General features: G+C 37.1%; 4 protein-coding genes, 1 long non-coding RNA gene and 1 pseudogene across 8 annotated transcripts; 3 read left to right on the forward strand and 3 right to left on the reverse strand.

Moving 5' to 3' along the window:
- Positions 1 to 22,123: 22,123 nt before the first annotated feature.
- On the forward strand, positions 22,124 to 23,067 carry LOC147487882 (protein SLOW GREEN 1, chloroplastic pseudogene; annotated as a pseudogene).
- Positions 23,068 to 24,861: 1,794 nt separating this feature from the next.
- On the forward strand, positions 24,862 to 25,167 carry LOC147487883 (uncharacterized). Its single transcript, XM_086574171.1, has one exon. The coding sequence runs from the start codon at positions 24,862 to 24,864 to the stop codon at positions 25,165 to 25,167; it is 306 nt and encodes a 101-aa protein (XP_086430297.1).
- A 1,447-nt stretch (positions 25,168 to 26,614) lies between these two features.
- On the forward strand, positions 26,615 to 29,963 carry LOC147487884 (zinc finger protein JACKDAW-like). 2 transcript variants are annotated; one of them, XM_086575041.1, is made up of 4 exons: positions 26,615 to 26,815; positions 27,084 to 27,235; positions 27,324 to 27,720; positions 28,650 to 29,963. In XM_086575041.1, exons 2-4 carry the CDS (start codon positions 27,091 to 27,093, stop codon positions 29,737 to 29,739), a joined length of 1,632 nt encoding a protein of 543 aa, XP_086431167.1. In that variant the 5' UTR covers positions 26,615 to 26,815; positions 27,084 to 27,090; the 3' UTR covers positions 29,740 to 29,963. The 2 variants fall into 2 exon arrangements, with proteins under 2 accessions (XP_086431167.1, XP_086431166.1); XM_086575040.1 differs by having other exon boundaries at positions 26,617 to 26,756.
- Positions 27,649 to 28,329, reverse strand: LOC147487885 (uncharacterized). The gene is made up of 2 exons (XR_015203112.1): positions 28,207 to 28,329; positions 27,649 to 28,044 (listed from the first exon to the last, which is right to left on the reverse strand). It is a non-coding gene; the product is annotated as an uncharacterized LOC147487885 (long non-coding RNA).
- A 63-nt stretch (positions 29,964 to 30,026) lies between the features above and the next one.
- On the reverse strand, positions 30,027 to 41,741 carry P58IPK (DnaJ P58IPK-like protein). The gene is made up of 9 exons (XM_086575042.1): positions 41,319 to 41,741; positions 40,303 to 40,468; positions 37,733 to 37,934; positions 37,377 to 37,537; positions 37,175 to 37,268; positions 35,585 to 35,797; positions 33,532 to 33,612; positions 31,497 to 31,715; positions 30,027 to 30,716 (listed from the first exon to the last, which is right to left on the reverse strand). The coding sequence occupies exons 1-9, from the start codon at positions 41,413 to 41,415 to the stop codon at positions 30,531 to 30,533; spliced, it is 1,419 nt and encodes a 472-aa protein (XP_086431168.1). The 5' UTR covers positions 41,416 to 41,741; the 3' UTR covers positions 30,027 to 30,530.
- Positions 41,742 to 42,954: 1,213 nt separating this feature from the next.
- Positions 42,955 to 46,189, reverse strand: LOC147487887 (DNA-binding protein S1FA). Of its 3 annotated transcripts, XM_086572372.1 has the most exons (4): positions 46,038 to 46,177; positions 45,904 to 45,943; positions 43,381 to 43,501; positions 42,955 to 43,278 (listed from the first exon to the last, which is right to left on the reverse strand). In XM_086572372.1, exons 3-4 carry the CDS (start codon positions 43,405 to 43,407, stop codon positions 43,063 to 43,065), a joined length of 243 nt encoding a protein of 80 aa, XP_086428498.1. In that variant the 5' UTR covers positions 43,408 to 43,501; positions 45,904 to 45,943; positions 46,038 to 46,177; the 3' UTR covers positions 42,955 to 43,062. The 3 variants fall into 3 exon arrangements, with proteins under 3 accessions (XP_086428498.1, XP_086428499.1, XP_086428500.1); XM_086572373.1 differs by lacking the exon at positions 43,381 to 43,501 and having other exon boundaries at positions 46,038 to 46,189; XM_086572374.1 differs by lacking the exon at positions 43,381 to 43,501 and having other exon boundaries at positions 45,865 to 45,943; positions 46,038 to 46,164.
- Positions 46,190 to 72,089: the final 25,900 nt, after the last annotated feature.

The following is a 72,089-nucleotide window of genomic DNA, read 5'->3' on the forward strand; positions in this document are numbered from 1 at the left end:
GTGAAAAAATACCTCATTTTCATGGACAGAAGAATGCCAAAAAGCATTCGATCAGCTCAAAACATACCTGGGAGCACCCCCAATCCTTTCCAAACCAGTTGAGGGAGAAGTTTTGGGTCTTTATCTCTGTTCATCTGACTACGGTATCAGTTCTATATTGATACGTGTGGATGAAAAGAAGATTGAAAAACCTGCCTATTTCTTGAGTCGAACGCTTCTACCAGCAGAAACAAGATATCCTAAACTCGAAAGAGTCGTTTTAGCCCTTATTTTTGCAGCAGAGAAGTTACGACCGTACTTCCAGTCCCACACTATTTGGGTAATCACAAAATACCAATTACGATCAATTCTGGAAAGGCCGAACAGGTCAAGGAGGTTCGCTAAATGGTTCGTGCAACTGTCAGAGTATGACATTATCTATGTCCTACGAATCTCAGAAAAGGGTCAGGCACTGGTAGAATTCTTGGGAGATTTCCCAATGACCTACACTGGGTACGACTCAACCACCCCTAGTTCAGATGATGGCGTCTGCTTGAATCTCCAAATACCAGTCTATACCCATGGGAGTCGAGCTCCGGGTGGCGTCGTTTGTGGATGGATCTTCAAATGACAGAGGCGTCGGAGTGGGAGATGTGTTAGTTACTCATGACAACATGCGACTGGAGAAATCCATCCGATTAGTTTGGAACGTGTAGCGCCCCAATTTTTCAGACAATTGAATATTTAGATAAAAGAGCTCGATCTGAATATTCAACCATCCAATAAACCAAGACGTGAGCGGGTTTGACTCATACGAGTCCAAACTAGAACTAAAATATAGACAACCTCTTTGAACATCGCGTTTAAAGAAATTTTGACAGAGTTTCCTTTATATTTCCAACATTTCATAAATTTACAACCTGTCCTAACTTGAAAATCACATAATATACTTCCATTTAATATATTAAAACCTCAGCCGTAAACCCGACTACTAAAAGATACTGATTCGTGGCACTAGCTACTTAACCATCTTGACAAATGCCAGTTAAATCAAGTAGCGGTAGCACCCCGAAACCGATCTTTACCCTAGATTGGTCTTTCACCCTTGGACGCTAATTAACGTCATAATTTCTAAATAATGAATTCATTCTAATATGGATTTATAATTACAGACAACTAACATTATAACTAAATTATTACAAAACAACTTAAAAGAAATCAATTTAGAACTAAAAGACATAGCTAAGGAACCGCTGTAGCAATCAGAATGCGCTGCACGTTAAAGTTGTCTTAACAAGCACGTATACCTTCTCTGTCTTATAAAGAGCATGTTCGTCCTTGTGAATACTCTCTAACACGCAACGTTAGATGGTTAGCCAGTATATAATAATCAATGTGAATTAAATTTATTAACAGCTGACAAAATTTACATAACGACTTACCTTTCGGCTATATCGCCCTGCTTGGCTTACCATTTTTCTTATAAACTCCCCGTGTGCTAACTTAATTGAACAAATATTTAAGAACACACTTAAACGATCAACATTAATAACTATTGTTAGATATTACGTACTACTAGATTAAGATCATGCTTAACACGTAGAATCATATGTTAAAACCAAATTAAATAGTAATAATATATATATAGAATAACCGATTTCCTTGTTACAAGGGGTGGGGGTTTTCCTATGGAAGTAGCTGAGCTGGGTGGCTGCCTACGTACCCATTTAGGGATCAAGCCAATCATAGTTCTCCTAATGGGAGGTAAGGATCTATGGGAATGGATTAAGCCATTTCCGATGAAGAAGGCGGTATGGGTTTTCTACCATTGGTTCTATTTACTGACCGGTCCAGTTGTAATTATTTACGGTTCCACCGTAGCTATCCAACCTATACCGTCAAATTCTAAATCTAACTACTTGAGCTTGAACTCAGCTCAAAGTTTTTGCCCAATGCAAATTATCGCACAAATACTATTTGGTTTAATAATAGCACCAAATATTCCCATTCTAACGACCAATTTTTATACGAGACTAAGAAATCATATTACCAAAATATTAGAAATAATATAAGTAAATTAATCCTCTATACATCGACCTAGTGAAAACACTATTACAGACTTAATTAAACCTAACAGAATTGTGCTTAACTTGAAAGGTTGTTAGCTACGTACTGGAATCCCAGTTCAATATCAAGTAATAACACCTTAATCTATCATATGTTAAAATGTGAATAATACAGCTATAATACGTTGACTGTTAGTGTAAAGTGTGAGACTTTCATATACTATTAGAAATAGGATTCTATATTCAACCTACCAAGCTAATAAAACTAATTAACTAGTACATAGCGTATCCTCATCAGTACCCGATACCCATATCACTCTATTAAGTATTAAGTACTAAGAGTTATCCTACTTTTTTTTTTTTTTTTGGTCGGCAAGCGAGGTTGTTTACGGGGTCCCCTACCCCTTCTCATTAAATAATAAAAATAGAGAGTTACACACGAACATAAGTTTTTCCCATAGCATCGTCGTATACAATTTTCTTTATATCCTCAGAAAACGAGCTAGGAATAACTTCTATGAACCTAACAGTCGGAATATTATAAGCTAACGCATCTGCTAACTTATTACATTCCCTATATATATGCTTAATAGTAAACATTTCCAACTGGGCTGTTATGTCGAGCACATCTTCTAACAGTTTCCGTCCTGGCCAAGGCACTTTGCTTCGTTTGTTAATAAATGAAATCACATTTGTTGAGTCAGTCCTAGCTTCCACCTTGCTGCATCAATTCTACATTGCTAGCTTTAACCCCTTGTATACTCCTTCCAGCTCTATCAGCGCAATTGAATTGAACTTTGATCGGCCTTTTGCTACTGCCATGACCTTTCCTTCATGATCTCGAATTGCTGCTCCCTACCCTCCATTGATTCCTTGGAGCGTGCCATCAGAATTCAGTATTGTGGTTCCCTCTCCTGGCCGTTCCCATTTACACCTAATAGGTGCCTTAGTGCTAACTTGAACCTCAAGATTCCACAATTCCATAAACCTCAACCTGTCAGGGCCGTTCTCCATTTTCAGCTCAATACTATTCAGCTTGGTCTTCACATCTCTGATAATCAGCTCAACTACTTGCTGAGCAATGCGATACTTGTTCTCAAATATTATCGCATTTCGCTCCTGCCAAACCCAATAAAAGAAGGCATTTGTACATAATCGAATCGCGTCTGTTTTACATCCTTTTCCTTTACATAGACCAATGATCCATTCCAACTCGTCCTCCCATTCAACAACAACCATTCGACAATACCCTGCCCTCTTAAGCATTTCGTTCCACACGTAGCGCGCAAAACAGCATTCGTAGAACAAATGACGCTCTATTTCATCCTTCTGTCCACATATCACGCACAACACAGATACAACTACCTTCTGCTTCTTAAGTTTAACCAATGTTTTCAGCCCATCTTGAAACAACATCCACACAATAACCGAGTGTCTAGGTATTTTGTTTGAAAACCATACCAGATTTCTCCATGTTACTTGGCGGCTTTCTCCTTATCGCATGGTATGTTTCCTTTAGCTGGAATTCACCGTGCACTGTAGCAGTCCACACAACCTTGTCTGATCCTCCATTCACTTCGACTTCATCTTCTGCTTGTTTGATAATCTCGGGCATGTGTCTTCTTAGTATCTGCAGCACTTGCCAATCCCCATTTTGTATCGGACTATCCACTTTAGCATTTAAACTCACATTAGAAACATAGGTGAGCCCAGCAGAGAAATACTCTCTCAGAATACCAACTGGGTGCCAAGGGTCCATCCAGAGGCTTATATCTCTACCTGTCCCAACCTGATAACACACTAACTCCTTAGCATCATCTCTCCCCTGTAGAATACTCCTCCAGCTCCAAGAGCAATCATTAGGAATGCTCATATCCCAGAAAAACTTATTCTTAATCAAGTTCGCCCACACCCACTGAGTCCATAGAGTATCTTTCCTACTGACTATGTTCCAAATGTGTTTCATATTAGCTGCTCTATTCATTACCTCCAAGTTCCTTATTCCCAAGCCTCCCTCGTCATATGGATAACAGACATCCTTCCACCCAATCATTACATGTGCTGTAGTACAGTCCGACCCTTTCCACAGAAAATTTCGAAGCAGCTTTTGTACTTCATCCACTATACCTTTAGGAAGTTTAAAAGATGAAATCCAGTACACGTTCAAGTTACTTAACACAGCCTTGATCAACTGTACTCTTCCCGCATACGACAGACATTTACCTTTCCAACTCTGTATTCTCTTCGACACTTTAGAAACCAATGGTAAACAATCTGAAAATGAAAGTTTCGTGGTTATGAGCGGGAGACCAAGATACTTAACTGGTAATGTACCAAATGGATACTGCAAAACTCCCTTAACTTCTTCACAGACGTCCTCAGTCATTCCCGCCAAAAACAGCTGGCTCTTGGCCACATTAACCTCTAATCCTGAACAAGTTTTGAATTTCCCCAGAGAATTTACAAGGCTTCTAACCGTATCCGCATCCCCATTCATAAATGCAATTAAATCATCTGCAAATGAAAGATGAGTGATAACCGGCTCCTTACATTTATAATGCAATTTAAATTCTCCCCTTGTAGTCGCCTGCTTCATAAGAACAGAAAATAATTCCATTACCAAAACAAACAGGTACGGAGGCATAGGGTCCCCCTGCCTTATTCCTCTCCTCCCCTTAAAGTACCCATACAGAGTCCCATTCACCATAATAGAAAAGACCGCAATTCCAATACATTCTTTTACCCATCCTATAAATTTCTCTGGCATTCCAATCCTTCTTAGCGTAAAGACAGCAACCTCCCATCTTACTGAATCATAAGCCTTCTTCAGATCAATTTTAGCCGCACACCTTGGTGGATAAGCATCTCTGTGATAGTTGTGAAGCAATTCCTGAGACAATAAAATATTATCCTGTATGCTCCTTCCTGGTATAAAGGCTGACTGATTAAGCGAGACCACCTCATGCATGATAGGTTTCATTCTCAGCGTCATGATCTTAGTGATACACTTGTAAATCATATTGCAACAAGCAATAGGCCTATAATCATTCAAACTTATAGGATTCTCTACCTTAGGTACAAGTGAGATGCAAGTAGCATTTACTTCTCTGAGCATCCTACCCGCCCTGAAGTAATTCTGTACCGCCCTCACAAAGTCATCTCCCACAATTCGCCATGCAGTCTTAAAGAACAATGAGGAGAATCCATCATTTCCTGGAGACTTATCACTGTCTATACATGACAAAGCCTCAATAATCTCATCTCTAGTAATCTCTGCTACTAACCGTTCTCTTGTATCATTACTAATGACCTTTTCCAGCTGTATAGAATCGAAGTAACTAAAGTCCAGTTCCTGCATAGTCTCTGGCGCATAGAGGTCCTTGTAGAAATGCACACATTCAGCCCCTATATGATCCAAATCCTCTATTATACTGCCATGCTCATCCCTCAGACATGTTATTTTATTCACTGCCCTCCTTGCTCTAACTGACTTGTAGAAGTACTCTGTATTATTATCACCCACAGTAATCACCTGATCTCGTGACTTCTGTCTCACACACTCTTCTTCTGATTTCGCAGCCTTGACATACTCTCTAATACAAGTCCTTTCTTCATCAATCCATTCCCTGTTCAAAGGCTCTGTTTGCAGTTTTGTTTGAATAACATCCATCTCTTCCTTTTTTGTTTGTGCTCTTGTCTTTACATTCCCAATTCTCTCCCTGTTCCATTCAATCAATGCACCTTTCACAATCTTGAGTTTTCTCATAAAAACAAACATAGGGTTCCCTATAGCTTCACTCTCCCAAGCCTGCTGGACGGTTTCCAAAAAACCCTCCTCTAGAGTCCAAAAGTTAAAAAACCTAAAGGACTTTTTATTCTGGCCCTTTTGCTTTGATGAATAAGTTACCATAGATGAATGGTTAGATATAGTACCCGTATTCAAGAATTCAGCCTCTACTTCCTCAAACTGATCAAGCCATTCTGCATTTACAAGCACTCTGTCAAGCTTACGCCAAATTCGAACCCCTCTTCTATTGTTCCATGTTAACACATTCCCCTTGTATTTCATATCTGTAAGTTATCCTACTTCAATGTAAAGACAATTAAAATAGTAACTCGACCCCACTTCTAACCTGTACCAAATGTTTTTCCAAGTTGTTGTCCATTCACCTCATGTGTTCAACAAGCCAAGCAACCATTAAGTAAGACCGAATTCATCTATGGGTGATCAGTCAACCCAGTTATTTACCCCACTCCCTAGCTTGATCAGATCAAGTGGTGTCCCTCCGATTTGAAATTTTGAACTCCGAATGGGAGAGATCGATCCCTCAGATTTTTTTCTCTGGACGTCCCCCTTCTATCCTCTCTCCTCTCCTCTTTTTTTAGTCCTTATCCACTCTTCATGTAAATGGGCCCAACAACTATTAATATAAATAGGCTTATATAATATTATAGTCTAAGCCCAATTAATTGAATAGAATAGGCCCAACTAATATATAGTAATATAGGCCCATACCAAATATGATAAATCCCACATCAATTAATCACCCTTCATAGCCCATAACCCATATGAAAATAAGCTAAAGTATTTGTTCCACTAACCAAATTTAATTACGAGGCTACTATTAGAAAAACTGTCATAAAACTGTTACAATCCAACAAACAAATCACAACCCCATATTAATCGTAACTACGCATCAACTGTGTACACATTATATTGGATTTATTCGTATTAAATACAACTACACAAGCTCCCATCAAAATATTGTAATAACAACCCGAGTCTATTGCATTTACACACTAAAACAAATACAGTTAACACGTAATTCCCAATAGTAGCAACGTAAAATGACCGGTTTACCCGTAGGTAAACTTCCGGGTCATTACAGAACACCTCTAACAATGAGGCAGAGTATGAGGCGACACTTGCTGGCCTCACAATGGCTCTCGACTTAGGCCTAACATACCTTATAGTTTTTAGTGACTCACAGCTGGTTGTGTTCCAAGTTGATGGAGGATATGAGGTCTGGGATGAGCGAATGGCCAAATATCTGGAACTAGTGAGGAGGTCTTCAGGGCAAGTTTGAGAACATTCAGTTTTATCAGCTGCCTCGATCCAAAAATCGGCACCCAGACGCTTTAGCGTATGTTGCCTCGATGGTGGGCAACAGCGAGTCACGCTCAATCCCTATAGAGTTCCAAGAGAAATCTAGCATCCAACCACTCACAGTTACAACAGTTTGTGTTATTCCAGCCACCACTCCAAATTAGATGGATACATACAAGTCCTACCTCAAAGACGGGACACTCCCTGAGGATAAGAATATAGCTAGGTGTCTGCTTGCAAAGATACATAGATTCACCCTCCCTGAGGATGATTTGTACAAGAAGTCCTTTTTGGGACCTCATCTCAGATGTCTCTCCCCAGACCTTGCTGAACAGGTTATGCGAGAGGTTCATGAAGGAATTTGTGGCAACCACGCTGGGGGTAGAACACTAGCTCTCAAAATCCTAAGGAAATGATACTTTTGGCCTTACATGCAAAAGGATGCATAAGTTTTTGCCCTCAAATGTGAAAAGTGTCAAAGATATGCGTCGCTTATCCATGCTCCGACAACAGAGCTGCACCCATTGGCCAGCCCATGGCCATATGCACAGTGGGGAACTGACATTGTATGACTTTTACCACCCGCTCCTAGCAATGTCAGATTCTTACTGTTCGCAATAGATTACTTTACCAAGTGGATAGAAGCAGTTCCCCTTGTCTTCATTTGAGAACTGGACGTCAAAAAGTTCATTTGGAACAACATTGTCTGCAGGTTTGGCATACCCAAGGTTATCATCTCAGATAATGGGCACCAGTTTGCTGGATGAATGGTCGCTGAACTCTGTGAGAACTACAAGGCAATAGCCAGGTTGAAGCCTCTAATAGGGTCATTTTGGATAACATAAAGCGTAAATTAGATGAAACAAAAGGATTATGGGTCAAAGAACTACCTAAGATCCTATGGGCATACCGAACTACACCCAGACAATCAACTGGTGAGTCCCCATTCTCACTGACATACGAAACTGAGGCTGACATACCTCCTGAACTGGTAGCTCCCACTCAGAAGTTAGACGTTGTGCACACTCTAGACAACGAGGAGTTGTTATGTAGAGAAATGGACCTCCTAGATGAAGAGCGAGAAGGTGCTGCACTTTGTTTAGCCGCTAACCAATAGATTTTGAAGAGATCATACAACAAGAGAGTCCGGATTCGATCTTTCAAATATGGAGATCTGGTTATGCGCAAGATCCCAGAGCCCAACAACAAGCTTGGGCCCAACTGGGAAGGACCATACATTGTCGACAAGGTTGGTCGAACTGGTTTTTACTACATAAGCACTGTTGAAGGGAATGTTCTTGTCAAACCATGGAACGCACAATACCTTCGCATATACTATCAGTAAATTGTTATTCTATGCTTCTTTATGCATTCTTCACTCCTCTCCAAGTCATCAATAAAGTACTCCTATTGCCATCGAATTTATTCCTTGCATCAGTTCTTTATTTATGATCCACAATGGACTAAGCCTTTAGGGAGTTACCTTCTCACTATCTGTTCAAGAATATTGTATGCCAATTTGCTTTAGAACCAGTGATACTGAGTATGGGAAAGCTGAACTGTATGCTAGATCCATTCTCATTCCCATGCAGCTGGAACTGTATGCCAGTTCTTTCAAACTGCGATTATCCTCGATGGGTTAAGCCTTATTTAGGGAATCGGACCACACTAAATTTTCAGTAAACTATACGCCAGTTTAACTTAGAACAAGAGATAGTGTTCTTGAAAGCCTGAACTGTATGCCAGTTCCTGGAGCTCTTAAAATATCAAATATAGGGGTTGCTGGGAAGATCTGGGTTAGATCCAGATCCTAGCATCAACCATTGGCCTGGAACTATATCGGCATGATAGCACTGAGGAAGACTCCCCCACTGCTGTTCTGACGATAACCTATTCATTTTTTAAATAAATAAGACTTGTCATTATTAAACACAGTGTCATGCTCATGGCACCAAGTTACTTTCGCAAAGACATGTCTATATTGTGATCAAACTCATAATTATAGTTAACTTGAATGTCTTCCATGATATCCTGATCAGATTCTGGTTATGCCTCATTTTAATTTGTTTAGCCTACTAGGGTCACCTATTGTTGTTCCAAATGAATTTTTGGGGCATCAGGGGTAGAGTATGCATAGTAACATATGTCATATAACATAAAATGCTATAAATGTATGCATAAACTAGAAGAGCTGCAGAGTTCAGTAAGTAAGTGGTATGCATGCATAAACTAAAAGAGCTGCAGAGCCCAGTAAGTAAAATAGTATGTGAGCTACATAGCTCAATATTACAGGCTCATAAAATAATTGTTTAAAAATAATTGTTTATGTGAATCATCAACTGAAAGGCTTATGAAGCAGGGGTAGAATCAAACTTTGGTTCATCGTAGGTGCTTGTTGTTGCACCATCGTCAAGAACTCTTGGTTCACTTTCAAGAACAGACTGTGTGGTTGGATTAGCTGGAACGGTTGAAGAATGAAAAGAACACTGACCTGAAACTGGAACTGGCAAAAAAGGAAGCTGAACGGGATGCATGTCGTCATCGGTGTCTTTTTCAGAAGATGAAGAGGCATCAGACATAAGTTCATCTTGGATAGCTGAGATACTGGTGTCAAAATTAGGAAACAAGATGAAAGGGTTGGTCACGCGCCCCTGATCATCCAACTGAGAAACATACCCAGTAGCCTCAATAGCCTCCTCAAACTTAACTTGTTTGGTTGCATTGAATAACTCTTTAGAAACATCAAACACTCTCAGAGCAAAGCGAATGGCATTTTCAGCTGACCGCTTCTTCACCTTCTTCACCACTTGGGAATAGAACTCAGAGGTCTCCGCCAAGAGGTCACCAGCCTTTTTATCAGAGCGAAGACGTTTCTCTTTTAGAGCCCTCTCATAGCCTGACATGACCTCATTTGCATGGGCTATGGCTTGGACTAGTCATGTTTTGCTTGCAGGGTGGTGAAGTGGGCGCGTAGTTCCAAGAACTTCACTTTCCAAGTTAGTAGCATCAACAGCTCCTTTTTGGGCTTTTTCCAGAGAGCCCTGAAGGTTGGAGATTGTATCTCTCATGTTTTTTAAACCAGTATCAGATTTCTTCTATCTGGCCAAGAGCTGGTCAACCTGGATCTGCAGCTCCTCAGCTATTTTCTTAGCAGCCTTTTTCGCCCAAATCAGCTCACCAGTAGCCATGTTATCGGTGGCTGTACTAGCTGAGGCCACAAAGATGGGCTCTTTCATGGCTAAAAAGTTACTCACTAACTGGAAAAAGACACAGAGTGTGTAAGTGACACAATGAGAGAAACATAACATTGAACAGAGAGGGAAATGCTTACCTTGGCAAGGTGAACAACAAATCGGTGAAAGGACAGATCTAGGCTCCCAGCCATGTTGGCTTCAGCCTTGTCAACAGGTAGTTGCGCAGCTTCCAGAACACCAAGTGCGATATCAACATCATTAACAGAGTGTTTATTGGTAATAGGTAGTTCATTAGTTCGTCCCCAACGCCTCATCTCCACAATCATCTCCTTTTCAGGAGAATCTGGAGATCTTGGAGAAAAGGGAATGTTGTCACTCACCCCCCTCCTATCATTGAATCGAGGAGGAGGGAGAGCGACAGTTACAACAGTTGTTTCAACAATACCCTTCCCCTTGCGATTATCAGGGAGGGAAGGGTCAACAGTCGATCAGAGGGACATTGTCACCAGTTTGTTCAGAACCTGTGGGAGGATCTGGAACTGGTAGGGGTACAACTACTTTCTCAAAACCAGAATGGGGAATAGTCACAGGAACCTTAATGGAACATTCTTAGCTACAAGGATACACTATGGGTGGATTGGGTGAAGATAAATCTGATAAAGGGAAGGAATTTTTGGCAATTGAAAACACCCAATGACTGCTCATGGGTGTGGAGAAATATGATGAAGGATAGAACAAAAGCGGCATCTATGGCCCTTCATCAAATAGGGAATGGGAATGAAACCAAGTTCTAGTTGGACCCGTGGCATCCAACAGGTATTTTGAAGAAGTTTTTTTTGCAATCTTTACTATATGACTCTACATGCAATAGGAATTCCACTGTTGCGAACATGATAGAGAATAAGCAGGGGAGAATACCTCATAATATCAGGGTGCACTTACCTGACATAATAATGCAAATGGAAGAAGGTGTGAGTCTGGGGAGAGAAGAAGACATAGTGGTATGGTCGGTGTCTTTGAATGGAGACTTTAAGCTGAAAGACACGTACAATAGCTTAAGGAACTCAAGACCGAGCAGTATGTGGCATGGCATTGTCTAGTTTTCAAATAGAATACCAAGACATTCATTTATTACATGGTTAGCAACGCGGGGAGGCCTCAAAACAATGGATGTGCTGATGGAGAGAAAAGTTGTGACAACAGACACATGTGTGCTATGTTGGCGGGAAAAAGAAACGACGATACATTTCTTTTTTCAGTGCAGCTATTCATTGAATATATGGCAGAGTTTGATTACAAGTGCAGGGTATAGGAAGCAAAGAAGTCAGACATGGCAAGAGGAGATCGAATGGGTGATCGAGAAAGCAAAAGGGATGGGATGCGATAAAGATGCGCTGAAGCTGATATTCAATGGGTTTGTATATGAGATCTGGCAAGAAAGGAATCGAAGGGTTTTTCATAATAAGCAGGCAGCAACAGAGCACATTGTACAAGTGGTATTGAATGATACAAAGACGAAGCTTCGATCATGTCAGTACAAGATGAAGGAAGGACCGAGTAAAACGCGACTTGAACAACTGCGGAGGTTAGATATCGAACTCAAAAGGATTCAGGTCAGGTGGTTCAAATGGAAGAGAGATGGAAAATATGTAAGCATCTTGAATACCGATGGGACATTGCAAGGAACGCAAGGAGGGTGGTCAGCAGTGATAAGGAACTACAGTGGAGAAGTTTTGGCGGTAGCGAAGGGAAGAACAGAGCACAATAGTATCGCAATCATCGAGCTACAAGGATTAATGAATGGACTCAAGTTCGCTGAAGCCCACAACATCATGAGGATTAAAGCCCAGACGGATTCAAGTAATGTGGTCTCATTCATGAAGGCAAAAAATCAGCACCCATGGCAGGCAAAGAATATAATGGATGATATACACCACTATATTGGGAAATTAGAAGCATTTTCTATTGTCCATGTATATAGGGAAGCTAATAAGTTGGCAGACGCACTGGCTGCCAATATTCCTAATCTCAACTTTATAGAGATAGTACCTAGTTCATTTTCTGAAGATGTTAAGAAAATTGTATATGAGGATGCTATAGGCAAGGAATATGCAAGAATGTAAAAGCTTTTTTTAGTTATTTATGAAAAGGGGTAAAGGACCTCTCTAAAAACCCTGCTTACCTACCAAAAAAAAACCTTAAAAAATGTTTCTTAACTAACAGAGAAAGGGCAAAACTTCATTTTCTTGCCAGATGAGACAACATTAGAAGCAGAAGCAGGATCAGTTCTCTTCATTCTTGAACTGTTGGATGCCCGTACTTCCCTTTTAAAATTACTAGCCTCCAGCAGTTCATGAGGCAGTTCAGGGCCTCTCCCATCAGTGATCACACAATCATCACTGACAGCAGGCTCCTGAACTGAGCCCGATGTCACAGCATCACTAGAGACGGCCACAAAACTCTTCTCCTTACGGTTTCCTCTTCTTCTAGTAATCAAAAAGGATTCATCCTGAACTGGAGGAGGAAGAAGTCCAGTATCCTGATCCACAGGAGGAGGAAGAGTTGTGCGCCCAGAATTCATAGTGTTTATCCCAAAGAGGGAAAAGCTAGGGGTAAGTTGGAGCAAATCTTCAGCAGACATGTTGAAATATTCGAAAAGACGGGTGGGATCAGGAACTATCACCCAAGGCATCCTCTGTTCCTTGGGGATCTTCTTGATGAAGTCCACCATAATAGCATCAGTTCCAGTTAGTTGATTCCAGGGGGAAGAGTCATCTAAGGAAAAATAGCAAAGAAACTCAGTCGAAAGACTTTTATAGTGATTGCAAAATTCGTAAGAAAAGAGACTTACTGGTTGGAGCATGAGTGTATTTTCTGGGAACAGGAATTCTCACAGGCTCACCATCAGCATCAAAAGGACGAACATCCCACACATCACCCAACACACGGAGATGGTGATCAGCCTAACCTTCGTCACTCTGCTTCCCCTCGAAAAAGACAATTGGAGAGTTCTTGTCTCTAGTAATGAGATAGTAGTAAGATTGGTCTCGAATACGCCGAACCTCGTAAAAGTACCCAAAAACCCAGTGATTCAGAGCAAATCCATGTCTCTTGGCCAACATGGCAGAGTACATAACAGTTATGTAGAACAAAGGTGCTGCTTGACCAAGAGTAAGATTGAAGTGAATCAGGCACTCTCTTAACAATGGGTGTGGGGGAAGAGTGAGTCCGGCCCTGAGTTGACCAATGGTGATAAGCGCCACTTCTTTATAGGCTAATTCATCTGACAACCTCCCCCACTCCAGGTCGATATCATTAGGAATGTGAAATTTCTCTCGGATCAGTTCTAGGGAGGAAAGATCTCCGAAGTTTACAAGTGACCAGTTGGGATTCATGATTAGAAAAGAGAGAAAGTTCCAATTTTTGGTTAAACCCTAAACGAGATATCAAAAGGTTCAGTATATAGAGAAAAAGTAACGGAAGAGGTAATGAGGGTTCTCCCACTAGATCCTTTATATGCATATCAGATGGACGGTTACGATTATCCCAAGCATTGCATCTTTTCGGGATGGAACTGCCATTATTACATTTTTCAGGAAACGGCGTGTCTGTTCGAGTCGTCTTTACAGAGTCTTAATTAGTTGGATGCGTAAGCCCAGTTCGATGCTTTTAGGAAAAAGATTCTCGGCGCCAAAAAGCGGTGTAAACTTCAAAGCCCGTGCTAGATGGCATGAGAGGGGGCAACTATAAGGGGGATTTCCCATCATTGAACAGATGACACGTGTATGGGAAATAACCTAAGACTATAGATGTCCAGAATGAGACAAGGACCATCAGATCAGTTCTGTGAGTAAGTGATCTTGTGCTTAGCACGAGTGTTTAGTAGACATGTGCTAGGCACGTGGCTGGCCGCCTCTAAGTATGACAACTCTCCAAGTCGTTAGGAACTGATACAAACAGTTCCAGAATAGAAGGAAACTGAAGAGGGCAATCTCTGATGATAAGGAAGGAAACATGATGACATATCTTAGGAGTTACCCTTTAGATATAATCTTCTCATACACGATGAGACATTATGATCAATAAGGAAACTTACCTCTCATAAGATATGGTTTAGATTCAAATTTTTATAAGGAGAGGAATCCTAATAGGAAGGCAGAGTCCAAAGATGGAAGGGAACTCACAAGCGGTGAGGACAGTCCTAACCCTAGGACTCTCGTAGCTCTTCCTATATAAACCAGAGGGATTCACTCTTAGGAACTATGCAAAATAGGCTTTGATTCTCCTAAATAAACAAGGAGATACGTAGGCAACTGCCAGGTGGTTCAACCCTGAACTCACAATCATCTCATCCCTTATTTACCGAGTAAAAGCTTCTAGATCACAAGGCACAGAGGAAGATCAGGGGATACTCGAAAACTCCCCTACACTATATACACCGGGTCGTTTCGATTGGGCGGGGCCGTTTATTATTTCGTACCAAGGATATACTTGACATTTCATCTACCCGAGCCGTTTTTAATTTTGCGTCAAGGATATACTTGACCTTTCATCTACCCCGTCTTTGTGAGTAATTAAAAAAAAATGGTCCCACACACCCCACACACACACACACACACACACAAATTTGTCCTCTAGAGTTACCCCCTATTTACTAAAATTATTTTAACAATGTGTTTGAATTACAACAAGAATGTTGACTTCCTCAAAATTTAGCGCTAAAGATTCATTTCTATTTTCTTAACATTAAATTAGCAGGTCTTTTGTGACACACAACGCTGAATTTTATCCCTCCTTGACTCCTACAACCTTTGTATATGCCAAATCCAACTTTTGGGCATCACCAGTTTTTCTTAATCCCATAAATCAAATTGATTTTGGAAAGGGTGTTGTATTAGGCGCCACTAAAATTAGATTGGGCAGCCTCCAGCCCAAGTCCAAACAACAAAGCCCAACCAAAAGCCCAAGACACCACCACCAAATCGCGAAATCGGAAAAACCCCTGAAACCGGTCATCTCTATTGCGCAAAACCCTTCGACGTTATTGCGAAACCCTAACAAAAAAAACCCAAAATCAATTTCGTGAATTGAAGCAATCCAATCCATAAACAATCGCGAAATTACAACCTCACAACATAAACAATCTATTGTTTATTGGTTTGAACTGATTTAGTTCTTCTCACAACAACAATCTCTCGAAATTTGATGGATTGAAGAACTTGAGAACCAACAGGCCCAGCAACAGGTTAGTTCTTGGCGATTGAACTGATTTAGTTCTTCTCACAACAACAATCTCTCGAAATTTGATGGATTGAAGAACTTGAGAACCAACAGGCCCAGCAACAGGTTAGTTCTTGGCGATTGAACTGATTTAGTTTTTCTCACAACAACAATCTCTCGAAATTTGATGGATTGAAGAACTTGAGAACCAACATGTTAGTTCTTCGCGAAATTTGATTTAGTTTTTCTTAATATTAGATCAGGTCAGTTATCATTTTGATTTACTTGTGTTTGAACTGAGTGTTAAACTAGTGTTGTTATTTGAAGCTAAATTGAAGTTGAACTATTAAAATTTACGTGTCATTTTAAGATTAGTAGCTTGGGATGCGAGTTTTTTTATTTGATTCTAAATGGCTTAAATTGTTTATAAAAATGAGCTTTGTTCTAATTTTTAGGTTCTGTCGTACTCTGAGTAGTTTTTGCTTGTATTGAATACAACATCGCACTGCTAAGATTTGGGTATGATTGACGCTGGTTTAGGGGTTGAAACTTGAAAGTGTTCAGTTTTTTTGCAAAGTTTCCAAGTCATCTTGTATCACGAAGCAATTATGTACAAGAGCATTTTTTTAAGATCTGAGGTTTACAAACTTAAGGGTAACTGTTATATCTGGGTTAAGTGGTCAAGATAGGAGTGATTTTTCCTATAAAGTTATTAAAGATGTGAAAGTTGTTCCACGTTTTATTGGTGAGTGGGGTGATATTATTATTACTTTGAAAGATGGAACTATAGTTGATCTTAGAAGTGTTCCTAAGTTTAGAGAAATTGCCAAGTATTGTCATTCTATGGTTGATAATAAGTCTGTTGGGACTGATAGTTGGACTCCCCTCTCCCCTACCTAAAATTGGTCCGTTAGCCAGAGTCTATACTTAGTAAGAACAAGGCTCATAATATTTCGTGTAAACTTACGAGTTCTTGTCGACAAAAAGGAAATAAGTAGCAAAGAGAAGATATACTATGTCAAATTGTACTTTAGAAAATTCATTTTCTCGTAAACTTGTCAGTTGGATAGTAAAGTGAAAGAGGTCATTTGCTAGTGTAGCAAATATCATTATAAAATAACAAAGATTATAAATTTTATTTTTCTCTTGTTTGGCACCGGCTAGTTTAGTTATATAAAAAGCATCATGTAACTAAGTTAGCATCGAAAAGGTCAAACCAAGGTGATAGTTCAAGTGAAATTTGAAAAACCAAGACATTATTTTGAGCAAAAAAAAAATGTTTTTGTTGTTAGTTATCTCCTATGATCTATTTGCTTGTTAGAATCATGTCATTTCATTTCGCATATCTGGTAAAGTGTTTTGGATGTGTTAGGAGTGTCAATTTGAACTATCCATTTGCGCGATGTTATGGAACTTCATTGAACTATGCCGACCGGGTAAGCGTGTTTTGTTGTTCCCGTATGTGTTGTGTAAAGTGAGATATTAGTGTCGAAATCATATTGGTGCAACTTTTGGTCTGGAACTGATTGTATTATAGCTTATAATAGATGTTTGTTTTTTTTGGTCTGCTTTCTTTTCTTCTAAAAGTTGTTCTTTGCTTTTGAGTAACACAAATTTTCTTCTGGGATGGGAGCTTTCTCTTACTCTGTCATTGGAAACAGGGGTGGGGGAGGTTTGTGAGGGGTATATTTTAGTGCTATTACATTCGTTTATGTCCTGAGAGAGGCTTGGTACAGCACTAAATCAAGATAGTGGCTGAAATCCTTTTAATATATGGCCATTATGTTTAACTGAAAAGCTTTGCCCAACAGAAGTTCCTTCTAGCCACATGTAGGCCTCTCATCACTTGAACAATGGTGGCACATGGCAACATGGGTGTGAGTAAGCCATAGGTTTTCGTTGGCAGGCATTGGGGTGATGGAGCTGCCTAATTTGTGGTTCTAGTAGTGTGTATTAGGCTAGGATCATGGGCATGGAGCAGGCTATGCACAATGTGTTGTAAATTGTTATTAAGTACTGGCCTATTAAACCAGCGACCTATCTCTTGGGAAAGGACTTAGAATAAATTTTATCAGAATGTGTTAAATGTTGTGCAGAGGCCCTTGGTTGAATTTAGCCTACTTCTTACTTATTTCTAATGAATTGACATTATGGATTAAGTAAATCATAAGATATTTGAATTGTATAAAGACATACGGAAATTGGTATTTTTTTTACCTTTTCACGTACGCCTCGACAAAGTATTTCAGTTTGACATGAAAACTTATAGTATAACTAGAGTTGATTAGTAATTTGTATTGAGTATTCGAAAACTAATTTCTTTTTCAGGAAAGTTCATTGTTGCATTTGTTCCTGCTTGTGGTGAGAAGGAATATTACTTTGGCAAAATAGCGTGTTCGAGTTATTTGCCCCCTCCCGGTGCTTATTTCTCTTTGTATGGTTTGACAAGACAAGCATCGTTTCTTGGTGGTAAGGTCTTTTTTTTTTTTTCCCCCTAGTTCTCTTTAGATAGCTCCCCAAATTGAAAACAAACAATGTTGCTTAGTCGCTTCATTTTGAGTTCATTCTCTGTCTCATATTTAAGTTCTTTAGTCGGTTGTTTTTCATGTCTTCTTTGAAGACAAGAAATCTTCTCCATTTCCTCTGTGGATCCCTCATAGTAGCAAATTTCCACTTTGGATATTTAGATTAAAACTTTCATATGAAGAGTAATACAAAGTAAAATGTTTTAGATAGGTCAATGTGTGAGAAGAGAATTGATTCACGTAGCTGATTCTTATAGAACATGCACCGTGTGTCTTCATGGTAGATTTCTTTGATTCGCACAAGGACATAATTAAGTCCAAAACCACAAATAGAATGACTCACTGTTTTTAAGTATCTAGCTTCAAAATGTATTGGGGATCAAACTTGTGGCTGTATATAGTAGCTCAAAGGGGACACTTAGGATTATGAACATGCTTCCAACAAAGGTAAACAAGATATACGGGATAGCACTGAATGGATTTCATCTTAATAAGTGTTATATTTTCATCTTAATTTTAAAATATTAGTCCTTCATGTCCCTGCAGCAGCGTGAAAAACAGCAAGACCAGTTGAAAGTTTAACATTGCCAATGGTTTCTTTCAGCCCTTTCCCACGGTTCAACTCCTTACCTAGCTCTGATATTATTAAACACAAAATATGTCCATAGATTAAAAAACACTTGACTGTCTATAACTTTAAAACCACATTTATTATTAAGTCAGGCAAAGCTTACATACTCTTAAGCTTTTTTAAGTCTCCAGACGAAGCGGTTATAAACAGTTCACTATATTTTGAACTTTCACCTGTAAACGAGAACCACCCCATTAGTACAGAAAAAGTATGTTTATATAAGAGTAAATAAGCATGGTTTGTTATCAATTGTCTAATGCCAGTAAATTCTTATCTATGAAATAGGAATGTTTTCTCTAACTTTCATATGTTACTATATTATATTGATGAAAAGAATTCAAAGTCGAGTCTTGCCGGACTTGTCTTACAATAGAGTTGTATGAAAGCGCCGATGTTGTAAACATGTAGGCACATCTCCTAGTCCTTGGCTTAAATTTATTAACTAGAATAAAATCTTAAATTCTTTGTTGACACTATATGTTTTTATTTACATTTCCAGGCTATTGTTCAACCTAATATCCAAAACTTGAAGATAGCTAAAAAGTAAAAACTTTATGTAATCATATCTTTGAAATTTAGGTAACGTGTTATATTCTATATCATCCTTTCATTTTTTTCAATGAATGTTTGTCCCAAAATTTCACATGTCAGTAAAGAATCAGTTGTTCGATCAATGTATTCCTAATATTTACTCTTTGACATCTTTGATTGGCAAGAAAGAGACGTGACTGTTCTTATATTTTCTACAGGGCTTGCAGACATTATTGAAAAGGTTAGTTTTAGAGGTTTTTTAATACTGTTAATAGTGGTTATCCTTTCTTATATGCGGCTAGAATAATGTCTGTTAATAGTTTCTTGTAACTTGTAGTGGTTGTCCTTTCTTAATACTGTTAACAAGTTACAAGACATATAACCATGCCGTTTTGAAAGAACAAAAACTTTTCTTTAGGAAGTCTATCTTTTTCTTCTACTTGCGTCCACCTATTATGCGGCTAGAAATTATATTGTGGGTTGAATATTTTATAGGGTGTTATATACATATGGTTGTTGGAAGGATGTCATTATTGATTTCCAGGTTATGACAGGTTTAAGTATACGAAACGTTTACTAAACAAAGGAAACTCTACCCAAAATTCGATAGAATTTGGATAGCGTAACGCCTCATTCTATTTCTTCATATATACTTAGAGTTATCATAGCAAACTTATAAGTATATTAGTTTTACGACTGTGATGATCTCCCTTCTCTAGTGTTTTTCTTTGTACATTGTTTCTTTAAATATGGTTTATTTAAATATGGTTTACTAATACTTGTTGTATTTTTCTTTGTAGCGATGGGTCATCGATCAAAGAATGTGAAGAATGTAGTGAAAATTACATTCAAGGGTGTGAAGAAATTGTTTGGTGGCGGTTCCTCTAGTGGTGACGCAGTTGGAAGAAAGAGACAAAGGGCAGAAGGGTTAACGGCATCAGCGCGTAGAGGGGACCATTTGGAAAAAGAGATTCCTGAGGTTCCTAAGGTTGATTCATCGAGTGAAGATAGTGTACATAGTGTAGATAGTGATACTAATGTAGGTTTAGATGTAAATATGGACAAAGGGAAGAGTATAGTAGAAGAGGAGAGTGAAGAGAGTGAGGAGAGTAAGGAGGATGATGAGGAAGGTGAGGAGGAGGGTGAGGAGGGGGATGAGGAGGAGGATGAGCAGGATGATGATGTGGAAGAATATGTGGTAGAAGACGTACCACCAGTGGAAGAAGCACCTCCGGTATTGGATTTCATAAGAAAATCCAATGATGATTTGGAGTTTCAAAGAGGTGTGTATGGGGGAGGCCCGTATGAGTCAGAGTTGTTGTATGACTATGCGGTGCATGTCGCTCGCGATGTTTGGGAGAGAATGGTAATATTTTGTTTTTCTTGGGTACCTCAAACATTACCTCAAATGCTTCTTCTTCATCTTCATGTTCCATTCAGAGAAACTTAAGTATTCTAATATGTAGAGAAACTTGAGTATTCTATGTAAGGAGTAAGAATTTTGATGAAAAAATGAGCAAGGAGGAGTAATGAGTATTCTATATATATTTGAAAATTTGATATATTTTGAATAATTGAGTGAAATATGTTTGTAAACCCTAAACTCTAAACCACCCCAAACTAGTTTATTATTCACAATTGAATAAAAAAAAAATGGAAAATAATAAGTTTAGATATAAAACAAATTATTATTTTAGATTTAGATAATTGAGTGAAATATGTTTGAAATTAAAATTTTTTATGTCGGTACGAAATTTGTAAACTCTAAACCCTAAACCCAAACCCCAAACCCCCAAACTAGTTTATGATTCAAAATTTGAAAAAGAAAATAATAAATAATAAGTTTATAAATAAAACAAATTATTATTTTGAATAATTAAGTAAAATATGTTGGTTCGAAATTTGTAAACAACCCTAAACCCTAAACCCCAAACCCCCAACTCCCAACCTAGTTTATGATTCACAATTAAAAAAAAACAAGTTTAGATATAAAACAAATTATTATTTCAAATAATTAAGTGAAATATGTTGGTACGAAATTTCTAAACCCTGAACCCTGAACTCCAAACCTCAAACTAGTTTATAATTCACAATTGAAAAATAATAATAATAACAAGTTTAGATATAAAACAAATTATTATTTTAGATTTTAGCATACTTGATTACATGTTTTAACTTGGTTATAAAGATACTATGTCATAACAGATAAAGAGTGCAGAGTGCATGTAGTTGTGTTGGTGTAATTGTGTTGTTTCTAACCCAATTTTATAAATCGGATTTCAATTTTTCTAATTCAATTGGAATCGTTTGAGTGCGTTTGAGTGTACACTTAAACGACATGTCCACGTCGTTTGAGTGTACACTCAAACTACGTGACCAAGTCGTTTGAGTGTATACTCAAACTACGTGACCTTATCGTTTAAGTGTATACTCAAACTACATGACCAAGTTGTTTGAGTGTATACTCAAACTATATGGACAAGTCATTTGAGTGTTACTCACACTAACACTCAAACTACGCGGCCATATCGTTTGAGTGTATACTCAAAAGACTTGGTCATGTAGTTTGAGTGTATACACTCAAACTACGTGACCATATCGTTTGAGTGTATACTCAAACTACATGGACAAGTCGTTTGAGTGTTACTCACACTAACACTCAAACAATATGGTCACATAGTTTGAGTGTACACTCAAACGACGTGGCCATATCATTTGTGTGTATACTCAAACGACTTGGCGAGAAACGACCCAGAGGATTCGTTTTGGCGATACCGGTTGAATTGGTTGCTGGGCTTGGGCTTTGATGGTAAACTTGTAAAATTTCTTTTTTTTTTAGGGGTTGCCCAATCCAATTTGATGAGTGCCCTATGGAATCACCTTTTGGAAAAGCTCTGTGTAAGATGCAAGAAATGGGGCTCAACCCCTTGGTTTGAATCCGGATGAGTGTAAACCCCTTCCTATTGGCCCATACCACATAACCTCCCTATTTATCGGCCCATATCACAAAAACTCCCTGCTTTCCAATAACAGCGAAATTCCAGTCCGATTTCTATTTCCTATTTTATTTTATTACCCGTTTTACCCTTTTTCTATATTCATTATAATTTCGACCAAGAAGAACCAAGAAATGGGGATCATCTTTTTTTTGAAGAAGAAGTGAAAAACGAGAAATCCCCACTTTCTGAGTTTCTTGAATCACATTCAGAGGCAATTGATGCATTGAAGTCTTTACTAGAACGTAAACTAGAAGATGGAGAACACGAAGAAGCATTGCAGATTTTGAAACGTTTTATTTCAGCCCAACCGTTGGAGTTAGAATGGAAATTTTTAATGGCGAGGTTGTATAATGAAATGGGCGAAAAGGACGGAGCGAGGAAGGTTTATGAAGAGATATAGTTCAAGACCCTTTGTGTTTCGACGCCTTGTTTCAGAATGCATTGTTGATGGACCAATGTGGAGAAGGACAAGCTGCATTGCGATTGCTTGAAGAGAAAATGGTACTTGCTCGGGAAGAGCGTAAGGAGAATGATCACGAGAAATGTTCGCTTGATTATGGGCAAAATTAAGTATCTTCGAAGAATGTTGATGAGGCGTTGAGTAGTTATGAAGAGCTTGCGAAAAGAGGATCCCAACGACTACCGGCCTTATTTTTTATCGGTTTGTGATTTATAGCTTGCTTGATCGGAATGAAGAGGCGAAGGCGCAGTTTGCAAAGTGTCGTGAAGTTTGTCCAAAGGATTTTAAGGTGGAAGGATTTGTGCAAACCCCATTATCAAGAGCGAAGCTCTTTGGGTCAAGCTTGGATAATTGATTCTAGAGCATTGTTTCAGTATTGATAATAATTGGAGGTGAGTACTACCTGAGGCATTTTTATACATGTTCTGCCTTTGTTAAATTTTGTTATTATGTACTTTTTCGTGTTAATTTAGAAATAATGGCATGCCCTCAAAACTCAATGATAGCATAATTGGAGAGTTGTAGGATGGAGCTTGTTTTTCAAGATACTTCTTGTTTTCTAATAATATGTTGCTTCATTGATGTAATTTGAAGCTTTTGAAATCTCCATGCGCTTCTTAGCGCTTCAACAAGTTTTTTCTTTACTCTTGCAATGCATCACTAGTCTCGAGTGAATACGTTACATTTTTTGCTAGAAAATATGTGTGATGTAAACTATATTGAGATAGAGTCGACCGAAGTCGTTTATTGCCCAAGAAGATTTTGTTTTACAAGCAATAGTATAGATAGAGGATTAGCTCGTTGGTGTATGGCCGCCTCCCCCTCTCGAGACAGAGTGCGCTTCATTAGGATATAGGCATGTGTTTAACTTCCGAATGTAACAAAAAACTGTGAAGATCTTGTTCGTGAGTTGCTACAACTTTCATGCTCATGAGACTTGCACATTTATCTTTATTTTTATCCCTATATGCTCTCAGTGACTCTTATAATCAAGGAATATTTTTTTTTATCTTTGTTTTTATGTGAATAATGTAAATTAATTATTACTTATTATTAAGTACTCGATCTAGATCAGAAGTTGTGGATTAAGGGTTGATGTAAATAGAAAAATTATGTTCATAATTAAGTACTTGGAAAAATATCATGAATTCATGATTACTAGCTATATAAAAGCATATGATATGAACAGCAAAAGTTTATTGTTATATTGTGTACATCAATCTACATGTAAAAAGGCTTTCCTTATTCATGGGTCCGCGAGTAGTAAGCATAGTCATAGCTTTCATGTAGTCAATCCTTTGTTCATTTGATATTGGATCCCTGCCTTACTTTCACTTTATTTGGTTTTCCTTTTCTTCCTTGAGAATTATTATCCATGGAAGATCGAATAATAATGATCGAAAGTACTAAGAGTAAATAGAAGGATACCGATTCATTTCACTTTTTGTTGTGTAGTTTTAGAAACATACACCGATTGCGAAGTGCTTCAATTCTCTAAGTAAAATCTTGCTAGTATGCGTCTTGAACCTTGCGAAGCAGTATTATGAAAGGAAAAAAAAAAAAAATTCACGTGTTTTGCTTTGTTCTATTCTTCTTGTGCCCGCCAAATGCTCAATGAACAATTTTTTCTCGCTTTTTCCTTGTGCTGTGGGAAATAGCATGCGAAAGTAACTTATTTTGTAATTATTTTGCGTAAAAAGCCGGGCAAAGAAGGTGGTATGTATTCCAAAGCACCGGAAAGAAATAGCGATGGTGCCAAGTGGAGAAGTTGTTCCATCGACCTCACGGGCATGGAGAAAGTATGGTCGAAAACCAATCAAAGGTTCTCCTTATCCTAGGTATGTATATCCTATGAATGTCACATTAATTAATTTGTAAAGTATCCAATGAACAAATATAATGTTTTTTTTGTGACCAAAACACCAAACATGCATTCTCATCTCATTCACCCATATTACTATTCTCTTAAGTTCATGAATTAAGACGTAACTACTTCTTTTCGATCATCTATTTACAAAGTATTCGGGCATTCATTAATTTAAGGTTTCGTAATATCACGAACTATGATCCGGGGATATTATAGATGCAAAGAAATTTCGAAAGGTTGCTTGGCCAGAAACAAGTAGAACGAAGTCGAACTGATCCAAACATGTTGGTAATCACCTATACCTCTGAACATAATCACCCATGGCCAACACAAAGAAATGCACTTGCTGGCTCAACACGAACACAACCACCAAAGAACAATGCTGTTTCAAAGAGCTCATCATCTCCTCAAACTTCATCAAAACCCAAAAGTTTGAAGGAAGAACATAAAGATAATGTCAGCAATTGTATGTCCATATCTGTGGTCGACGGGTCAATAAATATAAGCTCTATTCCTATAAAAGAGGAGATTGAAGATGTACATGAGGAGGCAATTGAAATGGATGATCAAGATGGTTTGGAAATATGAAAATATGAATTTACATATCCAAATATGAAGTTACATATGTGCATACAAATTTACATATACAAATATGAAATTTCATAGACATTTTTTCTGACAACTGACAGGTGACACAGGTTATGTAAATATGAATTTTCATATGTAAATATAAATATAAATTTTCTTATGAAAAAAAATTTTATATGAAAATTTAAATTTAAATAGGTTAAGAAGACTGTGTAATTTTATATTGTCATATGTAAATACAAATTTACATAGGATGACGTCAGCCCGGTTTGTCCTTAAGCCGAAATTATAAGTAAAGATTGATGACGTCAGCCCGGTTTTTACAGGAGTATTTTGGTATGTTTGGATATTTTTAAAAAATAGGGTTTTTATGGGTTAGTACGTAATGAGAGGGTTTTTATGCTGGTTATGTATCAACCAGGGAGATTAAACCCAAAATCTGGTGTAAGATGTCTAGAGAAGTAACCTCTGACCAGAGAAGAGACGACCGATAATACCCATGATTCAATATGCCTCAAAATAAATAGAAGACAGAAAGCTATCAACTGTATCAACCTTGCTGACATCAATATTCCTTCGAAGAAACCTATGCATACTACATTTTTGATCGATTTCAATTCGGTAAACATTGACGCTAAATCTTGTTTTTTTTATAACTTTTCCAAATAGATTACGGGGAATGTTTATGTTTTTCAACCTTGTCCTTTTCAATACTTCGAAACTGAATTTGGGTTTCCTGATATTTTCAAAATGAAAATGTTTTTTGGTAAACAAAATTTATCCAAGCAAAACTCAAAATGAGTTCGTAGTAGTTAAAAGGCATTAACGTTGGAAATTCACCTAAGAAACCAAATTAACTGATTCTCGCGGCACCCCACACACGCATACACCTACAAAGAAATTGTTGGTGCTCTGTCGAGAAACTTGGGAACTTCGTGCAAATACAGATTAATCCCATGGTACTGACTCGGATAGGCAGGTGTCACGGGCCTATATAACGTATTCTTTCTATGTAACAACCAACAAGACCTCGATAATTGTGACGGCTGCCATTCTAAGTTCAAACCTCTTTCTTGCACTTTGCCACCTAAAAAGAAGTGGTCCACCACCAAAAGGACAGATCTCTGTTAAATTGTTGTTTTTACAAGAAAACAAATTGCAATTATAGTTTAATGATAAGGGTTGGAAAGGCAACTCAGATGAAACAAACCTTTTTACAGTTATTTGACTTGCTTCATTTCTACGAGTACTTTGAATTTACCAAAGGCATCATTCAATCTTCTTTTTAGTAATAAAATAGAAAATAATAATTGGGTGTCTGTAACGTCAGGAGTCTTGACCTTTTAACCCTAACTATGGACAACAGACAAGACACATTTTCATCACTAGATTCTATTTAAATTACAAGTTGCATCTAGAAAGTAGACTAGTAATCCTCAGAGAGAGAGGCGGTGGACCAGCTAAGTTGTAGTCTATTGACTATATTGGCTGACCGACATTGGAACTGAAGACTGAAGTAGGATAAGAAAGGAAAGGAGGATTTGCATGTCTGTGTTCGAGTGACAGAGAAAGTGAGAAGAAGATAAAAAGTGGGTTTAGATTCCTTTCGTAGTTCACTGCTTGTTTTAATCTAAACATCCAAAACAAGGTAATGAGTTTACTCAAATGTTTTCGATTCTGAGTTTTTAGGTTTGGGTTGTCTCTTTTTTTGGCTTGTTTTTGCAAGTCGTTCTTTTGGCTGAATCGTAGAATCAAGAGTTGAATATCTGTTTTGTATTGTGTTCATTTCAGTTTGTCCTTGTTTGTACGGTTCAACTTATTGCTTCTTCGGAAACTAGCTAGCTCCTTTTTCTGCTAAGTTAATTACCAATTCAAACTTCAAACTCACATAACCACTTTGAGTTTTGTTGTTCCAGATCGTATATGATGTCTTCAGGTGATTGGCAGCAGCTTTCAATACCTTCTGCCATCGTCAGAGAGTTTTCCCAAGAACCTAATTCCAATATTACTCCTTTAAACACTACTAGTTCAGCTGTCAAAAAGAAGAGAAATCTTCCTGGAACACCAGGTTAGAGATCTACTAGTTCTTTTTTTTTTTCAGATAAATTTTTTTGAATCTTACTCAGTGCGCTAGCTTGTTATTTTATATTTAACAGATCCAGACGCAGAAGTAGTAGCTTTATCTCCAAAAACTTTAATAGCGACGAATCGATTTGTTTGTGAAATCTGCAATAAGGGTTTTCAAAGAGATCAGAATTTGCAACTTCATAGAAGAGGACATAACCTGCCATGGAAACTTCGCCAGAGAACAAATAAAGAAATAAGGAAAAAGGTGTACATTTGCCCTGAGAAGAGTTGTGTTCATCACGATTCTTCGAGGGCTCTCGGTGATCTGACTGGAATAAAGAAGCATTTCTTTAGAAAACATGGAGAGAAGAAATGGAAGTGTGAGAAATGCTCTAAGAAGTATGCAGTTCAGTCTGACTGGAAAGCTCATAATAAGACTTGTGGGACTAGGGAGTATAAATGTGACTGTGGAACACTCTTCTCCAGGTAGATAAAGTTGAACATTCTCATCCTTTAATTTGTTCTTCTTCATTTGAATTGATTGAATTGTAGACCACTCCTGATTTCTCCAATGTTCATGCATGCCTATAAAATACTTGATATAAATGCGACCATGTAGAGTCTTTGATGGCTTCTGGTCGGAATATATGCGCAACGTAGGTTCTGCTCTTCATAATAGGATGGTACAAACCTTTGAAATTGTGCGCAACTTCCCACATGTTTGAATATGTAACCTTTCCATTTTCTCCTCGAAAAAATGCCCGGACCTGGAAGTGCTTTGGTTGGAAGTTCATCTAAAAATCTTTCAACCTGGGAAGAAGAATATGGAAATAGTTACAGAATGAGTGTCGTGCTTAGTATCACAACAACAAAAAGATACCGCTACCCCATTATTTAAGACAGGCTAAACTATCATTTTCTTTTTCTTTATTTTTTTTTCTTTTTTATTTAATGAAAGTTAAATGTCATTACCAATTCCCACGAGGAGATAAATATTTCAACCACCAAGTAATGGTCAATTGAAGACTTGAAGTAAATAAAGGAAGCACAAGAGTTTCATATCCTACACCAAACGTACGCATGTGATTAGTATAATCAGTGTAAAAAGAAATACTAAGTGACATTGTGAGCAAGAAGTTTGTAACATTAGCTTGACCTTGCATATGCCTACTAGATATTTTGTTTAAGCTAAGGTGAGCATTGTATTATGTTTGTGAAAAGATACGAAGTGAGTGCGTATAGCCCACTAGATAAGTATAGTCTTCAAGAGAATGTTAATGAAACCAAGTATAATTCCAAATTGTTATAAAGGATCACTTTCCCATGTAACTTGCAGCAACTATTTTGAGCGAAGGCCCATTTTACAACTCTACTCCAAGGTGAAAACTGAACACTGCTTTTTATGTTGCAAGCAGGAAGGATAGTTTCATCACACACAGAGCATTTTGTGATGCATTAGCTGACGAAAGCTCAAGATTTACTTCAGTAGCAGGTGCTAGTCTAAATTTCAGGACAGATAGCATTGTGAGAAGTAATCTTCCTCAACAATCAGCTAGTCTACCGCATGGATTTGGAAGCTGGGGAGGCCTAGATGCAGTGAGTATTCCGCAGTTTTGCCCAATGTTTTGTGGAACACACACTTCAATCCCACCTGATTCAAATGAGCAGAAGCCTAGATTATCACTTTGGCTTGATCAGGCCAATTCTCAGATGAACCACATTGATGTGGCTTCCAATTCTGATGCTTTTATGGATTCTAATTCAAGCACTGGCCTATCTGATTTGTTGCAAATGGCTTCTTCAAAAAAATTTGGCTCGTTTTCAACTGATGATTATGGAGGAATTCCGTCACAATGGATGAACAAGCGTACGGGGGAAGCAACGAATGCAGAGCTGTCACTATCTAAGTCACCAAGAGGACTAAAGAAGGAAGATGGTAGCAAAGGAAAGATGGTGGAAAGTTTAGCTTCTTTGTACGCCGATGAAGTAAACCAACATTCAAATACCACACTATTACAAAAGGCAACTCAAATGGGAGCTACAAGGAGCAGTCCTTCCTTTGTAGGTGGGTTCGGTGTTGTAAGTTCTTCTTCTTCGTCAGATACTAATAGCTTCAATCCTCACACTGATCAAACAAAAAATGAGTTCCATCACTTAGTTCGACAAGTGAAACAACAAGAGAATTTGAATGATTATTTTGTGATGAACATGTCAAATGCAATGGGCAACACTTCTACTGGCAATGATATGTACAATATGTTGAATGTAAGCTCACTTGGCGATACAGTGCACAATCTCAATCGTCAAATGATTCAACACAATGCTGATCAAGGCCAGTCTAATATCTTTCGAATGAGCACAGAATCAGTGGAACAAAGCTCAACGAGAGATTTCTTAGGTGTAGGAGGCGAAGCAATTAGCACCCCGTTCTTGCAACAGGAATTGGCAAAATTTTCCTCAATGGGTTCAAGAATGGTCTTGAGCGAATATAATGGAAGTCACTAAGCTATTTTGTTCCCTTTTTTTGGATGTAATAAGCAGGAATATAGAAGTAGCAAGTTCTCTACAATAAGGGGTGTTGGAAACTATAGTAGTCCAAGGCTCTAAGCTGAGGAAGAGGTTAATTATATGATGCGGGGAGATGACCTTTACATCTTGGTAGAAGTTTGACAAGGGATAATTTGAGTACCGTTTCTGGTTGTACACATCAAGAAATGACTGCTTTGTAAGACTGAGTCCAAAACATCTAAATGCTTTATGAAAAAATGATGCATACAAAATGCAAGAAAAAGTTGAAGATAAGAGCTATATGACTTACTACTTAGAAGTCATCATTCAATATAGAATTTAGGGTTTGTAAGGGATACCCTCATTACCAGTTGCCCCTCCATCTTTTGATGCCTTGTGCATATATACAAACTTTCAACATCGCATTAGCCACCCCGATTCTTCAACTCTTCCTCAAAAAAGCATTTGATGAGTGATGACTACAATGGCTATTATGATCAACAAATGTATTTCTTTGTTTACCAAAGAAAATGTATTTTAAAAAACTGATTTGAAACCAGTAATTTCTGAATCATCAGAAAGGCTCTAGTACAAATCAACGACGGACATTACACCACAGCAAAACTTCCTTGTTTAAAGGATGTAAGCAACAATCTCCATGCAACGCCCTCCCCCATAACCTCATTGTTAGCAGTCAGTCAGCCTTTTTGTTCACTCTCAAGAAGATATTACTACTTTTTCATTAACTCAGTTTCTCTAGCAACGAATTGAAAAAACTAGCCCTTTCATTAACCAAAATGAAATCCACCGGGTCCACCAAAACCACCTGGGAAGCCGCCTCCTTCAAAATGGAAGGTAAATTGCTGTCCACCAGCGCCAAAAGGGTTAAAACCACCACCACCCATCCCCATACCCATGTCCTCAATGTCTTCCCCTCTATCATATCTTACACGTTTGTCATCGTCCCCAAGCACCTGCGAACAATGATTAAAAAACAAATCAGAGTTGGAATGGTACAGATAAATTTAGTAAACAGGAGAACAAAACAAAACAAGAAAGAAAACCACTTTCAAACTCCACAAATCAGGCGGTCCGAAATAGTCGTACTAAATATGTTTGACAAGAAAGATCGTACACATCTGCATCATTTACAGACAAACGCAACGACCTAGTGAAAGAAACAAAGAAAAGAAACTAATAGCTGGTCATTCCCGTAGAGGAGAAGGAAATAGATAGTAGGTTATTGATGTAGAGGAGAAATGTCCATCAAGTAATCTTTCAGTTTTTTCTTCCTCTTTTTCCTTTTTTTTTCTTCCTTTTCTTTAGGTAAACTCATCTAAAAGAACAATTGATCAGTTGCGCTTAAATATAAGTTTTGGGAATGATACATCACTTTTAAATAATAAATTGTTACTCTCTCTGACATAGAAATGATTTGTATGGGACATTCTTTCAAATAGCTGTTTATCAAATGCCATTGGTACTAATCAATGTTCTGTTCCAGACAGAAGCTGTACACATCAGCCTGTCTATCGCATAAACATCATATATATGCATCCCCCATGCCACTTTACTTTACCATGCTGCCAGTGTACTTACAAGATATAGTGTTTTCAGTTCGTAGTTTTAAATAATAACTCATGAAATATAGGTTGTATGGTCGCCATAAACCTAGCTTACCAACATCATATGACAAACACAGAAAAATTACGAATTTACGATCAAGGGAAATCAGTATTATAAGCAAAACAGACCTCATATGCAGCAGCAATCTCTCGAAATTTGGCCTCTGCTTCTTCTCTATTGTCTACATTCTTATCAGGGTGCCACTGTAATGCAAGCTTCTTGTACGCACGTTTAACCTCTGCTATGGAGGCGGTTTTGGAAATTCCTAGAATCTTATACCAATCCTTGCGCTTGCTCATCTTCAGAGCTCTTTCCGCCTTCATCAATACTTCTCGTACATTCATATCCTGAACAAATGATAAACAAGTATAAACATCTAACTACAGATTAAGCCTTTAGATGTACCCAGAAAAAGGAGGGCAACAAAAAGTCTTAGTCTGCCACACCTTGACGAAGTCAAAACAATGTGAAGATATAGAACAATAAACAGAAATTAAGAAAAAAAATAACGTGATTCTATTGTTAAATATTACTGCAATTAAAATTTTTACAAATTAGGAAGAGATGAATGAGACAATTCTAGATGAGAATACAAGGCCATACAAAAGACGATTAGATTCCATTAAATATACAAAGAAGGACAATGATGAAGTAATTGATGATTAACACCCCAACAATGTTTTCTAAGACATAAAATGGTAGGAAATAGTTAAGATGAGTGTTTTGATGAGATAACGCGAAAAAGTGAACCAAAAATGAACTTAAAAGTAATAACAACTTGGATATATCATGCAGCGTCTAGGCCCCTCTGCCTGCCTAAGTGAGCTTGGTTCACATTTACGCGGCTTTACCAACGACTCTAGTTTGACATATATCGGCTAAGATGAGTGTTTTGATGAGATAACGTGAAAAAGTGAACCAAAAATGAACTTAAAAGTAATAACAACTTGGATGTATAATGTAGCGTTTAGGCCCCTCTGCCTGCCTAAGTGAGCTTGGTCCACATTTGCGCGGCTTTACCAACGACTCTAGTTTGACATATATCGGCTGGGCCAACTTAAACAATTAATCCAACTAGGCCAACCACCAAGGATATGGTCTAGTCCATCCCTAGCTCAATGCCAGGCCCCTAAACAACGAAAGGAAGTAGGAGAGAGAGATAGGTGCACTACTAGCTAGCAAAGCTACAAATGCGTTAAGATGGATCATTGATGAGGGGCGATGACGATGATGTTGAGTCCGATTTGGGATTTACAGGAGGCATGGTTAAAGAAGCCTTCGGAGCAGAAAAGGTCCCAGAGCCTAGTCAAAGTGCTAAAAATATGCTGAAGAGCACTTTTAGCATCGGATATGAAACAGAAGCGAAGGGAGATGAGAATTATGAGCTTGAGTCCTACAGAGAGTTCTTTATGGATAAAGAGAAGATGCGTTAGAGCCCTAATCTACTAGTTCAAATTTTTGTCTGGAGAACTGTCATGCCTTTTCAATTTTGTCTATTCAAACTTTGAATCATGGGAAAAGTTTGGGCGGGGAAGATATGCTGATGAAGTCTTTTGCTATAAGAAATTGGTTTCCACAAAAAATTTTGTTGCTCAAAAGGGGTGCCTTACGTGAGAATAATGGTTATACGGGGTGCCTTACAGGGACTAAATGGAGAGGTGCCTTTACTAGGAAATTTGTCAAAGGGGGTGCCAAACCCATTTTTTGGGGTGCCTATACCGCTTCCCTTATTATATTAGTATTAATTTGAAATTTTGACCACCCAAGCACACAGCCCCATAGACGCACAGCCTCTCCCAAATACAAGAGGCAAAACCTTAGTTTACCCTTAATAGTTTCATATGTACAAGAAATAGGTACTTGCACTAGAGATAGAAGACACTCATTTCCAGCAAATATGAAACAATTCCTATCTTGGTAAAAGATGATATATTCCTGTTATTTAACATACGCAGAACGTGGAACAGATCAAGCCAAAGAGCAAATTTGCATTCATAAACCAAACAAAGAAAGTCAGAGTAAACATATATCCGGAAGATCTATAATTATCAGTCATCATTGACTCTGCTATTAGATGTGAATGCCAAAGAGTCATCAACAGCACTGTTCGCAGTCATTGACTTACTAAGAAAATGATCGGAACACATGAAACAAGTGACAAACCTGAGGAGACTTCTGAGCTGCTGCTTTCAAATCCTCGACTGCTCCCTCCCATTCTTCTGTTAAAAGCTTGGCTTCGCCCCTCTGATGAAAACAAAAACAATAATAAGACGAATCCAGATGTGTTTTTTATCACTTCAATATGCAAAGAGCTAGTTACAAACTACATAAAGAATATATGATTACTACACAACAACTGGAATCTTCTTCCAGAGTTATGTAGTGTTAGGAATGGTGTGACTCAAGATGCAAAGTATCACAAGAAAAGATGAAAACAAGAGAACGTAAAACTTGCTTTTGATAGCTTTACTAACCATAGTACAAAATATCAGGATATGGGTATTTATCGATATTCAATTTCTGGATATATATCGTGGATATACCCCCCTCTTTGGGGATATTTGATATTGTTTCACATGCAAATATCGCGGATATATCCAAAATATCGACAAATATCATGGATATTGTGGATATTTCTTGATATATCATGATACATTATTTATATTTATTTGAAATATAATGGTAAATATTGAATAAAATTGTTATATATACAAAATATCGCCAAATATCGCAAAATATCGTTGAAATATCACCGATATTTGCAGTCGTATATATCTCTGAACATATCGTGATATTTATATATCTTTCTCTAGAATCTGGATAGATATCCCCAAATATCACGATATATCGGGATATTTTGTACTATATTACTAACTACCACATATATTTATACAAGTCACTAAACCAATAAGACCCTAACGTCCAAACCAATGTTTTAAAACGTGAAAGCTCGGCGCAAGGCGTTTGATTAGCCACTGAAGCTAAGCATATGCCTCGAGTCGTAAGGCATAAGCCTCAACTTCCATCAAGTGCATGACAATTTTTTCAATTACAAAAAACCTCCCACTGTATAAATTTGAAGTTCTCAGTCACATAGAAACATCAATAAAGTGAAGTAAACTATGTGATACCATATGATACACATAATCTATTGATAAAGTTAATATTTTTTCATAGTTTCATATCGTTAAGGGTAAATAGTTACACTCCATTTTGTATGACAAGAAAGAACTACAATTAAGGAAGGTTGAAAAATTGAAGTACTTAAAAAATGTTAAAAGATGGGTTACTTAATACATCAATGTTACTGAAAGTTGACGTCTACTTCATATATAATTTCGAAAAAAAAACACGGTCAAAATTCTTTGCAATGGAGGTATGCCTCACACACTGAGGCATATGGTTGCTATTCATAAACGCTTTGCTAAATGCGTCTAGGGCATTTTAGGTAGGCCTCGCCTTGAGGTGTACGCCTCAAACACCTTTTAAAACCTCTAAACACATACAAACCTTGTCTATCCTAATATCCATAAGCATAAAATAATGACCAAATTATAAGTAAGATATTTCCAAGACTCCCCTTCAATCTTTCAACACTATGCATCATGTGTTCACCAAAAGTTGAGCAAAAACTGTTTTCAACCAAGAGATCAAACTCCACAATCAACTCCCTGATACCAAAGAGAACCGGGAGAGAACAGTAGAAACACTGACAAACAAAAAATTAGTGCAGACCGTAAAGACTACTAAAATGCAGTCAATGAAGAGCAAGAGAGACGAAAACTTGCTATCATAGAGATATCTTTGCTGGCTATTACATTTCCTATATAAGACACTAAACCCTAATCTCCAAACACATACACCTTCGCTATTGGGCTATTCAGATTTCCCACCTAAACATAAGACAATAACCATATTATAACTAATAACAAATATAGTTCAAACAAGTAGATCAAGTTCTTATATTTGAAATACTACCAGAATCAAGCAATTACGCCTTCAACATGTATTGGGTTTATGAAAATTCAAAGCCCTGTATAAGCAAAGTCAAAGGACACCTTAATACCATGATATGTATACGGGGACTGATCCTAATTTAAACCAAATGGAAGAAATTATAGATTTAAAAGCTTATCTGTAAGAAAACTGTATAATTTGGACTGATTCATGTCCTGTGCACAGATGCAAATGCACACAAAAAAAAATTAATACTTACCTGAACCAAAGCTTCAATAAGTTCCTCGTCAATATTAAGTGCTTCTGTGCAAGTATTCAGAGCATCTTTGCCCCTTCCAAGCGTTACCAAGACCTTACACAAACCAAGATAAAGATGGACATTATGTGCATTATGATTGGGATCGATTGCAAGAGCTCCCTTGAAGTCCTCTGCTGCCAAACGAAGCTTACCCTTATTTACATTGTCTTCTGCCTGTGAATATCACGGTTTTACATGGTCAGCATCCATCAATTTATCTCTATGATGATAAGCCAAAAACCAAATAATGGTTTTCTTCTTTTTTTACTTTTTGGCTTGTTAAAATTGAAATAGCATTACAAATAAATGAACACTGAGAGAGCCTACAAGTACATCAATAAAATCACACTACAACCAAGAAAACCCAACCAGAGTACGTCTCCACACCCCATATTGAAAGACAAAATTTTGTCCCATCTAACTACAAAATAATCAAACGAATTACTCCTGAACCCTTAACCAACATATTACGATACTGATATCAAGGCTTTACATGGTCAAATATCATGATGTCAATAATGTTATTAAGCCCAAGCTCAAATCAAGGATACAATTTTAAATTCTATACCCCTATATTTAAAGTTAAAATAGGAAAGTCTTGTGAAGTCATTAAATGGCCCTTATATGCCGGGTGGTGTTGTGTTGTGTTGGAACTAGTAAATTGGCATTGAAAACCTTAGGTCCCTAACTACTTTCAAGATTTATACTCCGACCTCTTCCCAAGATGTCTCCCCTCTGTTCCTTTATTTCTCCCAAACTAGAAGGTCTTGTGTCGTCAGTAAATAGCCCCTTCCCTGAGGGGCAAAAAACTAATTGCATAATCATAACATTGGCATTGAAAACCCAAAGTCCCTAACTACTTTCAAGGTTTATACTCCAACTTCCTCCCAAGATATCTCCCTTCTGTTCCTTTTTTTTCTCCTCATTCACTCAACTTTCTTGATGTCGTATCTTCTGCATCCAACATCCATCAACTCTGTCAGTCGTGTATTTTGCTGTCATCCATATCTCTCATACTTTACTAATCGCCCTTGGTTTTGCTTCACTGATCTATTGCATTTGTATTCCAATCTGCATACGTTGACTATTCTGCAAAGGTCTATGGTTGTACTTCTAAAACTTGATAAGGTTCCTACAACTTTTATGGTTTTCAGTTGTAGCAATTGTAATTAATTCCTAGAAATACCCTTTTGCTTTGTTTTACTAAATGTAGTCATTATCCTCTCCAATATCAGGCTTATTCTCTCAGTTATCAAAAGTAGTTGGTAGCAACTAACTCCAACCGTTGTATTAGGATTAATTAAGGAGAATTACATTTGTTTTCCTTCATACTTTCATCTCTTCTTTTATTGCTTTATCCTCAATTATGTGGTTTAATTAATTATTTGCATTCAGATTTTACATGTCAATATATTTTAGCCAACATAGTTATTCTAGCTTATTAGTGTTGAATTAACTAGAATATATGCATTGCACATGCCACTCTGCAAGTACAAATAAATTAATGACCCCAAACAATTTCAAGAGAATAGAAATGCTCATAGAACTTACACTTTTGGTCTTCTTTAGAAGGTTTTTCAATCCAAAATATGCTTTTTTCAGCTCAGTATGCTCTGGATCAAGCCGGAGACCTTTCTGGAAATGCCTAAAGCCAATACAGATAAGCTTCAAGTTATCCACAGGAAAAAGGAGGGACAGGGGTGGGGGAGGACATTGTTAGAAAACAAACAAAATAAAACCTTCACCAACATACCTCATAGCAACATCATGATCTGCAAGATAATAATAAGCCCGCCCCCGCAGCAAGAGCGCATCTAAATTGTTCTCCTCTTCTTTGAGCATGTATCCGGTCTCTGAAATAGCACCTGAATAATCTTTCGCTGCCAACAGAAGTTTCACTTTAAGGAGTTTTGCCTGCGACAAAAAAACTCCTAGATAGTTATAATAGTTATAACAACAGTACGACAACTGATTAATCAGACTTCCAGTGCTGATAAGATAACCAAGCCACATCTATATATTGTACCGAACTTGTGAACATACAATGATTCACTAAACAAGAAGCTGCTTACAACTATGGCTAAGCTAATCCACCACTTAAATAATTACCTTCAAGCACAAAGGTGAGAACACTAGGACGATTTTATCTACAAATTCTGAAGCTTTGGAGAAATCGCCTGAATCGAAAAGATTAACTGCTGTGTCAAATGCACTTCGAGCCTGCAGTAATTGGGAAAGTTCTTTTTCTACAGATTGGACTCCAGGTTTTAGCTCCATAAACTTTTTGTAATCTCTCTCGGATTCCTCAAATCTACATCAGCCAAAAATTTCCAAAATCATGTAACCTTTCAATCAGGGGAAAAAAAGGTCCACACTTACATTCCAAACAAGAATAGATTAAGCAAAAACACTATGGCTATCCTTCTTCAAATCTACAATTTTCTCTCCAAATTATCGATTTAACATACATATTAATGCAAATCTGTGAAGTCGAAAGATCATAATCCTGCAGATTTCTAAATTGATGCATCCTTGTTGTTCTGATGTGCAGATACTTGAGTCACTTCTTTTTCTTGGAAAAGACACTTTACGTAAGAAAAAACATATGTTACAAGCAAAGGAGATGGAGGACTTTACAGATACAGAAACTTCAGTACCCACCTCTAAACTTTATAAAACGAAAATAATCATCTCAAATGACCAGCTGCAACTCTACAAAATTTACCGCAAAGAACCACAGATTTTACCTTTGGTACAAGTTCTCAGAAAGATAGCCTTATGACAGTTAACGGCTTCACCACAGCACTGTCAAAATTCAGTCCCTTGTATCTCAATTTTCTATCTTGTTCTCATTACTATGACTAATTTAAACTCATCTCACATACTTTGTGAGACTTCTCTTATTCCGTATGCTAACTTTAGACAATGCTTGCCTATACTAGGTATAATTAATCTGAACAAAACATGTAACTGTACGAGTTGTCAAAAAAAAACAGATCAAGAAGGAACTACAGAAAGAACAATCTCTACTGAGCTTTAACAGCTTGCTCTCCTCTCCATTGAGTTCTAATGGTGTTATGGTGCTACTTGGTGCCCTGGCAGCCAATCTCTCTAGCTGTGTATTGATGCTTTAGGTCGTCATTTTGGTTTTGTTTTTATATTAATGATGAATCTTGCTTTGTAATTCAAGTGTATGCAAACGTTAATCGGGTCCTTGACTAAATGATTTCTGTTCTGAATATATGATGTGAATGTTAGCAGAAGCAAGAACAATGAAGAACACCAATGTAATTAATTGACATACACACCGACAACTAGGATTTTAACCTTCAACTAGAAGAAAATTTCTCTCCAAAATTATAATCTATAATAAACAAAGAACAATGAAGGCTAACATGCCTTCAAATAAGAAAACAGCTCCTAATTCTAATTGGAACCCAAGCAGGAAAACCACAAAAATCTTATTTCTAATTGAATTATCAAACCAAATAGAAACTTCTAAATAACCTACTTTGACGCAAATAAGAATTCACTAATACTACTCATCCTAATTGAAACATGATTCCTAGTTCAGGAATTAGTAAAAAATAGGGTTTTTTAGACTTTGGTCCTACGCATAGTTGGTTTGTTAGGACTTTGGTCTAGAAAAGCTTGAATGTTAGACTTTAGTCCTAGTTCTGTTTGTTGAATGTTAGTCAACTCAGTTGATTGCCTGTCAACTCAGTCGTATGTGACTGTCAGTCAACTGAGTTGATTAACATTCAACAAACAAAACTAGGACTAAAGTCTAATATTCAAGCTTTTATGGACCAAAGTTTAATAAACCAACTATGCGTAGGACCAAAGTCTAAAAAAAACTAAAAAATAAAGTAAAACCTAAAAACGAACTGTTTTTTAGCAGCCAGATGTCATGCTGATATCAGCATTTATGCTCTTGTATCAGTAAATGTGTCTTTAATTATGTATGCTTATAAGCCTATCTCTTCACTTTCTCCATATGCTTGCCATTACCCAATGCTTAATGAAAAGCATTGTGGCTTAAGCATTTTAGGAGGTTTGTGCCTCAGGCTTGAGCCTTACAAATTTATATATGTATACTGTGATACTACAGCCTCAATGGTGTGAGGCTGCAGCTTTGAGGCTTAAGCCTTAAGGCTTAGTGAGGCTCAGGCTCACTGGAAGTCGGTTTTTACCCCAACCGAATCATTTTTTTTTCCTACTGTTTTGATAACTTAACTATGAGTATTAAGTTTATTACTGTGTCTACTTGTGAGTCAGTGAGTGACACTGTCTACTGAATTGTGACTATGCCTATGTCTACGTTTGAGGCTTATTTGACCAGTTACGTAATTGTGATTAGTATATTGCTATTTGCCTATCTATTACAAGCTAGAACCTTAAGTCATTCCATTAATATGGCATATTGTTTCTGAGGGTCACCTCAAGCCTCACAGAGGCAGTGAACCTCAAGGGGCTGATGCATTTTTTAAAACACTGCCATTATCTCTGCATAATTTTCACTATATTATTACATATAGCAATAGTTCAATATAGCAGGGCCTTCAGTTTCAGACATTCCGTAAGCTCAATTATAACTAATTCTGGGGCTTCTTGTTCAAGAACCTAGATAGTCATTTGAGGGAAACAAAAAACAAAAAATGCCATTTCATGTAGATGACCTGCACAACTGGCGAAGGACAGACGCCCGTCGCCGATACACTTCTGAAAATGCTGGATCAGCTTCTAGAGCAGCATTCAGATTATCAAGAGCCTCGCCATAATGTTTAGCCTGTATATTTTCTGAAGATCTTTTGAAAAAGTCTGCCGCAGCACCAGATTTACCATCTGCATTCCAAAAGAGATAGTTGATATTACAAACGAACAAATCAAATTAGAAAAAATCTACTCCACTAAGATCAACAAACATGGAGATATAGGCTTCAACATAATAATTTTTTTATTAATAGTACTATCTAACTTTTCTTTTTAATTATAATTTGTTATATAACGTAGCCCATACTTTATGAGCAATTGAGCATAATTAGAATAATTCCCCTGTACCAATTTTCGTAAGGTCAAGAATCTTTTGATTTCTTCAGCTGTTGACTGGGGTTACAAAATGACAAGCTTACTAATAAATAGTGAATTTGGGATCCATCCTAACCAACACATTTTTCTGAAAAGGTTATGAATTTAGGCAGATCTGTATTTCATAATCAAACTCTTACATAAGTAGTTCCACATGCATCTTCGTCTACAATACCTTAAAAAATTTCATCTCCTGGAGGATTAAAATAAAAACTAGTATCACCTTTCGTACTAACCGCTGTAGCTAAGTAAACTTCTGCTTGGTTGGTCTCTCTATAACCATGACGAGCATTACAACCAATACATTCCTTCATCTACATCACCAAGGATCTTTTCCAAAAAGGTAAACTGCTACCCCATTATCAAAGTGTATTTATTTTTCATGCCCAATGTCCTATCTGGCCTAGATCTTCTCTTACATGATGTATCTTCCTCCACAGTACATTGCAATCTTTCATCTAGTCGAGGATTAAGATATAAACCATCCTCGCTATATTACATGGGTACACCATATTTTCAAATAAACTACAACGGATCACTGATTAAAACTAAGCAATCATAAAAATTTGAATAAATAAATAGTTAAGGGAATGAGAATTGGAATTACCTTGAGCGGAAGTTAGAGGTTGGAAAAGGATTTGGGACGTCAAGACGAAAATGAAGAGAGGGAAAATAGGTCCCGTCCCTGAAGACCAGAAATCCATCAACAGTTTTTTATTCACGGTGAAAGTGGAAATGAGTTTGAATGAGTAGATTTGAGTCTGGTCTTAAGAGCAAACGTAGCGGGATCCCCGAACTTGGATTTTCATTATTTGGGTTTTTATACTTTGGTGTGAGCCACGTTGCTTCCGCCAATCCTGTCCCTCCACGTACGAGCCCACTAATTTAATGGCAAATTGGCCCTTTGGCAAATCAATAACGTAAAGCTGCAGGCGATGTGGTTGATTATCCTTTGGAATGTAGGGGAATGTCAATAGGGGTAAACCGATAGGTTGGGTGTAAACCGATAGGTTCGGATTCTGATATGCATGTGTATCCGAATCTGAAAATTTATATTATATCCTAATCCGAATTCAAATCCGACGATATTAAAAATTTTATCGAAATCCGATTTGGATATCTGAATCCGATATAAGATAATATCCGATCTGAAAATTAATATTAATTAAAATTTTATTTTACTTTGAATAATTCATTTTATCACTATAAAAATTATTATATATATATATATATATATATATATATATATATATATATATATATATATATATATTTATTTATTTATTTATTTATTTATTTATTTTTATTATTATTATTTTGTTATTATAGTTTTATATTATTAGTTTATAATTTTATATAATATTTTATACAATAATAAATAAATAAATAAATTATATATAATAACTATTAATTTTTTTAAATTGGATCGGATATTTTTGGATGTGGATATGGCAGTCATAGTTCGGAATTTCGAAATTTTCGAAATTCCGACAAATTTAAAAACCGAAATTCATTAAATTTCGACCCTTGTTGTATTTGGAATTTCGAATGATTTCGAAATTTCGGATATTTCGACTCTATATTCGGAATTCCGTTTTTTTGAAAAACCGAAATTCCAGGCGGAATTCCAGAATTTCGTTCGAATCACGAACTATGATGGCAGTATCCAAAACTAGTTCAGACATAAAAAATTATCTGAATCCAAATCCAATATCTGAAATTTTCGGATAATATCTGATTTTTCGAATTTTTTCGAATACAAATTCGAATCCGATTCGAATATTTGGATATCCACTTGCACCCCTAAGAATGTGCTTCCAAAGCTTCACCAATCTGTTCCATTTTGGACTGTTAAGTTCCATATTTCAGTAACTGATATACAAAGGCATTACAACACTGCCACAAAATCTAAAAGTTCATCTCGAGAGATTTTTTTATTTTTTCTTATAATATCGCTTCAATTGCTGTTTGAACTCTTAAGCACCTCCATAAGGACGAAGCTAGTACGATAAAGTCTTCCATTTTTGTTGCTAATGAAGAGAAGCAAATTTTCAGATGTTTTTTTCTTCAATCCAATCTTCTCAAGAACTTGGGTGCAAGAGCAACCATTCTGTACGAATAACCAGTCTTGCTCAGTCATTTTATTTGCAAGTTTTGAGGAGCCACACCTATTCATTTAAAGTAGTAGTAAAAGGCAGCTTTTACGTCCTCTTAATGGAAATTTCTAACTCAAGGCAAAGATGTAATCAGTTTTAAAAGGCAACTTTTTATGAACATCATCGAGAAGGGCAAAATCTAAGTTTAGCAGCCTGCAGCCTCATAAAAGTTCCATTCTAAAACAAGGTCCTAAACTACTCTCCAGGTGCCGAGACGCCTTGCTTCAGCTTCTCTCTCTTCATTTTCTTCTTTGAGACGGGCTTCTTTTTCTTTGGTGGGAGGGTTTTCTGAGCGTACATGTAAAGCGCATAATTCCCCACAAGGAATACTAGCATAAGACTTGCCACAACAAGCAGGACTATCAACCCTGGATTGAAACCTTTCGCTTCAACATCCTTCATCACATTGCCCTGTTCACACGTTAAACAGTTTAACGTTAGTATCTCCTATGAGAAATAAAGAAAAGCTCAAAGAACTTGGAAAATAAAACTTTGCATGAGTAAAGCAATTACTTTGATCCTGCAACCCCAGAAAAACATTCACACACACAAGTGAACTTCAAACTTCAGACTACTACTAGTGTTGAAGCACAAGCCACAATAGCCCACAGTTTATGCCAATAGTAATGAGCAACTGAGCAAGAGACGGTTAGACAAAAATTTCTTAATAAAAGACTGACCTTGGTAATTGTACTATATAGCCTAAGATACTTAGGAAGCATCAAAATAATATAATAAAGGGTAGTCAGTCGGCATTATCTAAGAATTTTGGGACATTCTTGAACAATTGTAATCATCTAAGGCAAATTCTCAAGATTTACTGTTAAAGCAACAATTAATTGTGGTTGACAAAGCAAATATGGCTACTACTCCAAATCGCAGGATCACCAGCTGCTGATGAAGACTTGATTCTCACCTCTTAATGGTCTCAAAGCCTGAATTTGAGAGTTTTGTGACTTCCGTAACAGCTCAACCAACTGGTTTAGCAGATTCTACAGGGTGAATGAGTTGCTGATAACCTAACTTGCGCAAAAGGAATTCTCCAGTCGAAAATGCTGCCTTTCTTTCTTCGAAAGGCAAGCTTGGAAAATCGTCCTTCAATTATCTCAAGGATGTAATTACTGATCAAAATAAGGTTTCCCATCCAAGCGTCAAAGTCACAGATATAGAATGAATCGCAGTCGTGGGTAGTGGACTTATTACGATCAAAGCTTATGGTTTGTTCTCAACCAGATAAGATTTAGGGAGGGTGTTACGATTAGTCACTTAGCTAGATATTCATTAAACGGAAGTGCACAACTTTTTCTATGTGTCATCTTAGCAGGAAGTCATACGTGGATCAACCTGATGTTCTGTCAGACAAGGCCAAGAAATTAAGTTTATCACTTTATCACTTCAACACAATATGACTTCAATTTGACACAATCTTGGTATCTAACCACATTTACACATAATTACATAGTAAGGTTCAAGGATATTTATTTGTTTGTACGTTTATAACACATTAACACGTTTAGCAACCAACTGATACCTAACTCATAGCATGCAAAGAATTATACATTTAGAAACATGTCACCTTCACCCAACATTAATACCCTCTACAAGTGTTAAAAATATCATTGCCATAGTTATCAATATCGTACAATACACGATATCTATCGTATGTATATCGCAGTGTTTTGCTTTCGATATGTACCATAATACAGTATCAAAAAATTTATGTATCATACAATAGCGCATACGATAAGATACGCGATACTATATTAGGCGATACACTCTAGACACATGAAATAATTAAAAAATTCATCTGAAAACAAGTTTTCAAGAATTACGCAGTTTTTTGTTCTTTTTTCTAAGCTTTGGAGGGACAACTTTGGTTTTGGTTCTTATAAACAACAACCTTATCCCAAAGCAACCTTTACTAACTCAACTAACATCTATCTTACTCCTTAACATTACAGTATTAACTTGGGCCAAGTGGTTGAAAAAAACAACATTTTTTACCATCCACTAGTAGTGTTGTACGTGATAAAGTTTCATTACGTATATCTGTGGAAGAAACTCACATACACATATAATACCATAAAAGAAAAAAAGTTTTACACATATCATACAATACTCACTATACAATTCGATACTCGATACACTAAAAATGAAAAAACGTGACATGATATAATACACGATTTATTAACAATGATATCCAAAGACAAATGTTAACCACAACATTTCAAACTTTCAAGGTCGTTTCATGTTAAACAACTAACAATTATTCCAGTTGTCAGGAAATGGAAAGCTAATTACTTAACCAGGATCCTAACATTACACGACTCGATCACTGACCCTATGCCCTTCCTGCTTTCGCGAATCCACCCACCTATCAATATTAAATGACTTGGCACTTTTTCTATTCCTTTTCTTTTCTCTTTTTAACCAAGCATTTTAATTTAGCCTCTAGGTCTTCTTCCCAAGATTGGAGCCCTAAATGTGGAGTTGGCTCCAATACCAAATGTATGTTAAATTACCGACTGATACTCCTTGAGAACCCAAAGTTGTCAAGGAATAGAAAGCCAATTATTTAACCACGTTCCTAACATTTCAAGTATCAAAGAATAGATTGGCCTATTTAGTTGAGAGATTTAACAAATGTACCAGTTTAGGAGCGTTGCTCACTATGATACTCTAATCAATTTACATGAAAAGGTAGAGAAGCTAACATTCAATAAAAACTGTGTGAATCCTGACTTGGGTCTTCTACTTAGATCCGTGGAGAACGTTAAATTGATAAACTTAGACTCAGGACTTTCATTTACAATCAACTGATCAAGAACACATTGTTTTCACAATTAAAGATTGTTCCAATTGGAAGCATTCATTTGAACATTAAAACTTGTGGGTCGTGTAAAGACATGACATAAAATATTCTATGATGATTCAAACATTGGATTATAGCAGAGTGACAGTAGTCCCGAAAAGGGGGAATTAGATCTACAAATATACCTATGCTTTTAATTTAAAGTATCTTTAATTGATACATACCGCTTTTTCAGCCATCAGATAAGATTAAATGAATCCTTTTCTGCAGCACATACATAAAATGATTTATATAAAAAAAACAACGAAATAAAAGAGAAAAAAAATATATTTGAAAAAACATAATAAAAATTTTGTACCTGGTCTGGAATAAGGAAAATCAGAATTGAGATTGACGTTACTAGTTACTAGTCTAGTAAAGTTTACACATCAGATCCGTCTAAGAAGAAAAAGAGCTAAGAACGAAGAGAATGGTCTTAATTTTCCTTGAATCTATTTAGAGAGCGTTACGTGTTAGTTTTCTATTGGCTAAAACAACGTCACTGCGGTCATACGCGGCAGTCAATAACTTAACGGGTAGACGGATTCGGTACTCCCGTAGTCCCGTTCTTACTGTCTTAGAAACCGAATTGAAATGGCTCGGGTCGGACGATATTCACATCAAAAACCAACAAATTTGTTAAACTCAGAGTCACTCTCAAGGACAAAACTGCCGAAAAAGTAACTCTCAAGGACACTTTTTTTTCCCCCTAACTCAGAAGGACTGGGTAGATGAAATGTCAAGTATACCCTTGACGCGAAATAAAAAACGGATCGGGTAGATAAAATGTCAAGTATACCCCTGACGCGAAATAAGTAACGGCCCGGCCAAGACGAAACGACCCGGTGTATTTAGTATGAACAATCATTGTTCATACCTTTAAGCAGGTGTGAACACTCATTGTTTATACCCCCCAATTACGAACATTAGCTATGAACAATGAATGTTCATACCTATTAGAGCTATGAACAATGATCCAATAGGTATGAACATTGATCCAGTTATGAACATGGATTGTTCATATCTATTTGGGAGTATGAAAAATCATTGTTCATGACTACTTTAAAAAAAATTCAATTGGTAGGTATGAACATTGATTGGGTATGAACATTTGATGTTCATAGTGAACATTCAATGTTCATAGTCTTTGGGTATGAACATTCAATGTTCATAGTCCTTGGGTATGAACATTGATTGAGTATAAATATTCAATGTTTATAGTCTTTTGGGTATGAACATTCGATGTTCATAGTGAATATTCAATGTTCATAGTCTTTGGGTATGAACATTCAATGTTCATAGTCCTTGGGTATGAACATTCGATGTTTATAGTCTTTTGATATGAACATTGATTGGGTATGAACATTCAATGTTCATCGTCTTTTAGGTATGAACATTCTATGTTCATAGTCCTTGGATGAACATTTAATGTTCATACATCAATATATTGTATAAGGTACACTCACCTATTTGAATATGAACAATCATTGTTCATACACCAGCATAAGGTATGAACACTCATTGTTCATAGTAAAATGACAGAAAAGGTAAAATCGGAAAATATTTATTTTAAATCCGGGTCATTTGTCCTTGAGGGTTATTTTTACGGAAGAGTATAACTGGCATTTAAAAAAAATGTAAAAAGGCGGGGCCAACTTATTTTGTCCTTGAGGGTTCCTAATTTTGAAATAGTGGGTTCGTGAGTTACCTTTCCCCAAAATTTGTCCTTGTGAGTTACTCACAAAAAACAGTGTCCTCTAGACTTCCTTTTCCCCAAAATTGGGCCTTGGGACTAATTTCTTGTTTGTTAAATAGGTGACACCGTAACCGGCTGGTCCAAGAGTCTGTTATTACCATACCCCATATTGTGTTGGGGCAGACCTCCAAAAAAAAAAAATCAGGGTTTGCAATTGTTTTGGGCACTACCATGAACCCCAATACCCCCACCCCCACCACCACCACCAAAAAATGCTAGACTCAGAAGAAACCGGTTACAACCAATTTCATTCTTCCCCCTCTTCATCCTTCATCTCTTTCGAGCAATGGTTCTGGACTTTTGGCCTTCAACTTCAGATTGACCAGCGGTTTCTAGTGCCATATGTAGCTAGTGATCCATCCAATTCCGCAGTTAATGAACCAAGCCCACGTGGGGATTCTTTAAATTGGTTAATTCACTTGATTGTAAGAAGAGATATATAAACTGTCATGATCAACCCACATGTTGTGCTCAGTGCTCTTGATAATTAAATCCACATCTTATTTCTAAACTTCTTTACAATTGATTAATAATATATCTTCCAAGTAGTTGAAGTTGAACCTTCAGCAAATAACGCATCAGAGAAAGGAAGGAAACATTTTATTCTCTTGTTTAATGGTTGGAAGGAATGTACCTTCGCCTGTATCCATGTTTATCTTATCTTATATCTTATATATAAAGTGGATACCAGATTTTTCAATTAGTTCTTGTATTCCTGGTTTTAGACCAAAGTTTTAAATCCAAAGGGTACCAGAAAGTTGGACAGCCATTTTTTTTTTGTTCTTTATTGAAAGGGTAAATTGGTAAACACGCTTCGCCTTTACGCCCCTTAAATTACAACCGCGAAAAAACTGAACAGGCGTACCCTTTCCGTCGCTCCTTTAAATCAACGAAACAAATAACTGAAAACGAATTATTATCTTCATTGTTTTTTCATCATCGACCCAACTCTCCTCTTTTCATATAACAATTTCTTGCTAATCCAAACAGTGCGTCTCCTCCGTATTCCCAAATACTAAAATCACAATTTCGGTCAAGTTTCTTCGATTCTTCCCAATAAACTTGCGAGAAGTCCTTGAAGATTGAAAGGTTCGATTGCGCTGGTTATCCAGATTAAAGGTTCCAACCGTAAGTCGCAAATCAACTTTATATTTTTCCTTTCCAAAATTTCTAGATTTATGGATCAATTAGTAGTCTGAATTCATGCTATTGAAAGTGGTTTTCTAAAAAAAAATCCTAGCTTTTCCCTCCTGTAGTATCAGTTCTTCTGATTTGTTGTTTCATTTGATGTTTAATTTATTCTATGTTAATTCTCCGATATTTTTTTCTACTTTGCCTTTTCGAGTGTAGAAAGGAGTCTTAAATGGCTTCAAAGGCGCATATACAAGAAATGTTGTCTACAAAGACGTTTTCCAGTCATGTAATGTGCATTTGTATTCTAGTGTAGATCTCATTTCACTGTAAGTTCCTCCCTAATTTCCGTTCTTGCTTAATTTGGTCATCTTCTCTATATTTAATTTTATATATACATATATTTATCATTTTGTTTGTATGTGTTTACCTCTATAGGTCAAAGTGGCTATAGCTCAAAGAAGGAGCTTCGATATGACTCAGGTTGAGTTTTAACATTTTGAAGGTTTTGTTTTTTCAATTATGAAATCTACTTTCAATTGGTGTGTAATTTGATATTTCCATGTTGCATGACTAAGGAAGCTCATGCAAGGATGGAATGCTAGAATGCTTCATCATTTTCATCGAAATCAGTAGGGATAATATCCATATATTATATATATATATACTTCAATTTTTTCATCCATTTCGGTGTAGACACCCTCCTGACGTTTACTAAAAGAGCTATAATTGCATTTATGATATATAGGCCGATAAAAAGTGCACAGAACCTACCTCCTCCTACTTTTGGCTATTTTTTGCTTCAATATAGTTTTGGCTATATGTCGAATAGGACTTCTGTGCTAGATGTTCTACCTAATGTTCTAGCCTGATAAAAAAAAAATGACTGAGGTTGTTCGTTTTGGTAATCTATATTCTATTGTATCATCTCCTGCTATTGGTTTGATTGCCAATATATAATTTTTAATGAATATGGTGTTGGACTGTTGCTAAATCGCTGACGATATTATTAGTTTGAATGGTTTTCGAAGATTAGGGAAAATGATATAATTGTTATGTATTCCATAGCTCTCATTGCTCCAAATTAATGTAGAGAAACTATATTTTACTTTGAGCAGAAACCACTCAGAATAACCATATCTGAACTCTATACAGAGAATGATATGTTTTTTGCTGTTTTTGTTCTTGTGATCTGTATACAGTAGTATAAGCCAAACATAAAATAGGAGCTGAGCCCAAGGAACCGATAAAACTCTCGGGACCCCTAAGACATGGAACTTTGGATACCTTTTTGGTATTGATTTAGCTGCTACAAATACGCTATAGATTTCTATCTATAAAGTAGTCGCTCTCTTGAAATTACATTAAAGGAGTCCCAGAATTTGAGTGTATAATTCGCTTTATAAATTCAGGATAACAACATTCTCTACTTAATGCACGATATCTCTGAATACCACGCTCATTGAGCATGCATGTTTTCGAGAGAAACATTAACCTTCGATTTGATTGGTGTTTTATTGTTGATGAATTCACTTGGCGAGTCATGCAGGGAAGACGATGGAGTAATGGACTACACAAGGCAATTGATGCAAAAGAAGGGATGCATGTTTAAAACGAAACAGTAACTCCCACGTCAATAAACCTCCAAAATTACTTTCGCCAGTTTCCTATCCTCTGTCCAATAGGCAATTGCGGGTAAACAACTTTTAATTGTATGTTCTTTTTAGAATTTCTATAATCAATGGAAAGAAAATACATTATTTCTATATTGCTGATTGTTGCCGACGTATAAGTGTTGTATTTTTCATGTTCTAAAGCTATGCGTGTGCGGGTTGACTGGCCTTTCATGTTCTTAACTTTATTTCTATATAGATTTATGTTTATATGTATCCTAATAATGATCAATGATACAAATGAGCGCATGGGGGTTGACTGGGGTTTTATTTCATATATCGTCAATGATAGAGTACAACGGTGCAACCAGGGACTACATTCAATGATTACTTCCAGGCACACAACTATTATTATTGCTTTATTCATGGTCATCAATCTATAGTTTTAGGAATGATACTTCCTTAGAACTATTGTTTCGTCCAAGTGAATAAATTGTAGTTGATGAATTACTACGTACTTGCTGGCTTGGAGATAATATCTATCTGCACTGTTCAATGAAAAGGGGAAACCCAGAAGATCTGGGGATAGAATCAAAGATAATCTATATAACTGAGAACCTAAGAGACTGTTCACTAAATCTTTCCTTTTTCATGTTACTTTGTGGCCTTCTTTTGGTTTCCTCTGGCTGTGAGTTTACCGATTAGCTCTGTTGAGAGCTCACGAATATTCACCCGGTTATGTATGCACTATGTTAACCTTAAGAGGGCGCATCTGTTACATAGTGTCTTGATCTGTTTTTATTTAGTATATGTCATTGTTGTTTGCGAACTATGTTGTAACGCCCGTATTTTAAAATACGTTTTTATCTATTTAATTAATTAATTTAATTATTTATTTTCAAAATTCGTTGGATTGGGTTCGGAATACGTGGGCCTGGTTTTTGGGCCCGAGTCTGTGTTGGGCTTGGGTTTCGGACCCAAGTATATAAACACATTGTTCTAGAGAATAGGGTTCATGGAGAATAATAAAATAATGAAAATGGAGGCAGAGCTTGAAGCTTGTTTGCTGGAGGGTAGAGCGCGACGACTCGAACTCGGAGGAATTCGTAGGAGCTGTTCATACAGGTGAGTAGCTATTTTGCTATTTCACCGGAATACAGAAACCGTTTTATTGTCCTATGTTTTCACTAAATTTTACTGTTCATTACTCGGCGTCCTGTCGTGTTGTTAAAACTCGAACTCCGAAAATTTAGATTTAACTGTCCAAGCTTGATGGGCGTTAAGGGCAGTTAAAGTCCAATAGAGAAATCGTCATTTTTCCTTGTTTTCTCTGTTTGCACTTTTTGATTTACTGTGGTTTGGGTTTGGTGATTGAACTGTCGGGGTATTGGTGATGGTTGAAATCGTTGGATTTAATGCCGGATTGGGGTGGACTGTCGAAGTTATGAACAAAGCGCTCATGGAGGCGCATAAAATGAATGAAACGCCGCCTTTGATTAGGTTGTTTTGTTTTTTTGTGGGTTGGGTTGTGGGGTTAGTGCGATTGCCATTGGTGGTGATTGGAGGTCGTCATGGGCGCTGGTGAAGCTTGGAAGGGAGGCGCGAACCCCCAACCCTCCTCCCCTGAGGAAAAACGCCATTACTGGGCTACTGAAGGTTTTGATATTTGTGTTTATTTGTTTGAGTTTGAATTGTGTTTTTGTAGGGTGGGTTGGCGGTTTGATGTATGGTGGTAGTGGGCTGTCGAGTGAGGGCTGTAAGAGCTTGAAACAAGCTTTAATGGCGGCTCGAATTTTAGATCTAGGTTGATGTATAAATGGGGATTGAATGATTTGAGCTTTTCGATTTCATTAATGTTGTTTGTTTTGGTGTGGGGATCAAAACTGACTTGATAAAATGGGAGATGGTGGTGGCCGGCGTTTTGGTGGCTGGTGGAGGAAAATTGGAGAAGATGAACAGTAACCCATTTCGGGCTTGGGCTTGGTTCTTTGGGCCCGGTTTTAGTTGTGATTAGTTGGGCCTTATTTAGTTTGTTTTGGGCCGAATTTAACCTTTTGTTTTGGGCCCGATTATGTTCTAAATTGTTGGACCAGTTCTAATATTAGTCTATGGCCCGTTTCATTTGTTTTGTTGGGCCAGTTTCATTTGTTTTGTTGGGCCGGTTTCAGTTCAATTTTCGGGCCGAACTCAGTTGTGTTTTGGGCTAGTTCAGTCTAAAGTTTTTGGGCCAATTTCTAATATTGTTTGGGGCTAGTTTTAATTGCTTTTCTTTGGACCAGTTTCAAGTTAGTTTTGGGGCCGGTCCATATAACTTAAAATAGATCCAATTGGGTCAGGTAGAATAAATAAGTTGGTTTTAGACTTTCGGGTTCTAAGGTTTGGGCTTGGCCAGTTGGGTCCGAACCATTACCTTAGTCATGAGCCCTTGAGCCATACACATTGACCTTAGCCATGAACCATGGCTATGACCCTGAACTTGTCGAACATGGAAACGACAGTTTGACTTTGACAATGACAGTTTGACTTCGACCATGACGTGTTGATTTTGACTTTGACCTTTAACTTTGATGTTGACCATGACGTGTTGACTTTGACTTTGACCGTTGACCGTTGACTGTGGAATGTTGACTTTTCCAGTTTTTCTCATATTTGATTTTATGGACTATTATAATAATAAAATGTTGCCGAACATTATATAACGTTGTTTGTCATTATCTAATTATAATTTGACGTGAGTAGTGTGTAAAACATATATATATATTGGGCTTTGATTGTGGACTGTGGACTATTTAATTGTGCTACATTTTATGTTGTAAATTATATGGACAAATCAAATGTTGAAATGCTGTGGAAACTGATATAAATTTGGTTGTCATTATCTAATTAAGATTTGACGTTGATATTGTGACATTATATAATATGTTGGGATATATATATATTAAATGCAATAGTTTTGGAGGAATAAATGTATAAACCCTCCATTATTATATATGTGAGATGCTACTATGAGGTAGTAGGAGTGTGGCGTAGTGCAATAGTATATTGGCACGTGAAATAATGAAAGTGGTTATGAGATATAATTGAGATATTTCTAAATATTGTGGCTTAGTGCAATAAGGTAATTGACCTGCACGTGATAGTGGAATGATTGTGAGTCATTAATGTATGACACCTGAATAAATTACGTAACGAAAATCCTAGAACCTGACTACCACAACTCATGTGATCTGCCATGTGTGGGCATATGTGATATATAAGATGTTGATTGACCCATGTGTTGGGCAATCGTAGCCGAATAGTGGCTTGATTATTCCGTTTACAAAATAGGACGAGACGCGCGATATTTTATGCCGAATAGTGGCATTACTTACATAATTGCTTCCGTGTGAGGATTTACTTGGTGTGCGGCATCCCGCTCAGGGTGGTTACGCACGGAGTGGTTCATTATGTAAGGGGAGGCATGTGGATGTACATGTTCGGCGTTGGGTAGCGATTGTGGTAGCCAGGGAAACTAGGTAAAACATAGATACGACGTGATTTTAGGGACACGCAAGGAAAGTCTTAAATAATATAATTAGGGTAATATGCTTGACTGGTTATAGTTTAGTTAGCACCTAAGGCGCCTCGGGGAGGAACTACATGCCTTATTTATTATGCGTATAGTTTATGTGTGGTTAGTGGGAAGTTAAGGCGCCTTAGTGGAGGAACTACCTGCTTTAATTATTGTGCTTAAGGATGTTGTATTAGTCGTTGAAAGTTAAGGCGCCTCGGTGGAGGAACTAACTGCTGTATGGATTGTGTATATATATGTATATTATATGTTGTATTTTAGGACTACTCACACCAAAGATTGTTTATAATCTTGACCCGATTTGCATGTTTGCTTATCGGGTGTGTTCATTCAATGAACATAGTTGATAAGTTTTGACAGTTTAGTGTTGAAGAAGGTTGGTCTGCTTGTGGTTTTGTTAGCATTGCATTTCGGGATGTATTTTGTTTTCCTTAAGGTGATATAGATTTTCAGTCTAGACAATGTATTTGTACTTTCATTTGTAATTTTAAATAAGGAGTTATTGAAAAGAGATTTGTAACCTAATCTTATTTGTAAATTTTTGTAATGAAGAGGACATTTGTTTAATTGAAATTTTTATTGGTTTTTAATTATCCGCATATTTAAAACTGTTTATGGGTTTTTGGAAGTTGAGAGTGCGTCACACCTCTGAGATCGAAGAGTCGGGAACAAATAATGTTTTTCCGAATTCTGTCGAAATTCGGGGTGTGACATATGTAATCCCATTAACTTTGGAACTGTTTGGTGCATAACATTGTGTCTCTACTATATTATTATATTGATATCAATATATCAAATTAGCAAAGTTTGCCTTTCCGTTTCAATGCTTGCTTCCCTGAATCCCTGAGCTTTGACTCTTCAATTTTTTATTGGTTACTCTATTCTCTTTTTCTTCGTTACTCTATTCTCTGTTTTTTTTTAAAATGTCTTGCAAATAAGTGCATCCAATCTATGTATGTAAGGTATTCGTGTTGATGTCGATCATATTTTATATCAGTATGCTTAGTTAGAGATTGTGTTAATTTATCTGGCATATTTTAATTTATACAAGTTTTATGTGGTATTCCAGTACAAGGCTTTTCTGTATACTACATTAGCTGTGATGTAAACATTTTCTTGAATCATAGTCACTGAGTTATATTACTCGTGTTTGTCTTTTGAGTTTTAAAATCTTTTCATGAAATATGTGTATGCAGCTTCAATTTGTCCGACTGACAATAGAATAAAGATTGTGATTATACTAATTGAAATTTCAAATCATTGTTATCTCTTTTTTGGTTTGTAGTTGCCCCAATTTTCTATGCCCATCTAGCTGCTGCTCAGGTAGGAAAGTTCATGAAGTTCGATGAAATGTCTGAAACATCTTCGGGCCGTGTTGGGGTGACATCTGCTAGGAGTGTGTCCGTGCACCGCCTTAGACTTCATGAAAATGTCGCCAGCTCAATGTATTTTTGTTAAGGTGGGTACTCATGTAGGTTTGTTTCTTTGGGACAAAGCCGGGTTCACAATTTTTTGGTAAATTCGTTTTTACGTTGGTGCTGACTTGCTGGTTGTATATGGTCTCCCAGCTACTTCTACTGATGTAACCTCTATAGGTTCAGAGTAACTCTTAACTTAGTTTTGCAATTTTCTGGCATGCTCGAGCCCATATTCGACTCTCACCCGAACTGCTGTCAGAGCCTCACGAAGAGAGACCAATTATGTTCTATCGTTTTCCCTATTTGCATAAGCACATAATCCATTAAGGCCAGACCACCTTAACACCATCAGAGCTGGATCTTAATTTTGCCTTTCTAACAATACTTGAGCTATCTTTGGATGTGTAGCAGGGCCTGCAATTTCCGGGAGAAGGGCGCAAGCTTCCTAACAAAGACATATGTAAAGAACAATAAGTTCGCCCGTGAGAATCAAAATCATCCTTCAGCATACAAGATATACATAGAGAAATCACTGTGAAATAAGTCCAAGAACAATCAACGAACATCATAGCAATGACCATAGAAACTAGATTACGTCCCAATTCCATGGGAACTACCTAAAAAGACATGCAACAATCAGAGACTTAATTCAAAAGTTCAGATCATTGGGATTAGAAAATGCACCCGAAGAGCCTGCTCTGTGTAGTCATCCAGAAGATAAAAAAATCAGAGATTCTAGCAGTGAATGCCTGTTTATACTAAAAGAAGTGGCAAACTCATCTATAATGTATCTCCATTATGCATCAGGCATACTCCAATGTCGATCAAACAAGTAGTACAGAAACTGCAACAAGGTTAAGGGAACAGACATAGACAAATAGAGATACTTATGGGTGCGGGACTCAAGATATACTACTGACTAAAATATATCTTGAAGAAAACAAAAGAGGATACTATCGCTTGCTTAGCAACAACCATATCAGAGGTTCCAGATAGAAAGAGTATATCAGCATTAGATCGTATATTCTCAAATGGATAGCACCCTACAACCCCCTATAGCTTGGATTTTAGAAATGATGACGAGCCTCCATCTTTCAACAAGGATGTTACCTTAAGTGTCCTGTTCAGTTTCCGTCTCTATCTGAAGATTTGAAAGTGCGTCTTCAATAAATAGTGTGGCGCCACTCTGTTTGTATATGCTTTCGAGCTGAAGTGGTTTGTAACTGTTTTTTTGGTGTTTTTTGTGGTTCGCAAACGTGCTGGTTATATATGGTTTCCAGCTTTAGATATGGTTGTTTTGGTAGAGACGTCAACAAACTAATTTAAGAGCTTTTGTGAGTTAGGCACCAATGTACCAAACTTTTTACTTGATGATCGTTTCAGTAGTATTTGCATTTCAAGTTTTCACCAATTAAATACATGTTTAATTTCTATATGAAGTGATTATCAAAAGAAAATTTTCCATAAGAAGTACCATATGTTTATGTGTTTGTCAAATTAACTGTGGTATAAGTTACCAATTTATGTTTCTATTAGCCTTTTTATATCCTCAGCTTTTCCGTTGAACAACATGAGAAATCCATATTATATATAGTCATGTCTCAAATAAATATTGAAATTTTCTAATGTTCCCATCCTTTTTAAACCTCATATGCAAGTTCAACCATTGCTTTCGTTATAATAGATATATACATTTCAAAAAATAAAAAAAATAAAAAAAAAATAAAAAATCCTAATGTAGAATTGAACAACAATTCTACAAATCCTATCAGGATGCGTCTTTCACATATTTGCCGGCAAGCAAGGAATAGGAGTTCTCAAGCTACAAACATATTACACAATGTTACAACTAGAGGTACAAATTATCTCTATTAATTATCTACATTATAATTTAATGCATGTTGGTCTTTATAGTTTGCTAACATAGTCTATGTACGTTTTGTTACTTAGTTCACCACAATCAAAGCTCAAATACATTGTCTACGCGTAAAGCATCAACACAAACTTCTAGGATTAGCAAAGGGTTTTCTAGATACGCGAGAGGATTCATTCTGGATCATAACTCCACCCCTTACATGATACCCACTCTGACTATTTGTCAATATAGTGGAGCAAAATGATTTATTCATGAAACCCCAGAAATTTGTTGTTCTAAAGGTAGAATAAATCTTCCAAGGCCAACAACACCTGATGAACTGAAAGAGTTGTTTCTTGATCAATGTGAATGTGGACAACATTTTAGAGAAAACATATGTTCTGACAATCATATTTTTTCATTTACTTCGATGGGTGTTGACCTGGATAAAAAAAATTGCAAGTGGTAGGGATGGTGTATTTTCATATCGTGCACGGAGTTCTATTTATCACAGAATAGGGAACTTAGATTTTTGCAACTATATGTCTTTGACACTGATCATGAGATTGAAAATCGTCATGCTGAAAATAAAAATTTAATTATACATATTATTTCTAAGATAAAATCTATCTTGGATAATTGCAATAATCCATTTGTAGGTGTGTTTAGACAAATTGGACAGAGGGATGACTTACAACAATGCAGACTAATCATTAAAGAGTTGAAAACTGATCGTAGGGAACACACATTGCCAACAGAATCACAAGTCGCCACTGTCTTGATTGATGATAATGATCCAAAACTATTGGAACCAAGATATATAGTAGTTCAAACACAAACAGGTCATATTCGTCCCCAGACACGACACCGCGGGATATTACGATCCATTATAGTATCCTATTTTATTGTTATTCGGTGAATATGGGTGGGATCTAAGTGTACATCGTAGTAGTACAAGAAGAATTAGTTGTCGCGCTTACTATTATTATATTCTTCAAATATAAACTTCTGTTTTGCTTTTTGCGCGCAATATTTTACGATCTTCCCTTTTTTAAATCAAATTCATTTTTATAATTATGAATAATTCTTTCATTACATATTCCAAATTCGTCCTTGCGAGGTATCTTTGTTCCTTCTTAGTTGTCGCTTCTTCAACAATTTGTTGTTGACATCCGTGTAAAAGTAGAAACAATAACACTCAGATATTATCGTGAAAATCAGACAAACATTAGAGCTAAATCCGCTTTATTACATTACAGTAATCATTTGTAATAATTAAATTTGTAACTTTCCATGCTCCTGCAATCATGCCAAACAACCAAGAGTTCATTTGCAAATTTCATCAACATAATACCTATTTTTTTTGGTAAATTAGTTTGTGGTATATGCACTAATATTTACTAAATTACAGATTGTTAAATACCTCTTCGAATAAATTTATTTGCACTATGGCAGAGCAGCAAAAATTGAATCGGACAAAGACCACAACTAGCGTATTGAAGTGCTTTTTTTTCTTATTGAAGTTTTTTGTCAGACCTCTACCTGTATTAATCTAAAACATGTTATATAATATATCCATTCAAAGAAATGTAATATGTTGCTATTCTAATTTACATGCGTTCATTCTTTTGCTTTTCTCCACCCCAATTTTCTTTTCTAGTACATGCAACGCACATGCCCGTTTACTAGTAAATACTTAAAAGGGTTTAAACATAAAACATTTGGACTGTGTAAAAACTCGATTTGGTGTGAATCTTTACAGGTCTTGATAGGATAAGGGAATGTGAATATACGTATCAAGTTCTTTAGCTAAACTTGAATCAAGTTAGACGTAGTTCATTTTCTCTTTATATAGGTTAGATGCCCACACTTCCTCCTTTCCCTCGTCAGGTCAAGTTCAGGACTTAATGTCATTTAATGAGCCATGATGACGAGTTATGGTGGAGTAATGGAGCGCGCACCTGGAGCTCTGGTCTTGATGGTGATAGCTGTGGCATCCGTTACTATCCATTATTGCATGAGCAAGTGTGGACCTTCTGGAGGTCACAGTTATAGTCGAACTGGTAGGATGGCCTCTCTGAAGAGATAGTGCTCTTGGTTTGAGTTACTAAGAAGCGATCTGGATGTGCGTGGTGTAATGAAGCGACCTGAAGGAGTACTTGGTGCAACTCGGTTGGTGGCTTCGCTTGTGCTGGGCACGTGTATAATATCCATAGGATGTGGGTATTAGTCCCTCACACAGCCCCCGCTCAGCATATCATTTTAGGACGTTGAGAGCGGTCTGGTGAGAGTTTTAAGGTAGCATGTGATGAGCACATGCAAAGGAATATTTGAAAAAATAATAGTAACCGCTTTAGTTCTAAGGGTGGGTGCAAGTAACCCAAGATTACCAAAAGCGGGTTAGTAGAAGACGTGTCGTTATAGGGTTCGGTGTCATGATTACTTGTATTGGGAATCGAAAGGGTGCTGTATTGAATACGCTTTGGGGATCTGAAGGGTTCACTTTGCTCATATCTTCACTTGATTTGCACCATTCCTCTTTAGCACGATTTAGAGATTAACAGGTTAGTTCTCCGCCATTTCCTTTCTCTATCGTTGTTAGATAATATCTGTTTGGTAGATAGCTCTTCTTGTTAGTTATGTAAGGTTTGTGCTTAGGAATGATGTCTGATTCCGAGGATACCCGTTCTGACAAAGTAGAGAGGTCGCTAGGGTTTGAAGGGGCAAAGGTTTATGTTAGAAAAATGGATTTGCTTTGCACAAATGCATTGAGATATGAATGAGTAATTTGTCTCCCAAGTTACCCCACTTGAGATGAAATGGGTTTCTCTTGAAATAGTACGTAAAGTGAGAAAAACCTTTTCAAAAGGATACACTAGTTCAAAACAATGCATTATGCCGAAAAGGTGCGACCTTTCGAAATGTGCACTGGTTCGAAACAGTGCATCATGCCGAAAAGGTGTGACCTTTTGAAATAGGCAATCGGTTCGAAACAAATTGCTTTTATGTCGAAATGGTGTGTCTTTTCGAAACATGTGACTTTTCAAAGAGTTGCTTACTTTTTCCCAAGAGTCACTGTGTTGTTTCAAAGAGGCACCACTCACCTATAAATAGTGGATGAATTTGGAGAGAAAGACACACCATATCACACAGAGTTCTGGTCTTTCTCTTCTCTCTATGTTCTTAGTCAAATACTATGTTGTGTTCACTAATTCTATAGAATTGAAGTGCTAGCTTTCTATAGAAGAAAATCCATTCTATCTTGGGAGATAGTTTCCCATCAACCTTCAAGCACCGTGAGGGGGAAAATCTGTCTTAAGGACATAGTGTATCTACACTAGGCTCGAATTTAACTAAGAAGTACAAGACACTTACAAGAGAAAACGTTTGTATAGTTTGGTAATTGGTAAAGAGTAAGTACAATTAAGTTGTATATTCATGACAGTTTCTGGGTCTGTCATTGCTATTTCAAGTAATGATGGTGTGGAGGATGATTCTTCCTCTAGTAGCTTGCCGTCTAGGTTTGTAGATAGGAGTGCACTAAGAAGTTTTGGAGATTTAAGGGAAAAGTTTAACATAACCATACCCGAACTAGAAATACACGACCTGAGGGATGTAGATAATGTGTTAAGTAGTAGTTTTCTTCCTATAAATAGAGAGGTCGTTGTTTGTGTAGGACAACTAAGAGCGGGGATGCGCTTGCTGTTCTCAAAGTTGACTTGTGATGTCTTAAACTTTTGTGGTAAGGCTCCATGCCAGTTCGTTGGGAACAGTTGGAGACTTTTTAGGGTTTTTGATATGTTAAATGAGTCGGGGGAGTACGATATCATGACTAGTAAGTCGTCTATTTTGGATGGAGTGAGTAATGAGTCCTGGGAGCAACGACCGTTGTTACTGAGGGGGGATTACTATGTGCCTGGAAGTAGTTTGAGGCATAGGAGTTGTAATTTTGATGGTACATCTGTAGTGTTCTTTGTATTTGGGATGATCTGTTTTTCTTTTCCTTGCTGATCTTTATATTGGTCTGTTTGCTTGTGTCTACAGATATGGTGATCGATTATGAATAGAAGTTGTCGGGGAGAGATTGAGAGGTTTGCAAGGCTCCGACTATCTGAGAATATGGGGATACTTGAGGACGTTGCTTGTTATTTTACTAAGCGCGGTGGTGAGGGGGTTAGGTCAAAGAGGAGACAACAAAAGAGATGAGTGTGAGCTGCAGTTGTTGCTAGTTCAGAAACAGAAGTTGTCATGGAAAGAGAAGAGAGTGATTTGATTACCCAGGAAAGTCGCTGCAGGAACCGTTCTGGACCTACAAGGGCTGTGGGTGATGCAGACGCATCGAGAAGTGGAGCCGGTGATAAAATGTAAAATGATAGTTCTACCTACGCATAAACTACGTAACTCAAAAGCAAGTAAAACTAAAACTAAAACTAATTTATGCTTAATTATCAAAGTTTTCTACTCTCGATGCTATTGCAATATAGTTGGAATAGAAAATTCATTCCACTCCTACTTCTTTAGAATTCATGTTAACTAAGATTATCAGTTCTATCAAAGTCAATGAGAGTACGGATTATGTAATTATGCTACGATGGTAATTCAACTAATCAGGATACGATAATTCAACTACGGAAATACTAAATTGACAATATGATAATGAATTTGATTACACCTTAATTTGACTTAATCAACTAGCGAGGGGGAATTGTCGTAATCCAAATTGTAATGCTTCCGTATAACAATTGGGTATATCTATTCCCTAATTGTTCATGGTAATCTCTACCAACTAACAACTAGCATGTGAAGCAATCAAACTCATTCTCATGGTGAACTAATTAATTTCTAGAATGCAATAAAATATTACGAACTATTCTACGTTAACAACAATTAAGTTTTCATCAAGGCTTCCTCAAACCTCTCTAATGGAGGTTTTAGCCTTGAATCATTACACTATCATTTCTAACACAAGAACACATAGAACAACCCATTATTGAATAAATGATTAAACTTATAAATCTAATTTGAACAATAATAATAATGATTCCAAATGAATTAAAACAAGATTTAAAACTAAGTTAGAACTAAGATGATGATTAACTAATTATCAAATTAAGACAACCTAATTATGAATTTAAGACAACTAAAACTAAATAAGGATTGAATCAATAAACTAAATTGAAATGAAAAAAACTAATAATTTATTATCAAACTAAATCTGATTCTAAATAATATTCATTCTTTGTTCTAACTAATCTATTGGAATGGAAAAAGAAGTAAAAACTAGATTTAAAAACTAAGTTCTTGGATAAATGCTAACTAAAAAAAACTAGATGCTTAAGAGCTAAGTCTTGTGTCTTCAAAAGGAGGAGACAAAATCCACTTTTTCGTGCATGGGCTGAGGAGCCATGTTTTGGGCCGAAAAATTGAGCCCAAAACCTAATTTCTTCAGTCCACAGAGGGGTTTTCAGTTGAATTTGACTTCAACAGCCTTTTCGTCCACTTTTGCTCCTGTTATTGGGTCAAGGCTTGGACCATTAGAAAGCTCGTTCCGCGCCGGTCATTTTGACATAAGGTAGGCCCAATTCCGAGGTCTGAGTCCAAAGATACGGCTTCCAGAAGTTCTGCTAACTTCTGTGCGCTATTTTTGCCCACGTTGACTTTGACTTTTTAGCTTTGACCGGGCTTTAAATAGGCATTTTCTCATTGGATCTTGGCCTTTAATCAAAGAACTTCTTAACAACCAACCCTTACTCCATTATCTCGCAAAAAGGGCGCATTTCTGCATATATTCGACTCCAATGTCTGAAATACATAAGAACACGATAACAATACTAACTCTTACTTATTAATCACATAATTGGTCAAAAAACAATATTGTTAAAGGGTTAAAACTATAGTTTTGGGCTCTTATCAGCCGGCGTGGTAAGGCGACCTGGGACGCATACTGGGGGGACTAATGAGGCTACTCCTATGGGGCCTGCTATGCAGCAGAGGGAGAGCTTGCCACTTGAAGATGGGCGATATTGTCTTCTCAAGGAGTGACTCTCAGCTGAAGAGGAAGGCTGACCCTTAGGATGGCAGGCCTGGAAAGAGTTCACAAGTGGATGGTGGTAGCAGGCGTTCTGGAACTGTCATGGAGCGTACTGTGGGATGACTTGCTTTTGCTCCTAGGTCGAGGATTGAGCTCGACTTGAGCAGTCTAGACCTGGAGACTTTTAAGGTCGGGTTGTCTCAACCTGCTACCCCTGGCTCGCGTGCTCTCGCCCGGAAGGTGAGAATCCCTGGTAAGGTGAGTGGGAAGGCTGTGATGAGTTAGGAGGACTTGGATCTGAATCTGGTATATGTTGATGAACAAGGGAAGAAGCGAACTGTGAAGCGAGGCGATTGCAACTATAAGTCGGCCAAATTGGCGAGTTGCTTACTGGAAAGCATCGCACTTGATGGGGACCTGGCGCAATGTCTGGTAAGTGCTATGAAACCTTTGCTTTCTGTTCTTACCAGAGTTCTGAATCTTGACTGGTTGTATTGTTGTGTGTTTTCTAGCTTTTTAGCGGGTACCAGAAGCTAAATAAAGGAGGTCGGTGACACACGCTCCTTTTGTGTGTATGAGATGGTATATGGAAGATGTAGATAGATGATGGTTGTTGAACAAAATAGAAGCGTATCAAAACCTAATTATTCCTCAATAATTAAAGGATAAGGAGGATATTGTTCCACTTTTAAGTGTATGTTATGTGAAGGACAAGACTGGAAAGGGGGTTTGAAGGATTAAAAACTATAATTGTAGAGATTTTAGATTCTAATACTAAACTAAACTAAACTAATTAAACTATTGAGAATTTATAGAAGAGAGAATTCAAGAGATTAGAATCCACCATTACCTTTGATCTGTGATCTTCTGTTTCATGGTTGTTCTCACAAGTAGACTACAATTAGGCAATTGAGCAAGTGTCGATACCCTCTTGGACGAAACATCATTGACGAATAACTCTACTTAAGGTTGTTCCTATGTTTATACTATTAATATCTTATTTCCTTTTATGTAAGCTTGGACAGCCATTCAATGTATTACTGAGTGCAACATCAAGGAGTACTTCCTAATATGGCGGCCATTCAATGAATCACCACTTAAGGCAAACACAAAGAATATTTCCCCTAGGCAACCACTCCCTGAGCTACCCTTTCTAGGGCAACACAAAGAATACTTCCCTAACTCTAAAGAACTACACTACTAGAAGAAAAGTATAGAACACTAGCATGATATTAATATTGCAAAACATAAACCCTATTCTATACTTCCATCTCCTAGTGTGGGCAATGGAACTAATAACTAAAAACATAAAAAACTAACCTGATTGGAGAACACCATGAACCAGAAGAATCATCAAACCCTAAGCACCGGCTTCATCTTCTCCCTTGAAGGAGAATATTAGCCTTCCATAAAGAAGGAAGAACACGAAGAACGAGAAGAAAAAGAGTCGAAAAACATAAGACTAGAAAGACTACTTATCAAGACTCGACTAGTTAAAACCGAATCTTTTATTATTAATCTCTCTCTGCCTCAAGTTCTGGAGACAAGAATGTAAGTGAATTAGCCAGTTTCATGAGGCATTTAGGTCATTTATTTATAGGGGTTACAATGAGTTCTAGAAGCATCCCAAACCGTGGTTTGTTTCCTAATTCAAATCAACTTCTTTCAGAGTCCAACTTCATTTCCAAAACTGTGAAAGAAGTGGCTACAGTGTCGGTTCATGCATCTAGACGCACGATCCTTGCGTCTCAAACACGAGCGTCGCGTCTGGACGCACGATCCTTGCATCTTAGACGCGAGAGTCTATTTTTCCTTTTTTGCTCCATCCTTCTTTCCTCTTTTGTGAGCTTTGGTCCAAGCAACGAATCCTTTTGCCTTGGGTTTCCAAATAGGCTTTAAAATAGGTCCAAGTCGCATCTTTCATAGCTTCAATTCCTTGGCCTTCTCCATGATTGTCCACGGGCTTCCCATGTGATCCTTAATGCTCCGAATTGCTCCGTTTTACCCCTTTTTCTTTAATATTCTACAAAACTCTCTTTTTCACCTGTAGAATCATAAAACATGACTTACAAGCACTGTTAGTCCACTAAGATGGCTAAACAGGAGATATAATCGAGGGTTAAAATGCACTTTTTAAGCACTTATCACAACTCCCAACTAGCTTTTTGCTAGTCTCTTAGCAAATAAGATAAAAAGAGATAAGTGATCAAAATCACATCCTAATAACAAAAATAAAATCCTAACTCACTTTCTCAAGCATCGCGATTGCATTTACCATATGCAACAAGGCTTTAAACCTTTAAGTTCCCCAAAAAAGGACGAGTTATAGTCTCGTGAGGGTTTTCAGGTGATATACCCACAAAATCAATCAATAACATGTTCAATAATGATGGCATTTTTCAGAAAGAGAAATTTCCTTACCAACTTAGTGCTAACTCCAATAGGTGGGTTTCTATTACCAACTACATTGCTGCAAAGACTCATAGATTATGATGGGAGATAGTAAAAATTGACAAAATTCTTAATCAAGGCTTATGTGTGTACTCAGTCAATCTCCTATACTCTCCTATCCAAGAAACAAAATCCCTAATTTACCATAGGCATATAATCTCGACTTTCAATCCTCACCGGTCATACTCTCAGAAAAGAATGTCTCAGAAGATGGTCTACTATTTTACCTCATGTATGTGGGGGAAAAAATAATGAATACGAACATCCCACATACTATCTTAAAAAAATGGACTTCTAGATGACAGTAGTCTCATGGAAAGAATGTCAATCACATTTGAAGTGTTGGGTCCTTCACTTTAGCATCCTCTCACCTATTCTAGACTTTGTACCATACAGTGATAAGTCATGGGTTGTAACTTGGCTTGGGTATTGGTTTATGAAGGAAAGGTAAAAAGGATTCAAAGGTTGTTTCTGAAAAACACTAAGGGTTTTGTTTCATTCTTTAGAAGATTTCTTCAAATTCTGTATTGCAGAGAAAATTCTTCCTTTGTCTTAGCTTTTCCATCCATTATGTTCAACTTTTTTTTTTCTTTAACTCAGTGGTATATCCTTGATTAGTACTGAATATGCTTGTTTTCCACTAGCTTCTTTCACTTAGAACAGAATGATGGTCTTCATTGTATCTCTCTAATATTTCCTTGTAATCTTCCTTTTGTGCTCTTTCTTCCTCCTTGTCCCCTCGTATTCTCATAAACATATGGGTATGGCTGATAAAGATTTTGGTTATACTCCTTGTCTGGAGTTGGGTAAAGGGTAAAGGGTTTTATGAAAGAAAATGACTTATTGTAAGGCTCAAAAGGGTTTAACATGATGGTCCTATTAGGTGGGATAAAGGCTGAATGGGTTCACTACTTGACTTATCAGTATGATACTCTGTTTCGAATAGACTACAAGACCTAATAACTATCTCCCCAGTTGATGTCACTTCGTGATTAACCAAATCAACAAATAATGAGACTATATTACAATGATATAAAGAACTGAAAGATGTTGAGTCACTAAGACTCAGATTTTTCGTAAGAACTCTCCAAAGAATGGGTATAAAGCTCAAGTCTCACGGGCTAAGTCTAAAAAAATCTACCTCCAGTTTACTAGGGGTTAAATCTCTCTTCTAGCAAAAGTACACAAAACTGACCAAGTACTATGGTGGTGCCTTGATAAAGAATTCTATCAACAAGAACTATGTCCGAGCATAATAAATAGTCTAAGTGGTAATGAAATCAATAATATCAACTATCTATCAAACTTAACACTAAGCAGTATAGAATCTATATCCCAGACTCATCATTAAAATTCATTTTTCTCATGCTACTAATATAAAAATATTTTTGTTTTTGAAAACTAATTTTCGAAATTCATTTTTTAAGTACACCCTCCCCTACTTATGCATGCATTGACCTCAATGTATAAAGAAGTAAATGAAATGGATGAGAAAAATGTAAGATATTACCATTGATGCAGAATATCAATATTTTGATCTTTCTCTGTCATATAAAGGTTAAGCTCACAAAATAAAGAAAATCAAATACAATTAGTTCAAATCAAAATTAATCCTCATAATCAGCATTAGTCCTCATAATTATGTATCAGTATTTTTTTTTAGGTCTTTTTACGTCAGATCCCCAAGACGTAATGTAAGTCTTTTAAAGTCAGATTCTCAAGACTTCTGAGTCCTTTATAGTCAGATCCTCAAGACTAGTATTCCCACCCACTAGGTTTCACTTTGTAGGGATTCTTCCGATCTTTCTCAGCAGGTGATTGACAAAAGTATACCTTGTACCAACAATTTTCTCTTAATGGCTGTAACCCAAGACAAGTTTCAGAATGACAATTCTTACACCAACTTAGCTTACACACTCTCCTCTTATGCACAAATAAACTTTTACCGAACCCTACACGAACGATAGAAATAATCTTCCTTTGAAGGTCAATGGGGAGTAAATCCCACAAACTAACAGGTGGTGAACACTTAGGTTTCCATCTCAAAACTGATCTCTTGACAACATGCTTACTTTCTGTAGACATTTTATACTCGGTCTACTAGAGTTATGAAACTTTGACTCCGGCGCTTGCAACTCCTCTCAGTAAAGGATAAAGTTATGAAAATCTGAGGGACCGGCTATCGGTGGCACTTATACTAATGAGATCCTAAGGAGTCAAGCTTACGATGCTTGGCTTCCTCATGCAAAAAACTTAAACTAGACAGAGTAACAAGTTCAACAAGACATAGAATGTAATCTTTAAGGTGTGTAGGTAACTTACCCCAATTTTTCGTATCAACAGTGGTCTGATAAACCGGATCCTTGAGAAAAACGGCCTCCACGTCTCTAGTAGGTAACTCTAGAAAAGGCTTCAGTCGATGAGCGTTGACTTTGAAACGAGTCCTTCTCTTTATGTCTTCTACTTCAATAGCTCTAAAAGGTGTGGCATGTCTTACTACAAACGGTCCTGTCCATCTAGATCTCAACTTTCCAGGGAAAATTTCTTGACGAAAGTTGTAGACCAGAACCTTCTGTCCAGGTTCAAATTCTCTCTTCAGAATACTTCTGTCATGTAATGCTTTAGTCTTATCCTTGTAAATCCTTGACTTATCATAAGCATCACTTCTCAATTCCTCTAATTTACTGATCTGAAGCTTCCTCCTTTCTCTTGCTTAATCTAGGTTGAAATTCATCTCTTTCACTGCCTAGTAGGCTTTATGTTCTAACTCAATAGGTAGACGACACACCTTTCCATATACCAAGCGATAGGGTGACATCCCTATAGGTGTTTTGAATGCTGTTCTGTATGCCCATAGTGCATCTTGGAGTCTAAGAGACCAATCTTTCATAGAAGGATTAACTGTCTTCTCCAGAATACTCTTGATTTCCCTATTCGAAACTTCTGCTTGACTATTAGTTTGAAGATAATATGGTAAAGCTAGCTTGTGAATTACTCCATATTTTTCCATAAGATTCCCAAATACACGGTTACAGAAGTAAGAACCGTTATCACCGATGATGGCTCTCGGTGTTCCAAATCTTGGTAGAATGTTCTTCTTCAGAAAGTCCACAATGACTTTATGATCGGCGGTCTTTGTAGGAATTGCTTCAATCCACTTTAAAACATAGTCCACAGCCAGTAGAATGTAGGTGTAACCAAAAGAAGGCGGAAATGGTCCCATGAAATCTATACCCCATACATCAAAGATTTCTGAGATAAAGATCGGTTATTGAGGCCACTTGAACCTTTTTGAGGTCTTACGCAAAAATTTGCATCTCGGACACGCTTTGCAATAAATATTTGCATCTTTAAAAAGAGTAGGCCAATAGAATCCAACTTGTAATACCTTGTCTGCAGTACGCTGTGGGCTAAAGTGTCCTCCACAAGGCTGATCGTGACAGAATGATAGAATGGATTCCTATTCCGATTCTGGGATACATCTTCGAATAATCTGATTCGAACACTTCTTGAATAAGTATGGATCATCCCAAAAATAATATCTTGCCTTTGAGTAGAATAAATCTTTTTCTTGCTTGCTCCAATGCGATGGTACCTTGTCGGTCACAAGATAATTTGCGATGTGGCCGTACCATGGTACTTATGATATACTGAGCAACTGTTCATCAGGAAAAGTCTCACAGATTTATAAATTGTCTTCCATATTCTCCACTAGCAATCTAGAAAGGTGATCAGCAATGACATTCTCTATTCCTTTCTTATCACGTATCTCCAAATAAAATTCTTATAAAAGTAGTATCCATCGGATCAACCTAGGCTTGGCATCCTGCTTAGCGAGTAAATGACGCAAGGCAGCATGGTAAGTATAAACTATTACCTTTGAACCTATCAGATATTGACGAAATTTGTCAAGAGAATAGACAACGGCTAAGAGTTCCTTCTCAGTGGTAGAATAATTAATCTGAGCTCCATTTAGAGTCTTGCTAGCATAATAGATTGCGTATGACACCTTCTTGTCTCTTTATCCTAGAACGGCTCCTATATCATAATGAGATGCATCACACATGATCTCAAACGGCTGGCTCCAATCGGGCGCACGAATGATTGGTGCTGAAGTGAGTGCTTCCTTCAATTTCATAAAAGCTTGGACACATGAGGTATCAAAATCAAAGATAACATCTTTCCCTAACAGATGTGATAGTGGTCTTGCAATTCTGCTGAAATCCTTGATAAATCGACGATAGAATCCCGCGTGACCGAGGAAGGCACGGATATCTTTGACAATTCTTGGCTTGGGTAGATCCTTTATAATATCAATATTTGCTCGATATACTAGAATTCCTTCCTTTGAAACTTGGTGACCCAACACTATCCCTTCCTTTACCATGAAGTGACACTTTTCCCAGTTCAGAACTAAGTTGGTATCGCAACAACGTTTAAGGACTAAGGAGAGATGGTGCATGCAATCCTCAAAAGATGATCCAAAAACTGAAAAATCATCTATAAAAACTTCCATGTATTTCTCCACCATGTCGTCAAAAATACTTATCATGCATCGCTGAACAGTGGTCGGTGCATTGCATAGACCAAAAGGCATACGACGATAGGCGAATGTTCCGAACGGACATGTGAATGTGGTCTTCTCTTGGTCCTCAGGGTGAATATGGATCTGAAAATATCTTGAGTAACCATCAAGAAAGCAGTAGTAAGCTTGTCCAGCTAATCTTTCTAACATCTGATCGATGAAAGGCAATGGAAAATGATCTTTTCTTGATGCGCTATTCAGCTTTCTATAATCGATGCAAATTCTCCATCCAGTCTGAATCCTGGTTGGAATCAACTCATTATTCTCGTTCTCGATTACTGTGGTTCCGGACTTCTTCGGCACAACTTGAACTGGACTAACCCATTGACTATCAGAAATAGGGTAGATAATGTCGGCGTCAAGGAGTTTGACGACCTCTTCTCAAACTACTTCCTTCATCTTCGGATTAAGCCTCCTCTGTGGTTGCTTAGAAGTCTTTGAATCCCCTTCCAAATAAATTCTATGTTGAACTATCATAGGGCTGATCCCCTTGATATCATTAATTGTCTAACCAATAGCTATCTTATATTCCTTTAAAAGTGCTACTAACCTGGATTCCTGCTCCTCATGTAGAAACCGTTATGGTTTCATGTCATCAACTACAAACCGTGAAAACCCATGTGCAGCAGAATAAAGGTGTTCACGATTTTGGTTAGGAATCATACCTTTGAACAGCTGTGATATCTCTGAGAATCCAAGCTCTATGAATTAGCAACCTCTTGATCTTCTGTTGTATTCCTATCTTTGGAATGGACGTTGTGTGGGCAACGATCTACCAGCCCTTTCTTTCTCTTTCTTTGCCTCTCTTGAGCAATCACTGAATCAATAATTCGGCCAAGAGAAAAGGGTTTCTTTAAATAGGCTACAACAGGGACCATGAGGAGAAACTATGGTTAGGTCTCCTGACGGGCTTGGGCTTTCCATGTTCTCCCAGAATACACGGCCCAAGTCCATCAACAAATGGCTTATTCTACTAAAGGTAATTGTTGCACTACCGCCCTAATCAAAACTTACATGTATTACAGTAATGGGCTCCATATTATATGCTCGTTGATCTCCCCGTGTTAAGATATCAAATGCCCGTTGATTAAGTCAAGTTAGTGACAACTACATTAATAAACTTCTTATGTCCTTGAGTTGTACCACTCAACCTCATTGTCATGTCAGATTAAATCCACCTGCAGAGTTTACATGACAATCCTTATGAGCTCCTCAAGGGGACATCATCAACCCGACTTCTTGCGGGTCACAGATTCCTTCTATAATCAACAGCACACCTTACATACAATGTCATTACCCAATCCATCGAGTTTGTTGATTTACAAATGAATCTCACTCATTGATGATTTAAAGCAATGTACAATGCACGTAAGTGCCCGTTATTATATCCGGATTAAGAGGACAAGCATCCATAATAATAGAGGTATTTGTTCTCTTATATAGTCAGTATAAAGAGAAACAACCTCACTTGGTCTTGTTCAATACACACAAAGTGTACTAGTGCAATCCTGTAGTCAAGATACACTAATACTAGATTATACTACAACCATATCAATGGTTTGTCCAAATCTATTTAGGTTGTGAACGTTTACTTATACTTTATAAGGTACTGATGATATGATCTTCTGTGTGTCACCACACACCATATCATCTACAACATAAAGTATTAGACACATGTATATAACTAATAACATATATAATATGCATAACATTTGCCCATATGATTCTCATTCAAAATATAAAGAATTACAGTTAATACAAAACTAATGCTTTTAGTATATAACCCTATCAATCTCCCACTTATACTCAAAGCATTGCTTTTTAGTATACTACTAACAAATCTCCCACTTATACTTAAAGCTATGTTGCCAAGCATCTAATTCCCATCCCCTCAACATGTCTGTCAAAAGACTTAGCCGGTAAGCTCTTTGTGAACAGTAACATCTTTGTCTTCTGATGC

The sequence above is a fragment of the Coptis chinensis genome, chromosome 7, assembly GCF_015680905.1.
Source record: "Coptis chinensis isolate HL-2020 chromosome 7, ASM1568090v1, whole genome shotgun sequence".
In the NCBI taxonomy this organism is placed as follows: domain Eukaryota; kingdom Viridiplantae; phylum Streptophyta; class Magnoliopsida; order Ranunculales; family Ranunculaceae; genus Coptis; species Coptis chinensis.

Coding starts and splice junctions, on each gene's coding strand:
- LOC147487883 (XM_086574171.1), top strand. CDS start 24,862: ATGTTGGTAATCACCTATACCTCTGAACATAATCACCCATGGCCAACA.
- LOC147487887 (XM_086572372.1), bottom strand. CDS start 43,407: ATGTTTTTCTGGGGTTGCAGGATCAAA. Junction 43,279..43,380: donor TCTGGGGTTGCAGGATCAAA/GTAATTGCTTTA, acceptor ACGTGTGAACAG/GGCAATGTGATGAAGGATGT.
- LOC147487884 (XM_086575041.1), top strand. CDS start 27,091: ATGATGTCTTCAGGTGATTGGCAGCAGCTTTCAATACCTTCTGCCATC. Junction 27,236..27,323: donor AAATCTTCCTGGAACACCAG/GTTAGAGATCTA, acceptor TATATTTAACAG/ATCCAGACGCAGAAGTAGTA. Junction 27,721..28,649: donor TGTGGAACACTCTTCTCCAG/GTAGATAAAGTT, acceptor TGTTGCAAGCAG/GAAGGATAGTTTCATCACAC.
- P58IPK (XM_086575042.1), bottom strand. CDS start 41,415: ATGGATTTCTGGTCTTCAGGGACGGGACCTATTTTCCCTCTCTTCATT. Junction 37,538..37,732: donor TCTCACCTTTGTGCTTGAAG/GTAATTATTTAA, acceptor TTTTTGTCGCAG/GCAAAACTCCTTAAAGTGAA. Junction 33,613..35,584: donor TTATTGAAGCTTTGGTTCAG/GTAAGTATTAAT, acceptor TGTTTTCATCAG/AGGGGCGAAGCCAAGCTTTT.